General features: G+C 51.5%; 1 protein-coding gene across 2 annotated transcripts; it reads left to right on the top strand.

Annotated features, from left to right (window-relative positions):
• The first annotated feature begins 16,502 nt into the window (after window positions 1–16,502).
• Window positions 16,503–59,206, top strand: CMKLR1 (chemerin chemokine-like receptor 1). Of its 2 annotated transcripts, none has more exons than XM_080940839.1 (3): window positions 16,503–16,712; window positions 51,391–51,478; window positions 52,698–59,206. In XM_080940839.1, exon 3 carries the CDS (start codon window positions 52,700–52,702, stop codon window positions 53,816–53,818), a length of 1,119 nt encoding a protein of 372 aa, XP_080796965.1. In that variant the 5' UTR covers window positions 16,503–16,712; window positions 51,391–51,478; window positions 52,698–52,699; the 3' UTR covers window positions 53,819–59,206. The 2 variants fall into 2 exon arrangements, with proteins under 2 accessions (XP_080796965.1, XP_080796966.1); XM_080940840.1 differs by lacking the exon at window positions 16,503–16,712 and adding an exon at window positions 32,709–32,755.
• The last annotated feature ends 1,742 nt before the right edge of the window (window positions 59,207–60,948 follow it).

Raw genomic sequence — 60,948 nt, 5'->3', positions numbered from 1 at the left:
TCTGTCTCTGTCTTTATCTCTCTGTCTCTCTGTCTGTCTGTCTGTGTCTCTCTGTCTCCCTGTCTCTCTCTGTCTCTGTCTCTCTCTGTCTCCAGAATCTTGGGCTAGGTGAGTTCCTTTCTGGGCCCGTTTCTCCAGTGTCTGGGTCTCCGGTGTATAATGTGGGCTCTCTGAGGTTCTGTGGCTGCTTTGGAAGCCGAAAACAGAGTCATCGCAGACCGGGATTTTCTCCATTTCTCTTTCCTTTGTATTGTTGTTATATTGGGATGTTGCAAGAGATTTGGTTGATACCTCAATATCAAACTTAACCGCATCAAACTTACCCACTGGGGTTAAGTTGGAGGAGTTGCTCAGTAGGTAGAGTGCTAGCCCAGCATAGGTGAACTCTGGACTGGTGTAACCATGTGCACATCCGGGACCCTCAAGTTCAGAGTTCAAGGCTACCCTCAGCTCTATGCTGAGTTTAAGTTTAAGGGCTATCCTGGGTTACATGAAAACACAAAACCAAATAAAAACACAGTAAAAACCCCAGTAAGACCAGCCTCTGTGGTGGTTGGAATGTGAAGTGTCCACAGGTTCCTACCTCTGGCTGCTCAGTCTCTGCTGATGACACTGTTTGAGGGGCTTTGGAGCTTTCGGGGGCTGTGGCTTGGCTTGTGAAGGTTGGTCACTGGGGGGGGCACTGAAGGTAATTCCTTCTTTCTAGTCCTCATTGGTGTCCTTTATCTTTGTCAAATGGGCCAACTACCTAGTGCCCAGGTGTGCCCAGGTGTGCCCAGGTGTGCCCAGGTGCGCCCAGGTGTGCCCAGGTGTGCCCAGGTGTGCCCAGGTGCTCGGTCCCTCCCTTTGCTATGCCACCATGACAGGCAGAAATCCTCAGAGACCGTGAGCTGAAATGAACTCTCTCTCTCCAGTAGCTTCATCAGACATTTTGTCAAAGACCTCAGAGATGCCCCCCTCTCAGCTGTGGCGGTCATGGCCACACCCACGGGAATGGGGAGGCATGAAGGATCTGGAATAATGAGGACTCAGTGGTGACGTTTATGTCTTGCTGGGATGCAGGCACATGGTGTGCTGAGGTGGGGTGAGGGAACACTTGCTCTGAGAGGCCCCCGGGGGCTGCTGTGTCTGTCTGGCGTATCTCAAGAAAGGCTTGCCCAGATGTATTTCACCACCGGTTCCCAGGCCAACTTAGCACTTGCTCTTTGGAGACAGGCCCAGCTGGAACCCCCGACCAGTCCTTGGCAGGCCATTGGATGTGCTTGGACCCAGCACCCACCAGGCACCCTGTGAGGGAATGGTCATCTGGGCTTGCCTAACTGCCTGTTTCCTGGAATCTCACAGGGCCCGAGCAGAACCTGGGCACACACAGGAAGACCATATGAGTCATACACTCATTGCAGCTCAGCCCACAGAGGGCCTGGGTGGGGTGCATGTCTGGGACTTCCTCTCCAGTTCCTAAGTGTGGTGATTACATAGCCAACAGGACACAGGGGTCAGCCTGCGGGAGGGAGCACTGTTGGAGTCCTGCATTGTTGGCTTTCGCATTTCCTCTGCAAGCCTCTTGTGGAAATGGGGCTGGCTGGTGGTCTCTGCGGGCATGGAATAAATTGAATCGAGTCACCCAGGCTGACAAAGAGACCATGACTGCGTGTTCTTCCCCCTCATGTGGGATCTGGTATTGCGCCTCTCAGTGGGAGTTCAATCTAGAGAATCAGTAGAAGCCAGAAAACTAGAGCAAGGCCATGGTGGGGGGAGGTTTGCTGTGGGGGGGGAACAACAGAACTCAGGGGATATGACAATCGAGAGGATGACAGGTTTAAGGAGGAAGGGGCAGAGGTGGGGAGCAAGAGTTATAGACAGAAATATGAAAAAAACATGGAAATATACTATCTTCTAACTCAGATATATGTATGTATGTATGTATGTATGTATGTATGTGTGTGTATATATATCTATCCAGTTATCTATCGGTCTGTCTGCCTGTCTTAGTCGGGGTTTCTATTCCTGCACAAACATCATGACCAAGAAGCAAGTTGGGGCTCCTTTCTCTGTGAAAACTCCAGCTTGTGTCAAGTTGACACAAAACCATCCAGTACACTATCTATCTATCACCTATCTATGTATCTACCAATCTATCATCTGTCTATCATCTATCTATCTATCTATATATCCTTTTATCTGTCCACCTATCCATCTATCATTTATTATTTATCTATCTGTTTATCTATCATCGATCTATCAATTATCTATCAATCAATCAATCATCTATGTATCAATCATCTATCTATCCATCTATCATATATTCATCTATCATCTATCTATCTGTCTGTCTATCTATCATCTATCGATCATCTATCTATCTATTCTTTTATCTGTCCATCTATCATCTGTTCATGAGTGTGTGTGTGCATGTGTGTTTTTATGTGTGTGTATATGTGAGTATGCATGTGTGCATGAGTGTAAGTGTATATGTGTGTATGTGCATGAGAGTGTGTATTTTATTCGTTTGAATGTGCATGTGTGAGTATGTATGTGTGTGCATGTGTATATGTGAGTATGCATGTGTGTGCATGTGTATATGTGAGTATGCATGTGAGTGTGTATGTGTGCACATACTGGCATATATTGTGATGCTGTGTGACAGAGGACAACTTCCTAGAGTCCATTCTCTCCTGCTATCCAGGACACTAGGAATCAGACTCAGATCACTGTGATTGCTGGCAAGTTCCTTTACCCATGGAGCCATCTAGATGGCCCAGAAATCTTACTTTAAAAGTCAAAAGGATGCTCCTACTTGGTCATTCTGCATTCCTGCCTGTGAGGAGGGGCTGCACTTAGTAGCCCCACCTACTGGGCATATGGTCTGCACTTGGCTGCAATCCCTGCCACCCCTTTGCTCACCCCTACTCAGTTCACCGTTCTCGTGCCCAGCCTGGCCTCTTCAAGCACTGGGTCCCTGAGTCATTCTTATCTGGCTTTGCTGAAACGTTCAGAGGTGACCACAATGCCTGTTCCCCCTGTTCAGTCACAAGCTCCTTCCCCAAGACTCACTGCTCTGAAGGCCTCTGGCTCTCAGCCCCACCCCCACATATCACTCCTGCGAGGGCAGATTTTACAGCACTTACTGCTGACTTACCAAGCCTGGGTGGTGGTGGTTAATTAGATATGAAGACCCCCTGCAGAGGGGCTCAGAGGCCCCTGATGCATCTTGAGCTGCATTTGTCCTGTGCTTTTTGTCTTGGCCCCAGGTGGGGGACTCAGAGCCTTGAATGGGTGCTTTGCTGTTTATACAACCATGGCCTAGAAGCTTTGCTACCCACCCTTACACAGGATGTGTGAGCTGGGCACTGTCACAACACATATTAGGGTACGGCAGGACACCTTCTGTTTTGCCCCTTTACTTTATCAACCTTTTCCCAGCACTTGGGCCGTGTGTGGGGATGCTGGGAAGAGGGAGCTAGGCTCTGAGATATTTCCTTTGGGATGTGGCTGCTCAGGTACGGTTTGGGTCCAGTGACTTCGTGGATACCACCTTGGAGTTTGTTGAAGATGTGAAGTCTTGAGCCCTGTGGTGCTTTTAGCTCTATCACTTGGGCAGGGAGTCTTAGTAAGGGACTGTCTAGGTCAAGTTGGCCTCTGGACATGTCTGTGAGGGTTGTCTTGATTACCCTAATTGAAGTGGTAAGACATGCCCACTGTGGGCGGACCATTCCCTAGAAAGTGGGATCTCAGTATGAGTGAAGGAAGCACATTGGAGAGAGGCTCAGCTGTTAAGACAGCTGGTTGTTCATCCAGAGGAACTAGGTTTGATTCCCAGCACTCACATGGTGGCTCACAACAACCTGTAACTCCAGTTCCAGGTGGTCTAATACCCTCTTCTGGCCTCTGTGGGCACCAGGTGCTCATTTGGTACATAGACACACATACAGACAAAACATCCATACACATAGAAATATAAGTAAATATATATTTTAATACATACCCCACGCCCACACATATATATGTATTTATACACACACACACACACACACACACACACACATTTTTTAAGACTAAAGACCCACCACTTTAACTGCTTACAATCCTACAGTGGCGGGCTGCAATCTGGAAGTGTGGGCTGACATAAACCCTTCCTCTAGCCTGTGAGATGGCCCTTACCTTTGCCTGCTGACTGGAGTTCAGTGCCCAGAACCCACATGGTGGAGGGACAGAACTGACTCCTGTAAACTGTCTGTCCTCTGACCACCACATCTATATGTAGCATGTTTGAAACCTTCCCATACCCCAAATGCATCAATAAAATGTAAAAAAAATAACAAAACCCAAGCCCCTTTTCCCCTCGATGTCTGTCAGGGTATTTTCATAGACTTTTGTGCTGTGACTAAGACACGTGGTGGTAATTTTCATTGTACATATTTATGGTGCAATGTGCTGTCTCCACACATGAACAGGGTGCAATGGTCACATGAAGGTGATTGGTGAACACATCACTCTTTGTGGGCAGGTGAGGGCCCCCAAATCTTCCCTTTTAGCTATTTCGAAATAAACAATGTAATTTGGCTAATCACAGTCTTGATCATGCAGACAGCGGGTGACTGAGTCCTCTGGTTTTCTCGCTTGTTTAAGGCAGCTTCTCTCTGTGGAGTCCAGGCTGACTTCAAAGTCTCCGTGTAGCCTTGGCTGACCTTGAACTCATGTTCCTTCTGCCTCCACCTCCCAAGGACTCATAATCCTAAAGCAACCATCACCAGGGCCAGGTTCTTCCTCTTGTCTGGCTGTAGCTGGATAGAGCCTCTGCATCACTGGCCTCTCATTCCTGGTCCTTCCCCAACTCAGTGGCTGCCCGGGTTTTCTCCACCTCAGTGTGACAGGCCACTTTTATTCCTCACGTATGAGAGCCTGTGTTGCTTGCTTTTTTTTTTTTTTTTTTTTTTTTTTTTGAGTGACAACTGACTCTCTGTTTTGTGGAACCACTTACATGGACCTTGCTTGGCTGGCTACCCATCTGAATGTTTTCAAAACATATTTTTGCCACCATTTTAGGTGAATGGGTTTCCAGGGAAACATTAAGTTTGTGACGTCACGGAGGAGGTGACTGTGAAGGATTAGAGTCACAGGGGTGGTTCAGAACCACCCCGCCCTGGGAAATTAAAAATAACCCAGCCAAGGGATTACATGTTCTCGAAGTAGCCTGTGAGTTAGCTAAAGACGTTTACAGCAGACCTGCTCTAGGAGGAGGATTTCTGAGGGCTTATGTAGACTGTTACTTTAGCAGCAGGGGTAACACTGAACCACAGAGCAGCCACGAGATACGTGTGCAGGGACGTCTAATTGCTGAGAAAGCATAGATACACCTGAGGAACTCAGCTGTGCTTCGCTGAGCACTGAGGGTTTGCCCAAAGCCCTCATGATGATTCAATAAGCCACATCTGTGTGGAGGACCCAGGCAAGCAGCAGCCATGCCGAGCCGGGTATCTCCAAGGACCTTCAGGATTCAGCCACCCAGCCATCTGCTCGCTCATTGAAAGGTTTTTTTTTTTTTTTTTTTTTTTTAATGTTACCAGACGGACAGAGCTACGTAGTGATTCTTTGTCTTGACAAAACCAATAAGGTTTAGCTACAGCAGGTGGGAGAGAACAGGGAGCAAGGAACCGAACACACTTTCTGGACCACGTGGATGCATAGCCCAGAAGCCCCACCTAAAGGAAGCATCTTCCCCTGGTAGTATGGCCCTCAGGCTCCAAAGCGAGTACTTCCTATGCATGGCCACCAAGCCCAAGCCAGTCATGGCCTGCTCATCCACCAGCCAGCACCTCCGCAGTGTCAACAGCGAGTTAAGACCGAGTCTGTAGTTCTGACATTCGTCCAGGTCAGGGGCACTCAGAATCTGACCTAGTTAGTGACTTTCAACTGAAGTCAACAAACGGACTAGGGATGTGGCTCAGTGGCAGCTTGTGAGAGGCTTTGAATTCAATGTCTTGCTCTGTAAAGCAAACACATCAAAAAACAAAACAAAACAAAACAAACAAACAAACCCAGAAAAAAAACCACAAAAGGAGTCAGAGACAATCTCAGCCTGGCCAGAGCTTGGTGGGTTTGGTTTGAGTCCTTCCTTTGTTTTGTTTTGTTTCTTTGACTCTGTGCATAATGTGTTCTCACCCCCAAGCCAACATCTGGGATGTCTCAGACACAGGCTGTGAGTGGGTGTCTACCTCACCCGGGTGGGTGTGGGGCAAAGAGCCGTTGAGTGTACTTTGCTTCTGCTTCTCACAGCACAGGTAGGGCCTTCCTCATGGCTGGTCATTCCGAGAACAGGAAGCTACTGCGTTCCCACAGCCCCAGGCACCTGGACGAGGCTCAAGAAGGTTCTTAAGATGGTACTAAGGAGTGGGAGTGAACGGGGATCTGCTTCCCATGCTGCCTTGCGTTAACCATACTGCCTTGCTGTTCTGTTTGTAGACCGGCACGCTGCACAATCCAGGCTGGCTTTAAACTTGGTGGCCTCCTGTCTCAGCCTCCTGCAGGCCGAGATCGCAGGTGTGCGTGGCCATGCCTGGCTCGTGCTGACTTCTGGAGAAATCTTCTGCTGTCACTTGAGGGGATGAGCGTCTTGTCTACGTAGAGACTGGCTTTCGGGGGGCGTATGGCCATTGAAGGTAAGGATGAGGGTTCCGGCAGTCAGTATGAAGGGTTTCAGACAGGACGTGGAGTGGGGAGCTGTGGGGAATCTTTGTGTAGGGGAAGCTGAGGCCTGGGGAGATTGCCGAACCGACTGAGATCATCTATCTAGCTTGAAGCCGGGCAGAAGCTCCTTAGCTAGGTTCCCCAGCTCTGCCCTGTCCCCCCACCCACATCTGGCTGTGTTCGCCCTCCTCCAGCTGTGCTCCGAGCATCTGTCTGGTTTTCTTCCATCGACGTTGCGAAGGCGCTGGCTTCGTCTCCTCCCTGAGCACCTGCGGGAAGCAAGGCTGCTGGAAGGCTCTCGGGAGTCTCGTGGGGGTGGCATGAGATCAGGGTGTGTGTGTCGGCCAAGGGACTTTGCCAAGCCATCTCCCCAAAGACGGGGAGGACCCCGTTCTCCCTCCGGGGTCTCCAGCTGCAGAAAGCCTTGTTTATTTTCAATGTTGTGCAACATTAGCGAGGGTTTTGGCAGAGGGACACCTCTCAGCCGAAGAAAACCTATGATCTGAGACAGCGGCTGTCCCTTCTTCCCACAGTCCCTCCAGTTTCCTCTCTCCGAGCATTTATTCTCCTGGTGTCCACATTAAAATCTCACTTGTTTCCTCTCTCAGCCCCTGGTTGACTCCCAATCTGTTGACAGACCTTTTGCTTGGCTTCCTCACTGGTGGTTGAACGGAGGGGACGGCTACTCATTGCGCTAATTACCTTCTCCCCCCAGCATCAGTTTTATTCATGGGTTTGGAGGAGAAACAAACAAACAAAAGGATAAGGTACTAAGGACTAAGTCCGTGGTCTGTGTGTGTCCAGCAAGCCTGCTAAACACTTGAGCCTGATACGTTACTTTTTAGATTAAAATGAACTTGGCCACCCTTGGAAGTCCTGGATTATGTAAGTGAGCTGCAAGGCTTCAAAGAAAAATGTACCAGTGGTGTGGACTGTATCTCACACACCAGATCTGAGGGATGGGGTGGGGAATCTCCTACTTCGGGATTTCTCTAGAACGCTCACCAGGCAACGGGCACTGGAGCAAAGCCCACCTGCTTGTTTTGATTAAAGATTTGTTGTACTTAGAATTGTGTATGCAAGCACAGGGGTGGCATGCCTGTGGTGGCCAGCAGAGGGCGTCAAATTCCCTGGAGCTGGAGTCACAGATGGTTGTGAGCTGCCCTGTGGTTGTCCCGTACTGAGCTTAGGACCTTTGGAAGAGCAGCCCGTGCTCTTAGTTGCTGAGCCGTCTCTCCAGCCCCTGCCTGCATGCTTTGTAATAGGCAACACACTTCATACCTTGTATAATAGCTTTGCTGTCATGTGATTGATGCGTTACACAATTTGCCCAAGGAAAGTACACAGGTCAATTATTTTTTCTTATCGAGTTCTCAAAATTGTACAACCAACACCGCAATCAGTTTTACATTTCCATCGTTTTAGAAAGCAACCTTGTATATATTATCAGTCCATTCCCGAGTTCTCCTCAGTCCCAGCAGCCATAAACCCGCTTTCTTTCTGCATAAACCCACCCAATCTCTTCACATAAATAGGATTATGCATTTCATGGCTTACTGATTTATTCAGAGTGTAGCATGTACCATACTTATCACCTTTTGTGCCAAATAATACGGTAATGCTCCACCGGATGGGTATTCTGTCTGTTCATCTATTGGAAGACATTTGCGCTCTTTCTTCCTTTTGGCTATTGTGAATAATTCAGCTGCGAACGTTTGTGTATGACTCTTTGCCTGAACATGTAGTTCCATTAAAGACTACAATTGCTGGGCCATTGTTGTTTAGTTCTTGTTTATTTTTATTTATTTTTACCTGCCAGAGGGGCCACACCATTTTCCAGGTCCCTTTGACAGGGAGCTGGAGTTAAGCGCCTTCCGGTTTTTGTTGTCTCAGCATCTTGGTGAGGCTGAGGTAGTGCTTCATTCTGAAGGTGATTGGTGTTACCCCAGTCATCCATGACATGGAATGTCCTATGCTAATGAGGTGTGAGCTCTTGTTACGTCTTCCCAGAAGCCCTGTTTCCGGTGTTAGCCCACTTGAAAACTGAGCTATTTGCTCACTTGTTCTATTACCCGCTCCCCTCCCCCACCCCCATTGAGTTTTGAAAGAACTTTATACCGTCTCCATAGGAGCCCCTTAACTGCAAACGTGCCCTTCAAGTCTTGGACTGTCTTTTCTGGTTTTTTTTTTTTTTTTTTTTTTTTGGATGCATCCTTTGGAGCTATTTTATTTTATTTTTTGTGAGTTCTCCAGGGTAATCTGAGGCACGGTTCTGAGATTTGACTTTATATTTCCCAGAGGAATGGAGCTGGGACACAAAGAACAATGCAGCCATGATTTTTACTAATGTGTGTCATTAATCACATCATTTCTGGAGTCTTTGCTATGACTGGTATATCGGATAATAGATGAGTAATATTTTCTAATATGAGAATAGGATTCTATTGTGAATACATCTCCATGAATCAGTCTTTGAGGTGGGGTGGAAGTCACAGCAGGGATGACACTGGGCAAGCACTCTGCTACCGGTAGTACCCCAGCCCTCCACTAAAGAATCTTGGTGCATCAATCTGGTGGCTTGCTCGGAATAAGGTTAGTAGATGTACAACCTGAGCCAGTGCTGAAAGATTCCTGGCCTCAGAGCCTCCTCCATCAACCCACCACTGAAGGTGGCCCCCCTTGGTGCTGCTGTTTACAAAAGAATCTTCTTTAATGATCCTTCCTTCCGAGCTCAGCTCTGGTTTTAAGTTTTCTGGCTGGGCTGGGCTCAGCTGTGCTACATTGTGACAGAAGGAGACAATGCAGGCTAACCACAGCCTCCTCCAGGCAGAGGAACTGGCCCCGTGAAGTCCCAGAACTGAGAGATGCAGTTTTATTTCTTTTCTGCTGGATAGGGAGTGAGGAAGCCCCAGCAGAGTCACTTTCTGCAGGGAGCTTGCTTATCTCACGGATCACGGTCACAGGTGCTGAGGTGCACACTCTTTCCTGCAGACAGTAGGCACCTTCAACACCAGGTGGGGCTCATTCTTGTCTGCAACATGTATTTGTTTCTTGCATTATAGTGACAAGAGGTATTTTGACAAGTTTACTCCTAAATGCTGGAATAGTGGTTGCTAATCATATAGGAAATGTCATGAATGGATGGATGGGTGGATTGATGTATGGGTGGATGAGGGCTGATCATATAGGAAATGCCCTGATCACCACAGGCAGCTGTCCCCTGCTGTTATTGATTTATTTAATATGTATTCACTCCATTCACCCATCCATCTACCAATCTGTCTACTCATCCTTTTACCTAGCCAGCCATCTAACCATCCACTTATTTATCTATCCATCCACCCACCCATCCATTCATCTACCATCTACCCATTCATAACCTATCTATCCACTTATTACCTACACACACAATGCACACACACACATCTATCTACTCTTCATCCACCCACTAGCCAACTCATCTACCCATATCCATCCATCCATCCGCCCACCCACCCATCCATCCATCCATCCGCCCACCCACCCATCCATCCACCCACCCATCCATCCATCCACCCATCCATCCATCCATCCGCCCACCCACCCATCCATCCATCCACCCACCCACCCACCCATCCATCCATCCATATACATCCACTGTCTTAGTTAGGGTTTCTTTTGCTATGATAAAGATCATGACCAAATAGGGAGGAAAGAATTTGTTTCACTTATTATAGCTCATCAAAGGCAGGGCAGGAGCCTGGAGGCAGGAGCTGATGCAGAGGCCATGGAGGGTGCTGCTTACTGACTTCCTTCCCCTGGCTTGCTCAGCCTGCTTTCTTATAGAACCCAGGACCACCAGCCCAGGGATGGCTCCACCCACAATGGGCTGGGCCCTCCCATATCAATCATTAACAGGCTTGCATACAGCCCAATCTTAATGGAGGCATTTTCTCAATTGAGGCTCCCTCCTCTCAGATGACTCCAGCTTGTGTCAAGCTGACAAAATTAGCTGCATACCCATCCATCCATCCATCATCTATCCATACACCCACACATCCATCCATCCATCCATCCATCATCTATCCATACACCCATCCATCCATCCATCCATCCATCCATCATCTATCCATACACCCATCCATCCATCCATCCATCCATCCATCCATTCATCTACGCAGCCACCCATTCATCTACCCACCTGCCCATTCATCCATTCATAAATCCACTCACATGACTACCTAAACTTCCAACCAGAAACCAAATCAACCAACAAACCAAAACAACAATAAATAGACAAACAAACAACCCCCCCAAGGACCTGTGTAAAAGGCTGAACATGGGCATCAGGCACATGAGACCCCAGTGTTAAGAGGCAGAGACAGAGGTGGGGTAGGTAGTCTTAGCTAGGAACCTGGATTCTTTGAGTCTATCTGGAAACAAGTTAGCCTGGGAAAACTAGGTGTACAGTTGATTGTGTCAAGACAGCACTTCACCAGGCAGCCTAGGCTAACCCATGAACTCCTAATCTGGGGTTACAGGAATTGTGCTGCTGGTCCCCAGTGGCTGTGTTGGTCTAGATGGGGGTTGGCTCCTCACCTATCCAAATTCTTGTGGTTCTGGCTCTCCCAGTGGTCCCAAGGAAGCCAACAGAAGCTCCCTATGTCCGTCTGTAAGACCACACAGCCCAGTCATGGCTGGTGGGGGTTCTTATGAGACGCAAGTCTAAATTTGTGTTGCTCACAAGGGAGACTTTGAGGGTAGGTCTTAAGGCTGGAGTCCTGAAACTCGAATTAGTGCTGTTATAAAGGGGCCCCCAGAGAGTTCCTTTAACACTATGTTCCATGAAGTCATAGAGAGAAGCTAGACATCTATGGGAAGATGGCCCTCAGAGGACCCAGCACTTGATCTGGGGCCTCTCGACTTCCGGGGCTATGCTAAGAAATGTGTGCAGTGTATAAACCTCTCTGCCATGGCCCATCACCCTAGCAGTTACTACAGTCCACGGCTTGCTTGCTTTTATTATCACCTTGTCTTAGTCAGGGTTTTATTGCTGTGAGTAGACACCGTGACCAATGCAAGTTTTATAAAAGATGTTTAATTGGGGCTGGCTTACAGGTTCAGATGTTCAGTCCAGTATCAAAGCAGGAACATGGCAGCATCCAGGCAGGCATGGTGCAGGAGGAGCTGAGAATTCTACACCTTCATCCAAAGGAAGCCAGGAACAGACTGAAAATCCTCAGGCAGCTAGGGGGAGGGTCTCCAAGCCCAGCCCCTGAGTGACACACTTCCTTCAACAAGGCCACACCTTCTAATAGTGCCACTCCCCGGGCCAAGCACATGCAAAGCATCACACACCTCCACAAAGGAACTCTGGCCCAGAGAGGTGAAGTCATTTGCCTGAGTAACACAGCTAAACAATGTTGTGGGGCAGGATTTGAACCCATGCTCTAATTAGGATTCTGGGCTTCCTGCTGCCAACCTTGCCCCTTCAGCTCAGGTAGAAGGAAGGAGGGAAGGTGGAGTGGGGAGCAGGCTTTCTCAATGGCTGGACTACTGTTTAATTAGTTCTTCCAGCAGGCTGCGCGAAGTCTGGGTGGGGTAGGTGGGCCCTGGGGTGTGTTCTCCTGGCCAGCGTCCTGAAGGCCCTCGCCTCCCGAGCTCTGCCTTTATTTAGCAAGGCAAAAAACTTAACTGTGCCAAGCGAAGAAGTGGTCTGCTTAATTTTTAAAAAATAGGAAAAGGCAGCCCATTGCCACGAGGACACTTCATGCTTTCAAAGTTTTTAAATTTTTTTAAATGACCCACATAAAAGCTACACAGAGCCTCTTTGTAAAATACACGGAAAAGCCTCTGGCTCATGCCTGCTTTGAGTGGGGACCAAAAGGCCAGGGGCCAGGATAGTTTGTCTGTAGCCTTTGAAGGTTCTGGAGTGGCTGGCATTTGGGAACCACACTGCACGTCACAGAACTTCCAAATGCCCCTCACGTCAGCAGCATACGTATGTTCTTACACACGAATAGAAAAGGCTTTAAAAGCGTAGGTGCGCCTGTGCTCCGATGAGGGCTACAGGATTCACCGCATCTGTGTGATTTTGCACTTTTCTGTTTCTGAGGACACAGATCAAAGCTGACTCACAGGTAGACTTCGAACATCGACGAATCGGACATCGATTAAGTTGATCTTGCCATTTCCTCTTGTGTTCTGGCCTCAGTTCGCTCATGATTTCCATTTTAAAGTAGCTTTTAGGGTCCCCTCTAGCCTGTCGGCTCCTAGGGGCGGTGCCGGCTCTGCTCTGGGTTCCTGGGGACAGGGCCTGGGACCATCTGGGCTTTTGCAGAATCCTTCACATGTGGCTGTGTGCCACTGGGGAACTGACTTCAGTCTCTGTGCTTCTAACACGGGGATAGAAATGGCATCTGCCCCCACGGCATCCGCAATACCAACACCAGGACCACGTCTGTCTCAGCCTTTGCAGCTCCTCACCAGTTTCGGCTCCAGCTGGTCTCCTCTCCCTCCGGAAGGCCTTGCCCTCCCAGGAACGGTGACCCCCAAATTAAATGCTTTCTCTTGTAAGTCGCCTGGTCATGGTGTCTCTTCACAGCTTTGGAACAGTGAGACGGAAGGTGATACCAAGGAGTGAGCTGTTGTGGTGACCGGCGTGACTGTGGGGACTTCTGGGGAATGTGGAAGTTTGGGACTTTGGACTAAGCAAGTGGTTGTAAGCTTAGTTAAACAAAATTTAACGGGCGTCGGATTAGGAATGTGGAAGATTATAGCGCCAAGGGCGCTGTGGAGACCCAGCTTGGGAGGTTTCCGAGGGGAGCCATATTAGCAGCTGGGTTAGAGGTCGTTCTTGTGATAGTTTGGCAAAGAATATGTGGCTGACTTTTGTTTGCTTTTTGTTTTTGTTGTTTCTTGTTCTTGTTTGTTTGTTGCTCTTATCCCAAGAATCTGCCTGTAGAGTGTTGGAATAATTTCACTGGCAGAGTTTTGGAGACGGCCTGGTAGTGACCGTGTCCTGGGGTTATCAGTGATTATATTATGCAGAACTACAATGAAAATACGCAAGCCGGGCAAAACAAATCACAAGCCTACAGTTTGATGAGTGTATTGTTGGAGCTGTGTTCCGTGCTCCAGGAGCTGAGCCCTCTAATGGAATAAAGGGAGTGCCCTCAGGGCAAGACCCCACCCAGCTAAGCTTCCGCCTTGTAAACCAGCAATTCTTCAAGAATCTTAGGGTTCCAAAGCAAAGCAAAAACGTATTCAGCAAAGGAAAGCATCAACAATTCAAAGCTTACCAAAATGTAACTCAGGGAGAGGCCCGGGCTCCATCCCAAGAAGGCAGCAGAATTTGGCAGCATTGGACGTGTGGTTCTGACTGTCATGGAGGAGAAGAAGCTTGGGTAAAGGGTGTGTGTTAGGGGTGTCCTGCGTCGGGGGGGCCATTTCATGAAGGTGAGTCCTGGGTTACGCTGGAGACGCTGAGATGTTGGAGATGCTGTAGACAGGGAGAGGAAGCAAGAGAAGCGGGTGAAGAGTGTCTCAGTGTGTCACAGTCGGTGAGTCTTGAAGGGCGGAGCCATCGAAGCTCCACATGAGCTTCACAGCATTTGGAGTCTGGGGTTTGTTCTTGCTGTGGTCCAGTGTTTCCTCACTGCCTCTTCCAGAATGGTGATATATACATTGTGTCACTGCATACAACTGTATACATTGTATACAGTTACAATGTATACATTGTAACAGTTACACTGTATACATTGTGTGCATTGGGAGTATGTCATCTACTTTTTGAACAAGCAGAGGTGAAGGGAGAGGTGTGGATTTAGACAGGCTGGTCCTCTAGGGTACTGTGTGACCCTGGGGAAATGACTTAACCACTCTGGTTCAAGCAGTTATCTGGGGAATGGAAAGGTCAGGGCAGCTCTGCCTTCTGTGTGATAATGTTGCTGACTGATTGGGAATGACACGTAGTGCTCCGAGGGGTCCGGCAGCCTGGTGGTTTGAAATTGTCCCCACTGTGTGGCTTCTGGGGACTCCATCCCATGCTACGGTAAGGAGGGGTGGGGCCTTTAAGAGATGATTCTGTCTTAGTGTTCTGACAGGGTGACAGGCAGACCTCAGCCCTCTCCTCCCAGCTCCTGTGTGGCTTCACCCCCTGTTTCCCACCACAGGCAGCAGGAAGCCCACTAGACACCAGCTTCCGGGCCGCTTCCCACCTCCAGAACCCAGACCTACATTAACTCCTGCATGTGAACTAAGCAGTCTTGGGTGTCCAGCTGTAGCTGCAAAGACACAGACAGGCGGTGAGAGATACGGTCCAATTGTCTATGACTTTGAGGCTGGGCTGAGAAGGTTCTTCCTCCTGTCTTTGTCTGTGTTCTCCCCTCCCCCTCTCTCTCCTCCTCTTTATCCTCCCTCCATTCTTCTCCTGTCTTTATCTCTCCTCTCTTTCTCTCTGCCTATCCTCCTTCCCCTCCCTCCATTCTCCTCCCCTTTCTTCCCCTCCCCCTCTTTCTTCTCTCTTTCCCCTCCCCCTTTCTTCCCCTCCCCTCCCTCTTCTCTCCTTCCTCTCTCCCTTTCTTCCCCTCCCCCTCCCTCTTCTCTCTTTTCCTCCCCCTCCCTCTTCTTCCCCTCCCCCTCCCTCTTCTCTCCTTCCTCTCTCCCTTTCTTCCCCTCCCCCTCCCTCTTCTCTCCTTCCTCTCTCCCTTTCTTCCCCTCCTCCTCCCTCTTCTCTCTTTTCCTCCCCCTCCCTCTTCTTCCCCTCCCCCTTTCTTCCCCTCCCTCTTCTCTCGCCTCCCTCTTTTCCCATTACCTCCCCTCCTGCTCCCTTCCCTTCTTTCTTCTCTCCTCACCTGTAAGTCGTTTTAGGCAGCAGGACTTCCAGCCTTGACAGACTTCAGCTTGGTCTCGGCTGTGAGCCTGAGCTGGCTGTCCGTGGCCTCAGCATCTTGGTCCGCCATGGGTGAGCTACTCTCCTGCCCATGTTGCAGCAGGCATGGTGACGCATGACATTCTCAACGGCATCACACACATCAGTGACCGTGTGTCTTCCTTCTGGAGGCCAAGGACTGGGATCTAGCCCTGGTCGGGCTCCAGCTCTGCCATTTCCTAGCTGGGTAGTGTTGGGCAAGAAACTTAACCTTTCTGTGCCCCAATTTCCTTCCCAATAAACATGGGTAATAAAAATACCTGTCCACCACTGCTGAAAGGAGGATCTAGCACCAAGTGCCTAGCACTGTGAAGATTATGTACTGAGTGCCCAGTACACTGCCTGGTTGTTTGCTGCTTCAGCGATCCTGTTGCTGTTGGTGAATATGTAAAGGAGGCACTGTATCAGGTGTTGGGGACAGACTAGGGAAGAAAGCCGCCCAAGGTTCCCAGTCCAAGCAAGATGCACTGCAGCCAGCAGGAAGCACGGTGCCCGTCGCTGCTTGCTGTGATGTGGGAACCCAGAGCAATCCGTCCTGGAAGCCATGTGGCCACACCAGGGGCAGGATGGTACTCAGAGGTAGGGAATATCAGACAAAGGGCCGTAGGGCTTGCTATCATTCCTAGAATGTGCAGAGAGAACCAGATGCTGGTGGGTCTTCAGGTTCGTCAAGAGTGACTTCCCCAGCCAACTGGTGGTTTCAAGGCTCCATTTGCGGCTCCAGCTGTGCGCCCAGCCAAGGGGCGGGTCACCCCTAGTGGGCCGCTACCACCCAGGAGCCCAGCCGGCCGCCAGGCACAGCCTCCGCTAGCGGCCCCCACTCCACACAGCTGGCGCCCACGCCCTCCCCAGGCTGCTTCCTGCTCCTCCCTCCTCTCCAGGCTCCAGCTGTTTTCTCAGGCTGAGTTCTGTCCGCGTCTCACACAGAACACCGGACAGAGCGAGGCTCTTAGGATGTTGCTGGAGGTTGTGCTCCGCGGGGCTCAGACTTAATCTGTGGATGGAAGAAATGCTTCCAAGCAAACAGCCACTACCAGAACAACCGTCTGACCAGGCGAAAGAGAGTCCCTAAACCCTGAAGCCACAGGAGCCCAAGGGGAAGACTGGATAGAAGGTACAGAACTTGGCTTTGAGTCCTGCAGAGGGCGGGAAGGGGCGCGCTGGCAGGGACCGGAGCTCCTCTCCCGTGAGTGTCAAAGGAAAAGTTTCTAGCGTAGGATCAGACCAGAAGAGCGACGCTGGTGTTTGTGAAAACCAGCGTGGCTGTCACAGATCATCCGTGAGAACGGATCCTTCCCTGAACCCAGCTCGAAGCTGACTTGTGCCTAGGCACAGACCACCTCCTTCAGGCTGTCCGTGCTCCCCAGAGGACAGCTACTGGCAAAGGTGGACTTGGGGCACATAACTGCTGTCAGGTCACTTTTCTTTTTGCTTTTATTATTCCGAGTGACCGGCGCTGCAGCGAGCACTTTGTGGGATAGTTTTGCTTTGTGTGTTGGTCCTGGGGGTACATCCCCATAGACGACTCTCCAGATGTGCACGAAGAGGGAGCACGTGGGGTGTCTTTTTCTGTCACTCTCTGACTGTCATAAGCCTTGTCAAGATCTCGCACAGACCCACAAGTAGCCGTTTTAGGAAGCCTGGGCACTGGCTTTTAGTTATTAAAAAAGTAATAAGTTTACACTGGGCAAGGTGGTGCAAACCTTTAATCCCAGCATCTGGGAGACAGCGGCAGGAGGATCTCTGTGAGTTCGAGGTCAGTCTGGTCTACAGAGTGAGTTCCAGGACGGCCAGGGCTACACGGAGAAGCCCTGTCTCAAAAAATTTACTTGTAACTACATATACACGCACCAGTATCTATGTGGGTCTGTACATGTGAGAGCAGGTCCAGGAGACAAGGGGACCGACTTCCTCTAGAGCTGGTGTAACAGATGCTGGTGAAACCACCATGTCACTGCTGGGAACTGAACCTGGGTCTTCAGAAGGACAGCTGGTACTTTTAACCACCGCGCCATCACTGCAGCCCCTCATTACCCTTTTTAAAGAAATATGAGATGTCTTGTCATGGTGCTTTCTCTCTGCTGATGCTGTTTATGGTGTGGCATGGGGGGGGGACAGCCTTGGAGCTTCCCCAACACTAGGGCTGCCTCGTGCCTGAGACACCTCTACCTGCAGCTCTCTATTTGCTGAGGCAGGGTCTCTCGCTGGGACCCTCACTAGGCTAAGCTGACTGGCCAGGGAGCCCTATGGCTCTTCCTGCCTCTGCCTCCCCAGCACTGGGATTATAAGTATGTACCATACTGTATGGTCTTCTTATGTGGGTTCTAGGTATTGAACTCTCTCACGCTGACAAATTAAGCCATTTCTCACCCACTGAGTCATCTGGTGGCTTCTGTGTACCGTCATCGATGCTGAAATACTTGGTCTGTGGCTCACTTGCTGTCTCTGACTCTTCTGTGTAAATCTGACCCCCTCGTGTTTATGGTTTTTTTAATATCTAAAAAAATTCTTTGCATATGGAAGACCCTTTGACCACACTCTCTGTTGAAAGCATAACTCTCCATCTGTTTCTGTCCTAAGACATTTAAGACTAGGGAGCCAGGCACAGATAATTACCACCTACAGTGACCCTGGAGTGGCTTCTTGAGAGTTTGATGTGATATTTCTGTGGCTCAGAGAGGGCAGGTCACAGGTCTGGGATCACACATGAGGAAGTGGGGGAGGAGGTCTTGTGTTTGCTGTGTCTTTAAAAAAGCCTCGGTTTCTCTTTTTCTCTCCCTCCTTCCCCTTTCCAAGAGGGTCTGTGGTTCTGGCTTCTGTCAATGGCAAGGCTGACTTATCTCTGCCTGCTGCAGTGTGTGTGCCTGGTTCATGGTTCATTCAGGCTGCAGAAGGAGCTGGCTCAGGATTCTCTTCTGAGGGGCTTGGCTTAAACTTGTGGGGTGTCAGGCACACAGGAGGTCCGAGTGTCTTCTGAGAGCCAAGGGCAGTGGCTCAGGACTCCCCCAACTCTTTGAGGAGTAGATGTACCCCATACAGGCTCCTATCTACCTCAACCCAGTGGGGAGGTCTCTGTACCCCCAACATAGCTGTTCCCACAAGGTCTTATAACTGTCAATCATCTTGTCTGTCTCCTAGCAACCTGGGGCTCCCTGAGGCTACAACCCTTGTTATGTCCTCGAGGTCCTCTATTCCCCTGCCTAAGCACTGTCCAACGAGAAGCTGGACCTCAGTTTTAGCATCTGCACAATGGGCTTGCTAGACAATAATCCACTATTGTGTGTCATCATCCTTCTGAGCCAGATAGAAGGAAACATGGCGTACATCTCTGTGTGTGCACATATGTGCATGTTCATGGGAGAGCAGACCTCTCATGTATGTGTACTACACGTGTGTGCAGACCAGGGACTGACCAGGCATATGGTTCCTCAGGTGCTGTCTACCTTGCTCTTACTGTGACCTGGGGCTCAATGAGTTGACCAGGCCGGGTGGCCAGCGAGCCTCAGGAATCCTCCTGCTCTGCCTCCCCAGCTCTGGGATCACAACCGCACACTGCCACGTGCAGCTTTTACACGGTCACCAAGGCTCAGTCTCCAGCCCTGGTGCTGGCTTGGCAAAAGCTTCATCCGCTGAGCCATCCTCCCAGACCTTCACACGGGACTTTCAGATTATTAATGCTCAGGTCCTATTAGTGTGACCTCTTCCCAGAGCCACAGACACCGGTGACATTGTGACGGTCAGCTACAGCGTTCCAGGGGAGGCTCTAGGCTTCTATCAGAATAATGGTGAGAGCTTCTATTCTCCCTCCCTCCCTCCCTCCCTCTCTCTCTCTCTCTCTCTCTTTCTCTCTCTCTCTCCCTTTCTCTCCCTCCCTCTCTGTCCCTCTCTGTCTCTCTCTTTCCCTCTCTGTCTCTGCCTCCCTCTCTCTCCCTCTTTCTATCTCTCTCCCTCTGTCTCTCTCTGTTTCTCTCACTGTCTCTCCCTCCTTCTGTCTCTCTGTTTCTCTCACTGTCTCTCCCTCCTTCTGTCTCTCTGTTTCTCTCACTGTCTCTCCCTCCTTCTGTCTCTCTCTGTTTCTCTCACTGTCTCTCCCTCCTTCTGTCTCTCTCTGTTTCTCTCACTGTCTCTCCCTCCTTCTGTCTCTCTCTCCCGGTTTCTCTCTTCTATCTCTCTCTCTCTCTCTCTCTCTCTCTGTGTGTCTCTGTGGGGGGGGCAGGGCACTGGGTGTTTTCCTCTGACACTGTCTACCTAACTGCCATGAGACTGGGTCTCCAGCCAAATCAACAGCTCCCTGTTTCTGCTACAGTCTGACCATCAAGATCCCCGGTACACACCTCCCCCCATCCAGCTGCAGTTACACAGTACACACACTTATGTCCGGCCTTTAATGGGCAAACTCTCTCACCCCTGAGCTACCTCCCCAGCCCTCAGACATTTCTTAGAGTTTCAGTGTTTGTGAATCAGGCTGTCTGAGGGTGAGCCCAGGGGTTCACCCTCTGTGCCAAACGGGCTCCTCAGAAGCTCCGATGCCCCTCATACTTGGAGCACAGGAGGCTTTTTCTTTTTGCCCTCTGTCCAGGCTCCTGATGCTTTGCTATGCACTTGACTTTCTTTTTCCTTCCTAAGCAAATATCCGCAGACCTATGCGAAGCCACGTGCCTTGTGTCAGCAGTTGAGTCCAGAAGGCTTCGTGGAGAAGTGAAACTTTGCCTTATGGGACACAGCATGTCCCATCTCACCCGGTTACCCCTGGGTGGGGACTTTGCAGTTACTTGAAGCTACAGAGTCTGTCAACAAACAAACAAAGCAAAAAGCCCAAAACAACAACAAAAGAACCAGACAGAAAGATATAAACTGAAAAACCTCCAGGAAACAGAAGGGCAGCCCACCAGACTCCCTCCTGGAGACTCCATTGCTCTGCAGGGTGGGCTGCAAATGGCAGACCTACTCCAAGGTCTCAAGAGATAAATGTTCCAGACATTTGCTGGACTTGAGCTATCGAACGGGAGGCATTCTGATTCTCCCACCGTTTGCTGCAGTAGGAGGCACAAGCCACTTAAGATTGTGTGAGCTTCAGGGACAAATAGGCCTAAGAAAACTTACTGTCCCAAACATGAAAAGGCAGGCTATTCTTTGTGTCTTCTGTGTTCTCTCTCTCTCTCTCTCTCTCTCTCTCTCTCTCTCTCTCTATCTATCTCTATCTCTCTCTCACCTTTTAATTTTTTTCATGAGTTTTATCATGTTTCCCCTACGGTCTCTAAATTTCTGGGGTCAAGCAATTCTCCTGCTTCAGCTACCCAGGTGCCTGGGGTGGCAGGTGGCCCAGCACAATTCCTGGTTTACAGAAGTTATTCTAAGTGGCGGGCTCCCACGCCCTAGTGACTCAATGACCCAGCTTGCAGCCCAACCTTCCCTTCTAGTGGAGTCCCTGTGAGCTCAGTGGTAGATGGGACAGTGCTTAGCAAGCATGAGATCTAGCTTGGCGAGCGAAAGAATGCTGGGATTTGTAGTCTAATGTGTTGCAAAGGATGCTGGGATTCTGGCGTGGGTAGCTCTTGCCCAGCCTCAGCTGTGTCTGTCTGAGTCAGAAGAAGGGACCTTTAGGGACAGCTAAGTGACAAATATGGCGGCCCCTCCGCTCTCTTCTTCATTCATTCTCACAGTGATGGCAGACCACTATGCTAACCACGACTCCCAGGTTCTGCAGATCCTTCTGGAATGCAGGCGATGGCTGTTCCTGTTCCCTTCCAGAACAAAAGAGACGGTGATAACCACGTCACTCCATACTTCATAAGAGTAGACGGGTTTCGCATCCTGTGCCGAAGGCCCCATGTTAGGACAGCTGCCTCGTAATGGGGGAAGATGGAGTTCAGAAAGGGAAAAGCACCCAGGCAAGGTTACACAGCTCACAAGAATTGGAACTCACAAACGTATTCATATCTAATGGCCCCATTGCACGTTAGAGCACTCACAGATGTGCCAGTGTGTGTGAGAGTGTGGCTAGGGTGAGAATGTCCTCTGCTGGACCACCTCAGAGCTCACCATAGGGAAGCGTCAGCTCAGGATCACTGTTCGAGTGTCCAGCACAACTGTCCCAGGCACTGGTCACGCAGAGGGGGTGCCATGGCTGAAGCCATGACTGGGCTGGGCTCACGGGGTGAAGTGAGGAAACCCTGGAAGATTGAGAAGTGAGTCAGGTCCAGTTCCTGTCTGTCAGCCCCTCAGGAAGAGGGCAACCTGAAACAGACTTTTGTTCATTAGCTCAATGAGTGTTTTCTAGTACCTGCTCTGTGTCAGAGCAAAGCAACATTCTTCCCGACTAGGAACCTGCATGAGGTAGTGGGGGTGCTGATCTGCTGAGGGACATCCAGATGGGATGTTTCTCACAGGAGGATCTTTCTGTGTTACCCCTAAGAGGGAGCCCTAAACCAGCCCTGGGATGCAGGGAAAGAGCCTGCTGGTGGTAGCCACTTGGTGGTCTTCTGGACTCTGGGCCCTCCTGCTGTTTCCTGTCCCAGTCAGCAGTGAGAAACCAGACAATTTGTTTCCCTTGGAAGCTCTGCATTTTTCAGCAAGTAAGATTGGAAAGAGCAGAGATTTTGGTGTTCCTGAGAGTCAGTGGGTTTGTGTGGTGCTGCCAACGAAAGAAATGCTCTCGATAGAAGTCAGCAGTTGGCAGTGGCCAGCGACCCCAGAGTCAGCTGCTCCAATCGGGAGTCAGCTCCCAGCCTTGCCCCTTGGTCTCCTCATCCCCGCTGCCCTCTAACCTCTGCAGAGGGCAGAACATAGTACGTGCCTGTCCGTGGAAGCCCAGGGTCGGAGATGTGCATGGGCAGATCCGAGCAGCCTTTGGCTCCAGTCCGGGCCCCGAGTCTGGGCTCTGGTGGGGGTGCCTGGGTGTCTTGTGTACATGTGCTGTGTAAATGCTGGAAGTACCCATCGCTGACTCAGCAGGGCCCAGGATCACTTCTGCTTTCTCTGGATGCAGGTTCTGAGATCTCAGCCCAGGCTGGTGATGAAGTAGCTGTTGTGCAAGGAGGTGTGTGGTCAGGAAGACTGACTGACAGTGTTCCCCTGGGTGACAGGGGCAGTGAACACACAAGGAAAGACTGCTGATCAATGTGGGACAGGCCCTGGAGCTGTGGCTCTGCTCCCAAGCCCCAGTGTCTTCCTCTGTCAGAGATGCTTAGGATGTTGTGGTCTTTGGCCTGAAGTCCACGTTCAGTGTCAGGGTCGCGGTTAAGGGCAGATGTTCAAAGCTCCATCCCTGTTGTATGACCTTGTCTGAGAGTCTAGAGTCTCCCGGTGCCTCGAGTGAGAGGATGGAGTTCACGCCGGGCCAGTTTCCTGTCTGTTACTTGGAACAACAGCCCGACTGAAAGCAGCTTAGCAGAGGAGAGGGTTTATTCAGCTCACAGTTCCAGTCACAGCCCATCACTGCGGAGAAATCAAGGCAGAAACTCAGTCAGCTAGTCACGGCACAGCCACAGTCGGGAGCTCCCACAGCGGGCTGGGTTTTCTTGCATCCGTTAACCATCAGGACAGTGGTCCACAGATGCGCTCACAGGCCCTGGATGTCGTAGAACTCTCTCGAAATGAAAAAAAAAAAAAAAAACCTAAAACAAACAAACCCCCAAAGAAACCAGCCAGGTAGCAAGTAGGTCAGCTTCAGGATTACATCCTCCTCTCTCCGAAGTCGCCATAATTTTCTCATCGGTCACAAATGTTGAGTGAGTTTTCACTGAATAAGAATAGCAGTGTCGATTCTGGGGTCCAGGATGCGGCCATCTTCGAAGGGCTGTCTATCATTAACAGGCCACAAGCAGGAGACCATATGTCTTCCTTATGATTGGCTCTGAGGAGCACAGCATGGACCAATGAGCACAGATGTGGGTGTGGCCAACCAGTGGCAGGCTGTGGCAGGCATATGGATGAAGTCCTCCTGTCTAGCCTCAGCCCTGAACATTGGCACCATGGAAGAGGGTTCAGGTACCTGGTTTAGTGTGGAAGGGGCTGCTGACAGCAAGGGGTTGGCGATAAGGCCCCACAGGGCTGTCGTGAGGATTATAGTGTGTAGAGCCAAGGTAGGGGTTGGGAGGAGGGCATCTGAAGAGGCTCAGCACGCTCACACAAGGGCCCAGATAGCCTCGTTCACTAGGCTGAGTCTCTCTGTGGCAGGCACAGGTAGTTTCCATGCATGAGACGCCTCCATGCTGGCAGCCAAAATTGCTAGTAGGTTTGCCAGTGAGGTCACATGTGCCAGCTAGGGTTGGGACCAGCTGCCCGGTCAGGCTTGTTCTCTGTCCGAGTCTCAGGTTCTGTCCGCTCAGTGCAAACACATGAAGCTCTTGGGTCTGCTACCAGCCACGTTGGCTACCTTCTTGTCCTGCCTCCCCCCATCCCATCCCCCAGGAATGCACCGTAGGACATCTTATATGTAAGGCAATTACTAACTCTGAGTCACACCTCTGCCTCAGCCCTTGGTTTTCTTTCAGGGGATTGGGTGGGGGTTGGGGGGCAGGTCTCATCAAATTGCCCAGGCTGGCCTTGAACTTGAGATCCTCCTGCTTTGGCCTCCCAAGTAGCAGGGTTTATAGGTCGATGCCACAAGTTTCAGTCTGTTGGGGCTCTTGACACCAGCACGGCTTGACACCTGCTACCTTCCGATGGCTAATGTCCGTGTCAGACCAATCCAGATTCAGAAGAAGGGGAAGTAAAGTCAGCCTTTTAATTGGAAGAATGGCTTGACACACTGTCAGGGGCTACGACAGTGTCTTTAAGACTTTCAACTAACAAACTTCACCCTAAACCGGATGAAGATGACACCAAGTGAGATCCACTCTGTCGCCCAAGCCTGTCCACACTCCCATTTATCAGATGGGAAAAATGAGCCAGGAAGGCTGTGAGTGGGCTGAGAGACAACCTCGATTCTTGGGCATCTATTAAACACCTGCTTTACTACATGCTTAAGGCAGAGGATTTGGAAGGAGTCGGCTCTGCCTCAAGAGCTCTTGGCTACTCAGGAAGACAGCTGAGTGAGAAGAGAGAGTCCCGAGTGGTCCGAAGGCAGGCTTTCCCTCTGGGAAGCTTGGGGCGCACCACTCCCAGGGTGGAAGCACTGTCTGTCCAGCTGGCAAGTCAAGTGTGTGCTTTTTTTTTTTTTTTTTAACCAAGAGCAAATTGTTAAATGCATACACACTAATGTCTGCTGGAGACACTGGGTGGCCAAGGGCTGTGGGAGCAAAGACGAGATGGCTTTCATAGGAACGTAGGAAATGAATCCTCAGACAGGAACCCTGCCTTTGAGCTGGGTTCAAAGCATAAGCTGGCCTTGAGCTGCCCAAAGGAAAGTTGGCAGGGATAGGAGACGAGAAGCAGAGAAGGAAGCATGGATTCGGAGTCGAAGGCAGATGACTGTGGGGTCTGTGGTGTGGGGAGAGTCTGCAGGGCTCTGCAGGACACTGAAGGCCCCACCCAGTTTCCTGGGTGGCCGGACACGCTCCAGCGTGGTATACCCGCCCTCTTCACACTCAGAGCTTGAATGTGAAGTTTCAAAAGTGGGAGCTTTCTGACAACCAAAACTAATTGAGTTTGAGATTTGAAGTCTGGGGCTAATTATGTCCTGGGTTGTTCGGGCCATAAACCCGGTTGTCAGGAGGTCCTGGTAGTGCATTAAAGAGGGGCTTCAGGATTTGAGCCCTGATCTTCCTGGCATGTCTGCTGATTCCTTCCTGCAGAGGCAGGCTCTACCACACACGCTACATGTGGTATACATGCCGCAGTACACACAGACCCGGCTGGCACCACAGGATCCTGTCGAAGGGAAGGAAACCAAACCACAGGAGGCCCGTGTGGGGATGTGGGTCTTTTCATTCAGTCTTTCATGACAGGCCCAGACCCCCAGGATCTGGGGCATGGAGAACAGGGGCTCTTCAATCTTGTCTGAAGGGACAGGCGCCTCCAGGCCCAGATCCTGCTCAACCTCACTTTCCTTCCACAAGGTCACACCTTGGGATGTTCTGACTTAGTGAATGGGAAGCCTGGGAGGGAGCGCATGGCTCCGTTCTACAGCCAGGGAAACTGAGGCTCAGATGGGGTAGGAGCTTTCCCTCCGCCTGTCTTCTGACTTACAAGGTCATGATTAGCCAAACACAGACCTGCTCACATCTACCCTGACACCCACAGCCAGCCCATCAGACAAAGCCTGGGGGACGTGGTGTTTGTTCATCCTGCCTTCCTTGGCGGCGTGATAGTGGGCGCTGGGAGGGAAGGGGTGTCAGCTGGGCTGAGGACAGACCACCATCCTGGGGTGTGTGAGGAGATGAATGGGGTGGCTGGCCTTCACTGGGGAGTATGCTAATGCAGCCTGCTAGTGAGACAGCCTCAGTTTCCCCATCTGAGAGATGAGTTTTGGAGGAATTTGGGGGTGGAAACCATCTTTTATAATTTAATTGGGCTTGGAAGAAAAGCTCATCGGTTAGGCACACTGGCTAATCTTCTGGAGGACCTGGATTCAAATCTTAGCACCCACACGGTAGCTCACAGCTGTCTGCCACTCCAGTTCCAGAGATCGGATATTCTCTCAGACACGCAGGCAAAACACAAATAGAATTTATTTTAAAAAATTAACGAATTATTTATGTATATTTCCAAAGCCCATTTAAAGAGGTCGAATCTGGGTCAGTGGGCATGGAACTAATCGTGTCAGCCAGGATACAGGATGCTGCCCCTTGAGCACTTAGCTCTGGCTACTTTGTCGATGGCTTGCCTCAGAAGAGCTTAGTTTTAGTGTTGGCTTGGCCTTGTTTGTTTCCTTGTTCCTGGCTGGTCCTTAGCCACAGGCATGGGTTCATTTAGGATGTGCTGGGCAAACTGAACCACCTTTAAAAAGGAGAGACGTTTAGAGGCCGGGACAGTGCTCTGTGGCCTCAGGTGACAGGGAGGGACTGGTGAGGCGGAAGGTGGCTGGTCCTCTAGATGCTCCCGAGTCCCCAGTATGGCTGGCTGGCCTGCCGTGGGGGAAGGCAGCACCCTGCTTGTTCTCCCTGGGGTGCTGCGTGGAAACACTGAAGGTCCCTGCAGATCTTGGGCTCCTTAGGGCTGGGGTTCTGGGTTGCTTCTCCAGGGAAGGATCAGAGCATGGAGTGCCTGCATCTGTCTTGGTGCCCCTCCCCCACCACCTAACCCCTCTTGCTGTTTCTCTGCCTCCCTTCCTCTTCTTCTCCCTCCTGGGTAAACCCAGGCTCACGTCTGACCTGGGTCTGGGTGGCTCCGCCCCTCGGGAGCAGGCTGTGGTGAGACCCTGCTACTAGGTTGTGGAAGGAGGGGTCTGTGCTGTCTAGTATACACGCCCGTCAGCCCCACCATGCGTCCACCACATCCTGGTGCTCAGTAGACATGAGGGGCTGAAAGAGCCAGCAAGCCTTACAGCAGAGGGACATCCAGGAGCGGATCGGAGGCATCACTCAAGCCCCCCTCCCCCAGTCAGGAAGAACAGACCTTAGCCATATTATTGTGAGGGCATGTGGTGTTTTACTTTGAAAGCACATAACATTTTGAGGGCATGTGGTACAGGCCTGCATGGAAGAGTTTACGATTGCCGAGTTCCTCAGCACGAATCCCTGAGCTTCAAACATAGATGCGGCTCTTTGGCTGGGCATGACGGTACACGCAGGTCATCCCAGCCCTCAGGACGCTGAGGCAGGAGGATGAGGAGTTCACTCGAGGTCACCTGAGCTCCACTCTACCTCCAAAAACAAACAAAAGAGAACGGAAAATAACTCCAGGCCTCCACAAGCCTCTGGGCGAGCGATAGAGTGTGGAGGAAGCCGAGGTGGCCTCCCGGCACGTGGCTCACCAGAAACGTGGAGAGTTTGCCCTGTGGTCCCAGCAAGTCCCCAGCAGATAACAGGGCTCTTCCTCTTGTCTCCGCGCCCCCCCCCCCGCCAGCCTGACTCTTTCCTCTCCCTCTGACCCCCCCCCACGAAGTAGGTTAAGTGAGTAGACCAAGACACACAGTCAGTGTTACCCCGTGCCACAAAGGTGTCACCTCTCCCTATCTGTCATCTCACATGTGTGGTGGGGCAGCTGACATCAGTTTCCTGGACAGTGTGACAAATCCTCCCTCGCAGAGCCGGGGGAGCCTCATAGGGGATATAAACCCATAGAAAAAACGTTCTTAGCCGTTCCACTGAGGACCGTGGCTCGGATACCCATCTTGGAGGACCCCGGAGGTAAAGACTAAGGGGGTGGGGAGTTGGGTGGTTTGGATGTGTTTAAGGTGCGTCTCTTGTCAGGGTTGTGGTCAGGACACTTTAAATGTGGGTACTTTTTCCACTGTGAATTTTTTTTCTCTAAAATATAAAGCTGTCTGGGAAATTATGTCTGATTGGAGAGTTCGGGGACAGGCTTCCCCTCTAAATTTGTATTCCAGGCCAGCACCTCACTCCCCCTGCTTATGTATGAAAGGGGAGAACGTCTTAAGGTATTTTCTGTTGCTGATAACTCCGTCCTGAGGTCTGCTGAACAGCAGGAGAGGGGCCTTTTCGAGCTCATTCTCAGCCAAGGTTCAGAATATCACGACTCTTAACCCTGTTCAACAGTAACAGCGATGGGGCTGGGGCATGGCTCAGTGTGCATTCGTTCCTCTGGTTAGGGAATCTGAAAACCCAAGACACACACAGGAGCCTGGGCAAGGATGTGCGTGCCTGTGACTTCAGCACTGGGCGCTGGAGGCAGGTGGGCTCTGGGAGTACACTGGCTGGCCAGACTGTGCAAACAGGTGAGATTCTGATTCAGCAAGGGACCTTGGTTACAAGGAGAGGCAGTGAGAGGTAATACACAGAAGAGGGAACTTGGTGTCCTGCTCAAGCACATGTGCAGGTGTGCAGACCACACCATGCGATAACACGGTACTAGTGGATTTGCTGAACTCCACCCTAGCCCATGGACTAGGCTCCACCATGCGCACAGTGGCGCTGGGGTTTGTTATCCTTCCTCCTCTCCCATCCTAACACCGACCTTGTGAAGTGTGCACTATTTCTGTCACTTGGGGACACTGACACAGAACCCAAGCATCCAGTTCTCCTAGGGGCTGAACTAGTCTTTTAGCCTGGAGGCCGGGCTCCAGAGCCGTGACCGGCTGCTCTCTCCACAGCGCGATTACCGCTTTGGGGCTCTGTTCCTGGCTTCTCCACCTTTTATTTATGTGTTGTTGAGCAAATTGCCTGACTCTCCTGAGCTTCAGTTTCTCTCCTGAGAAGGTCACCAGGGCTATTGGGCCACTGAGGTCAAATGAGGGGTGGGGAGGAGCCTGAGGAGCATTAGGGAGGGTCGGGGAGGAGTGGGGAGGAGCAGTAGGGTCCAGGGTTTCAGAGGTTTTCATTCCTGGCTACAGACCCAAGAGGCCTTAGGAGCCTGAACCAGCAGAGAAGACATAGCCAAGACTCTTGGCAGAAGGGAAAGGAACCAGAGAGGGGGACAAAGGTTCCTTTGTCAGCCACTCAGGGCCTGTAGGGAAGAGCCGTGAGTGTTTCAAAGAATAGGCCTCCCGCCCAGGGGCAGGCTGGCACTGGGACCTGCTGGGGACTGCTCCTGGGCCAGGCTGGAAGATTCCTCCAGACCCTTCTTGAAGGGTTTGGGAAGTGGCTCCTTCCTCCCATTACCCAACATCCAGGGCTTTCGCTATTTTATTTTATACCCAAATAAAATTGGAAATGCAGCTTCAAGATGGCGACTGCCAGGGGTCCACAGCATGCCAGGTCACCTCCAGGCCACCTTCTCTCCTCTTTTGCACTCGGGCTCAGGGATGACACTGGGGATGTGCTCTCTGCAGAGCCTGCCTCTCTAGCGGCCCTCTGAACCCCCACCATCTGGCTCCACCCACAGGGTTGCCCAGAGCCTAGAGCTCCAGGCAGCCAGTGCACTGTAGTGCTCGCGCCTGGTACCCGCTCCGTGCTGCAGCCCCTGCTGCAGCGCACAGATGCTGAAGCCGAGGGCTAAAAGTGGGACTAGATATTTCTCATGGCCCAAGCAGATATTTCTGTGACAGTGCTGCAGGCATGTAGCTAGGCTGTTTGAGGACCATTTGGCATCGGAGGATGCTCTTTGATGATTAAAACAGCATAGCTCAATGCAAACGGGCAGCATTTCCTCATTATAGAAGCCCTTCAAGGGCAGAGCAGGCACAAGGCGTGAGCTCCATCTCAGCCACCACATTCCAACAAAACAAACAAAAGGTGCAAAGGGAAACTTAAAACAACAAACAGACCCTGGTAAGCCGGAGTGGAAGGCTAAGGATTCAGTTGCAACATTGTGGCACATGTAACAAAATTGCTTACAACTCTAACACTAAGAGACTAGACAGAGACCAAGTGCCTGGCCCGGTAACATCACAACAGTAAGGAATTGGTAGACATCCCCTGAGGTTATGGAACTGATTATTAAAGAGCTGGTAAACCCAACAGTGAAATACTGTGTAGCTATCTAGAAGGATGACCTATCTCTCTTCATTCCCCAGCTCTACTGGATAAGGAAGGCGCGTGTACATTTTCCTCTATGCGAAGTGGGAGGGAAATCAGGGAAATCCTTTGTAACTACCCAGAGGCTTCAGAAAGCCGTCCGAAAACCTAGTAGAAGGAGCCGGGTGCACTGGGAGATGGACGGTGGGGTGGAGAGTAGTAGGGCTTCTTTATACTTGTACGCAGCGTGAACATCTCTAGATAGAGTTGCACCACCTAGTCGGGAATGAAATACCTAAAAATAGATCCCACTTGAGCCGGGAATGGAGAACCTCTCAGGAAACATCAACAGTAAACTTTCTGTTTTGGACATTTACAGCAAACTCCTGGGCCTGTGGCCTCTGTCACCTTCCTGGACAAGTCTGGGACTCTGAGAGTCCTTGTGGGGTTTATGTAGGAATCTGGCCTCTGTCCAGTTCTGAATCCTCTAGGTAGACAGGATGGGCATCTGGAAGCTTCCTGGGGGCCAAGCAGATGTTTCAGCTCTTGTTTCAGGTCTGCTGTCTCTTTCCCACGGAAATCCGTGACTTCAGGAGAACAATGGTTCTCTTCAACGCTCACGTCCAACATTGGTAGAAGCTTCTAGAGAAGAAGTCAGTGACCCCACGCTCAGTCCAGAAAGTGGCCTGAGATGTCTTAATCCTCTGGTCGCTGCCAGGACTTTCCCAAACACCGTCCCCCACTTTGTCACCGAACAGCTTGCATTGAGTAATGCCTCTTCTGAACGGGGCTGCAGGTCAGGGCAGAGCTCTTGCTGAGGACTGCAGAAGGCCCTGGGGTCTGTCTCCAGCATTTCGTAAGTCAGTGAATGAAAAGCAAACCTCAGCTTTTCTGTGAGGTCACCCAAAGCCCTAGATGAACTGCCACTCTGCTCAGACAGGGGCTTCCAGTTGCCAGGGCTCGTACCTCCCAGAGCAGAGCATAGGCTGATCCTGCTTGGTCCCTAGGTCTTGGCTCTGTTCTCTGACCTTTGGCCTACCCCTCAATCTCTCTCCCTCCACCAGCTCTCCTGATTTTTCCTCATTACTTCTTCTGTCCCTCCATCTTTCTGTCCCTACTATGGTGTCGTCTGTCCACCCCCCTTGCCTCACGCCTCTTTTATCTCCCTGGTACCTCCTCTTGACTATGGTCTCCAGTTCCACCAGGCCCCACAGGGCAGTCTGAGGCAGAGAGAACCGGTCCTCCACTTCCCTGGAGCCAAAGGGCAGGCCAGCCTTGAGGACAGTGACAAGTATAGGCCCTGGGCCCTGGAGGGGGTACACTCATGGTCCTGAGTACCATGATGCTTTAGGGTCAGGGGCTCTGTGGTCATGTTGCCATGGGCCTGTCCACAACTCAGCTGGCTGTGTGGAGTTTGCCACCTTCCTAGAGGAAGTTCACCTCACTTGAGACAGAGGAAGAGCCAGATGTGACTACCTCTTGCTCACCTAATGCCAGGGGCTGACTGGACTCCTTCTCATTATGTAGATGAACTAAGCTTAGGCTCAGGGAGGACAAGTCACTTGCCCAAGGGTCCACAGTTTGTGGGTCAGGTGGGATAAAGCTGATTCGGAAGGGTGATTTGGTGGCACCTGCTTGACTGGTCACAGGAGTTAGAGAGGCCATTTGTTCTCCCGTGAGCCACAGCCTTCTCATTACAACTGGAGAACAGAGGCAAATGGAAGCTATCTCTGTGCAGAGCCGAGCACCATGAAGGTCCTGGGCGTCCCCGGACCGATACGTGGCTGCCTCGGTGAGCCGCCCTCCGAGACTGTTTCTGTCTCTCTCAGGTACAGATCACAACGATGCCAGGTTCCTGGGTTACCGGAACAAAATGAGACAGAATGAGAACTTGGATAGAAACCGAGGCTAGAGAGACCCCACCTGGGCTCTGTGAGAGGTACCCACAGTGTGGGCACCGGGATAACGGGTGTAACTCCCAACTGTCTGTGCCAAGCAGTGACTCTAAGCTCCAAGCCTTGTCGAGTTTGTATGGTAAACCGTATTAATAAACAAGGCATGTAGGAACCACAGAGTTGGCCCAGGCCTGTTCCCCATCAGGGCAGGGACTCAATAGCATCCCCTGGGAATAGTCTAGAAACGTCTTTCAATTTTCAGCTACATATATCCCCGCTGGACTGAACAGTTAACTTTCCCTGGTACACCCAAGGGAAATGGCTTGGCTGTGTTGCTGTTTGGAACCGTTACCAACTCTGCAGAGCCAGTCTCTCCTGAGATACCCCAGGCCGGAGGTGGCTGTGTCCCCAGGAACCCCGTCCGTACCCCAGCAGGAATCCGCCTCACTGTGGTTTGGAATGTTCAGATCCAGGACCATGTGACCTGGAAGCTGGCATCTCCTCCCCGCCAGGAGCCTGGGAGCAGTTCCGGCATCGTCTGGTCTGGTCTGTTTCCTTCTCAGTCAGCCCTGGCTCGAGTTCTCTTCCTTCCAGGTCCCTTTCTCCTTTCACTCTTACTTGTAATTTATGTTCCTTGGATACAAACTTTCCCTTTGACCTCCCAGCCTCTTCTGGACCAAAGCGATACCCAAGCAAACAGAATGGATAAACCCACCACACCCACTGGGTGCCTTACCCTCACCCTGCATCCCGAGGGCTCAGGGTGGGCCAGTTGGCCGGTGGTTAGGAAGGATGCTGAGAAAGTAAGTGCTGGTTGAGTTCAAAGGGCGGGGGAGGTGGGAGAAGAGCTCTCTATGACTCAGGAGTCTTACTAGTAGTTCTGCTGACTGGGGACTCAAACTGTTCACCCAGCCCCAGGCACCTCTCTGCAAACTATTGGGCAAAGGGTGTGTGTGTTGAACTGATCTGATACAAAGGTGGGGTGACCTGCAGGGACGTCCCTCATTCAGACACTGAATCCTGTGCCCTAAGATAGCTTTCAGTTCCTGCAAGGGACATGTGATGGACGTGTAATGCTCTGTGCGTGTGAGGTTCACGACACCAACCCTGTGGTCCCTACAAGCCTTGTACACACAGTCTGCAGATGTGGGTCTGGGGTCCTATGACAGAATCACAGTTAGTGAAGGTCAGGTTACAGCTACATAAGGTTTTGTTCTGTGTGTGTATGTGTGTGTGTGAGTGTGTCTGAGTGTGTGTGTGAGTGTATATGAGTGTGTGTGTTTGTGTGAGTGTGTGCATGTATGTATATGTGTATATATATATGAGTGTATGTGTGTATGTGTATGTGTGTGCGTGTATGTATACATGCATGCATGCATATGTGTACTCTTTTTTGAGACATGATTCTTCCCCAGAAGGCAAGGATTACAGGCTTGGACTCCCATGGCTTATGAGGTGCTGCAGATAGGATCCAGGGATGTTTGTGTGGCAGGCACCCTGACAGCTGAACTGCATCTCAGCCCTGCGTCAGACTTATTGCCGTCTAATGAGCCTGGTGACCCCCTCTTTCCCCAACATGAGGTGGCAGGCTTTCACCCCAAAGCTCTGTGACAATGACTCTTAAGAGTCTTGAAATTTTCTTTGGTCCCCAGCCAGCGTCTTGTCCTCTGATGGCGGCAGGGCAGGGCGAAGGGGCCATTTCCTTGGCCAGACCCCTCCCAGGTTAAAGTGTGGGCTTCGCCTTGGAAGAGGTAAACAGTGGCAGTGGTGTGGGGGGAGGACTGCCCCTGTCCCTCCTCCCCAGAGCCTGGGAACAGGGTGGAACCTCACACTCGGCCATCCTGGCAGCACTGACGGCCCATTCATCACTGCCCGGGGCCAAGGCCATGGAATTCTCACGGGTTAGATTGTAGCTGGGTGCCCGGGCAGGTCAGGGCCCTGGTCCTCTCAGGTTCCCTTGGGTGCTATAGGTTCCTGCAGCCCTCTGCTTGCCTTGGAGCATGTCCGGAGACAGTGTTGTGAGGAGATGGGTAAGTTGGGGCGTCACTGGAAGTTCCTGAGGTACTGGAGGCCTACTGCGATGGCAGACAGACCAAGGCCAGCCTGGGAATGGGGCAGCAGCCAGCGGATGAGAGAATCTCTGTAGGCTTCAGACAGGGACGCAAACCCCAGGAAGAGAGAATGATGAAAACCCAGTGCAGATTATCCCCAGTGTATTTAAGCCCAGTGTCATTTGGGGGAGAAAAAGGTTCTTGGTGTAATACAATCACCAGTACCCAAGGAAACATAAGTGCATTGAAACCCAACTCAGGATACTGTCGTTTTTCACAAGAAGATGGGGCGGAAATACGCTTCCTGCACTGGCTTAAGGGCCTAAGAGTCCGGCTTGACCTCCGTCGCACGGTGCGAAGAGGTCATTTGGAGTATTATGGCCTGGCCCAACAGATAACACAGATCGCCACCTCTTAATCACTTCCAACTCCCAGCTGTCTGGATGGAAGAACAGGTTTCTCGTCTTTCCCACCGGAGCTTAACATTCCCGGTTTCTCTGTGGACCTGTGGCCTGGAGGAGCTACAAACTCTGCTCCAGGCAAGTGGGCAGGTGTGTGGTGAACAGTGTAGGTCCTGATCCTACTGCTGGCCCTTCCAGAGCCATTTCTACTCAGCACCCCAGTTTTCCCTGCAGCCTCCTCTCTTCCAGTGCAGACTCTGTGCCATCCACCCAGGTTTGTCTCTTTGGAAAGTTTGCGAGCATCCATGGCTCCTTGCTGCCTGATTGATGCAGCCTCAGGCTTCTTGGGGTGTAGCGGGCGTCTCCTACGGTCTCTCATTACTTTAACCACATGTTATCAGGCCTCCGTGACCCGTCCACGGCACCCTCCATGGCGCTACTGTCTTCATCTGTCTGGCCGATGATTTATTCCCTCTCTAGACATCAGGTGAAACGTCATCTCCCCAGCACCCGTCCCCAGCCTCCAGCCCCTCGCTTTGTTCAGAGCCAGGACTCGCAGTGACCAGTGGGGACAGACATGTTTCAGATCTTACCCTCCCTTGCTCGTCTTCCTTGCACCATGGCAGAGATGCAGAGCACGCAGTGTGACTTAGTGGCCCCAAACTGAGGAACAACAGGAAGGAGCCTGGGCTCCGGCCAGCTCCACCCTGATAGCACAGGCCAGAGATGGCCTGTGGCTGGAGGTCTGGACTACGGCATTTGTCTCCGAGGGTAGGGACTGGGTCATCTTATCCCACAGCACCTGGCCGGGAGGGTGGCATGCTCACTTACAGTTTTTCTAGGAAGCCGTTGGGTGCACACCCACCCCTGCCTCCGGACCTTTGTACTTCCTATTCCCACTTCCCAGAATGCAGTGCAACCACACGGCTTCCTACCCCTGAGCATATGCCTCCACTCCGCTCCTGGGAGCGGCTTCCCTGAATGTGCTGCCCCAGGCAGTGTTAGGCCCCACGCTCCTCTTAGTGTACTCACAGTGCTTCTTAACAGCGGCTGCCTCTCCTATTTAAATGCACAGCACATCCGTGGTGCCTTCAGGAGGCAGGCTTGCTTCTGAAACACTTAACACAACTTCATCTTCATGGACATCCCGAGGGCCGGGAGCTTCCATCTCTCTTAGTCTTCAGGTATAGGACCGGAGACAGAGAGGCGTTGGGCTTGCCCCAGTGACACAGCAGAACTGGCCTCTCAGGTATTTACTCTAAGGCGTCTGTCACCCACACTCCTTCCCAGCCTTCCCATGGGTACCATGTAGTATTGTGTGCCCTGCCGTGTTGTGCCAGCATCAGGGTTTGGCCTGACCCACAACATGAGCTTGGTTAGTGTTTTCTGGAAGGGGGGAGGGAGAGGAGGGTTGGGAAGGAGAACCGTTGATCCTCAGAGCCTAGTCCAAGGTCGAGGTTACCTTGCTGGAACTGTCTCCATCATTTGGAGACTTGAGCCTATCTGGGCGAGGCTCATCCTGGCCCCAGGAGGACCTCTGTCCCCTGACCCCTACCCGGCAGGGATGCCACATGGAGCTTTTCCCTTTACCACCGCCATCGGGATCCTTCCAAGTTCACAAAGGAACACTGTGGGTGGTGGACCCCTAGTGTGTCCTTTGACCAGACTGCTCAAGTAGCTGGCAAGGACTGGGTGGGGAGTAGACCCTGGACCCTAAAGCACTGAGCCTCCAATGTGTGGCAGCTGGCCCATGGGCGACACCCCTTTGCTATCAAGGCTGGGCAGTGCTGGGACAGGGACGTTCCTCCCTGTGATGGAAGTGATGAGCCCGGGGTCCAGAGATGTGAGGGAACTTATTCACTGTCACACAGCCCACCCAAAAGGGCTGGGGCCGGAATGCTTCAGACTCCTGGGCAAGGCAGGGGAGGAGCCAACTGCAGGGTAGGAGCACCTCTTCTGCCCACTCACCCATGGCTGGTGGATCCAAGAAAGATCAGCTGGTGTGAGTCTCAGGTTTGCACCTGTGGAGTAGGAGTGAGGAGCTAGCAGTGTCTCTGGAGAGCCACAGAGGCTGGCTGCCCCACTGAGCCACCATCCCCGGCTGTCTTCCTTAACCGAGCAGTAGATCTGAAAGGGGAAACTGAGTCACAGGTTCAGGGTGCGTCGCCTAGCCAGTCTCCCCTTGTCCCCACAGCGGGCAGACTAGCAGCTGCTTCCCAGCACAGTGGCCCGTTCCGAAGTCTGTGTGCTGAACACCTACTGTGCGCTCTCACCAGTGTTTCCTGCCATGCCTGTGGGCACTCACAGAGGGATGGGGGACAGGGACGCCATTTGCAGAGTCAACTCAGAGAACAGAGATGGCCAGTCCACAGGAGAGCTACAGGAGCCTTTGGTCTGATCTGCCCAGGTCCCCATTACAGACTCCTGTCTGTTCCTGCAGCTAGGATTGCCCGTTCTAGTCGGCCAGAGCCCAGTGTGGCACTTGGCAAATTCATCTTGAATGTCACTGGCCTAAAGACATTGTAGCTTCACAGGGTTCCCCAAGGATCCCTTTCTTTGCACACCCCCATTTCTTTCAAAAACTTTATTATTTATCTCTAGAGTGATAAACTCAGAGTCCAGAGAGGCAAAGTAACTTGCCTAGGATCACACAGCAGAGAGTGAAAGCATGCTGTTTTTTTAGGACCCATACCTCTAAGCCGGGGACAGACACTTGGCCCAGACATAGTATCAAGCTGGACAAGAGCCTGTGAAATCATCTCGACTCCAAGGAGTCAGGCGTATTTGTGGGTTTTTATTTTGTTTTTTTATTTTTATTTTTTTTTTGAGCCAGCGTCTTGCTAGGCAGCCTACACTCTACCACACCCAGCTAAGTTATTTCTAAGGACATTTACCAAGTGAGGCCAAGGATGGAAAATCCTAAGCACCAGCTGCAGCTGGAAAGCGACCGACCACAGGCACAGCCACCGTCCTGCAGCCTCGGCTACATGCTCATAACGCCTCCAGTGTCCCAGCACATAGTAGGTGTACAGTAAAATGGGCCCAGCAAGGCCACTGCTATTCGAATTGAATCTTGGTGTCCTGGATCCCAAGGGTCTCGTACACACCCGAGTGGGGCTCTGGTGGGAGCTAAGGAGGCGCCCAGCCCGAAGGCTCACCCTCCTGTCTCTTGACAGTGGGTGTGGAAGCAGCCTGCTAACTGCCCCCTCCAACCCATCCCTGGTGTGGGTTGTCTCTCTTGCTGAAGGCCTGGATTTAGCAAACTAAGGGCTACAGAAGCACCTCTCCAGGGGCACCAAGGTCCCCTCAGCTTCTATGCTCTGAAGAGCGTGTCCTGTGTAGGGCATAGGCTGGATCCTAGGGCAGGAGAGGCCAGGGCCGTTGTGAGCAGTCCTGTACTTTCCAGTAACATGGCAGGAACATGAGAAGGCTTTTATTTATACCAGTGTGTGTGTGTGTGTGTGTATGTGTGTGTGTGTATGTGTGTGTGTGTGTGTGTGTGTGTGTGTGTCGGGTCTTACTAGGTCATCCTCAGCTGGTCTAGAGCTCACTTTATAGCCCAGGTTGAGATTACAGCTGTGCACCCCCATGCCTAGCAGGGAAGGCTCTTGAGGATTACTTCTGGAACACCCTGAGGGCACAGCAGGACAGCAGCGAGTCAAAGACCCAGCACTCTAAGAAAGGCTCCTGGGAACGGAGGCACGGAGAAGCAGGCAGTGGTGTAGGTGTTTGGGAACTCTCCATTTGTGTCCCCACCAGACACAGGTGTTCTGAGGTCTGCTGCCCTCAAGGTTTGTGGGCTCCTTACTTCTGCTGATCCCCACAGAGTCCTGGGCTCAGTCATAGTACCCTCTAAGCAGAGAGCACATGGGGCCAGTTTTTTGGTGACTCAGAGGGAATTAGGCGCGGGGGCGTGGGACCAGGGAGGAAACTCTCTCCCCAACTGAGAGCTAATTCTGTCTGGGGCTGGGAGCCAGGCCTGCAGCTGGAACATCTTTGTGGTTTCCAGACACCTGGGGTCCCGTGGACTGTAGCCCCTACTTGATTCTAGAATCATCCATGAGAGTTGGGAGGCCCCTGTCCTGCTCTGAGTGAGTGGCGCTAACCCCCAAAGTCCTCCCTGTCTGGAGTTATTCTCTGGAGCCTGGGAAGGAAATGCTGGGTGAGCTAGTGCTGGTCACGTGACATCTCTGAACCTGTGTGTGTAAATCTATGATACAGGGATAGGGTATCCCACTATAATGTGTGTAAGCTTCCAGGCCCTAGGCTCTGGGGTGCATCACACACAGGATGGCCCAACTCTCCCTGTTCTTTGGCTTACAGAGGGCCACTCACCCTCCCTGGACCTCAGTTTCCAGCCCAGGACACCCTCTGAGGAACTTCTCATTTCCTAAAAGCCCTCTGGAGGCTGAGAGAACCACAGAAGTGGCTGAGCCATCACCCAGCTGGACTGTCAGCTGGAGCAGGGGGAGAAGGGGACAGGAGCCAGATCAAACAAACAGGCCATTTGGAGATGGGGAGGGGTTTTAAGTTTCCTCCTGGCCCCTACCCTCACAACCACGCCCACTGCCCTGATAGGGGCCCTGGATTGTTCTGAGGCTGCTGGCCCGCATCTACTGGGGAGAGGATACAGAGAGAGAGAGAGAGAGAGAGAGAGAGAGAGAGAGAGAGAGAGAGAGAGAGAGAGAGAGAGAGAAACAGCTGCCGTGAGGCCCAGGTGCTTTTAAAGGTGACATGAGAAGAAGTAGGTGAAGGGTTGCAGCCGGGACGGGGAGGGGGTTGCAGAGAAAGAACAAAAAGAGACAGAGAGGGAGAGAGTGAGGTCCAGAATCGAAGGGCAGGGAATAGGACCCCATGTGTCCCAGGGGTACAGAAGGGACAGAAGCAGAGCTCAGCTGTCTCCTGCAGCATCCTCTGCTCACGGGGGTTGGGAGCACAGGCTGATGAGAGGCAGCCGCAGAGGTGGACCCCTGTCTCCACAGACAGCACAAACTTATACTGCCTCTTACCAGGTAAGGTGTGGGTGACCTTGAGCAGGCTTTTGGTCTCAGCCTCAGGTGTCTCTCCAGCGAGGTGGGGACCATTACATGGGCTGAGGATGGAAAAGGGGTGTCCCATCTGCCTGGGTCTACACCAGTTTCAGGAAGCTGCCCCCCCACATCTTTGAAAGATGGGGGACAAATGAGCCCATGCCAAAGGGCATGTCTGTGGGTGATCAGAGACGTCCCTCACATGGCCACTCACTAGAGGCAGAGTGGCTGGAGGGAGCCACAGGACCGTGAACAGCGTCCATCCTGTGGGGTTCTAGGAGGTTCCTCTAGGGCAAAAGACAAGAGGTCTTGGTGTGTCTTGGGGAGGCGCCGGGTGAAAGTGCCTGCCCACCACCTGTCCATTTCCTCCCAAGACCAAGTGGCCCGTTTGGTGCACAGTTCTTGGCTGGGCTTGCCCTTGTGAGCCTGGGCACTTGACTTAGTTTCTCCCAACCTCAGTTGCCTCTTTGTAACAGTGTATGAGATGCTGGCCAGAATGTAGCAAGAATGTGCACATGGTTAGTTTAATGAGGAAGAAGGTGATGACGGCCTTGGGGCTTTGTTCTCTTTGGCTGGTAAAACCAGATGTGGGATATGGGCAGGAGCAAGCTTCTGCCCCTGGGAGCGCTTGGTCATGCAAGTGTTGGCTTGCTGAGGATCTTCTGATGTGGGGACACTGGCCAGCGACCTCTCACTGAACTGCCTCTATTCCTTCCCTTGGGTCACCCCAGCCTGGCAGAGAAGGCTGTTGGGTGTGGCCCCAAGGGTTTGGCTTTCAGTTTGCTAGCATAGCACAGTTGCGGAGCCAGTGACCCAGGTGTCATGTCACCCAGGTGTGAACCCTAGGCAGGGGTTTAGGGTGTTTGTTTTCTCTCAAGAAAGAGATGAGGAAGACAGTACCCATCTGCCTTCTTACCCACGCCTATTGCCTACAGACTGGGCTCTGGTCTTAGTGGCTTTCTTCAGGGTTCTGGGCTCGGCTCCCTTGGAGTGCTCCTCCCTGAGTGCTCTTTAAGTGCTCCTACTTGAGTGCTTCCCTCTGCGTGCTCCTTCCAAAGTCCTCTTCTTCCAAGTGCTCCCCCAAGTGTTCATCTTTAAGTACTCCTCCCTGACTGTTCCTCCCCATGTTCCTCCCACGCTGGTCCAGTGTAGGTCTGTAGGTCACAGGGTCCCTGCTTGCCACTGCTTCTTTGCATGAGTTTTCCATGTACACCCCTGCTCTGTGGGGCTCCGTGCACAACAGCTCCTGACAGTGGCTCAATATCCCAAGGTGGAAACCTGGCCCCCCTTATCCCTCCCCCCTCCCATGATGGGCATTCAGGAGCTCCAGCACCCAGCCTTTGGCAAAGGCACCCATGCCCTCAGACCCTTGACTGTTTTAAGTGCTAGTCTCCCCGTAGGCTCTTTCTTACTCTTAGGACCCAGGGCTCTGTGGGAGAACTGTCAGTAGAGAGCACCTCAGATGCTGGCAGGGAGGGCAGGGGGTGAACATGTGCAACCTTCTGGGGCATGGAGAGTGGCCTGCCTCATTCCCACAGTGTGGTATGTCACACTCTGGGTGTGACTGAGCCCAGGTCACCCTTTGGATGATGCCACACCTGGCCTCCTCTGGCTCCCAGTCCTTCTGCCCCACCCCCCACCCAACTTCCCCAGACTGCTTGGCAGCCATCCCAACGTGCAGGAACCTTCTTCACCCATGCAAGCGTTTACACGTGAGGAAGGCATGCTTCCCGTGGTGCAAGTGGACTCTGCTCGTTCCAGGCTGTGGAGGGCTGCTGGGCGTTCTCCCAGGAGCTTCCATGGGTCACCTCAGCTCCTAGATTCCCGAGGCCTCTCCAGCTCTGGAGAGCTCACCGCAGCGTGCCCGGGTGTCCTTTTCCTTGCTCGTCAGCTTGTGTGTGTACGGTTTAAGAATGTCACCTGTTCCCACCCTGTGGCTGCTTTCCTGTCAGGGTTGTCTTCTCCATTTGGACCGTCCCAGGGTTCCTTGGTCATTCCAGGTGTCTGTTCCTCTTTGGTTCTTCTGCCTACACGTGGGGGTGCAGGGCCACTGCTGTAGTCACTTCCTATCACTGGGAATTTCCCATCGCTAGAAGCAGCTTTAAAAGGGTCTACTTCAGCTCATGGTTTGGGGGGGGGGATGTGGCCTTTGTTGCCAGGGAAGGCATGACACCCAGGGCTTCCTTAGAGACAGAACCTTGGCCCACGGGGCCTACCAGCTCTCAACATTCCACCCAGGAAAGGACCCAAATTAAAAGAATGAGACGCCTGGTTGCTAGCAAACAGTGGGGCTTCTGCAGTCTTGTACACAGAGGGGCAAAAGCATCTCACACCAGGCGCAGGCAGGCGGCCACATGAGCATCCCTGGAGCCTCAGGCCCTCATCTTTAAAGTGGCTGTGGATACATTTACTGCAGAGCTTGATGGGGACAGATGGGGACAGACCACACTGCTAACTGGCCAGACACGCACATAGAAAGCTTGCAACAGGTTCTGATGCCGCAAGACTAAGGGGTACATTTACCGAGTACCTACTGCGTGCTGGGCCAGAGCAGGGCTGATGGGAAAGGAGCCGACATTAGGTAGTGGACCTACTATGTCTGTGGTGTCCCTGGTTGAACAGTGATGGGTATAGTCTAGTCACGGAATGGGCCTGGGGACAAGAGATAGTGACAGGAAAGAAGTAAGGGAAGGAAAACCTGGGGCTTCTCACTGTGGTAAGAACTACCTCCATAAGTAAAGGACTTACAGTGTGGCAGTGAGCAGAATGTTCCACGGAGCCCTCCAGAGCCTCTCTCCAAAACTGGGGATGGTACATTCATGCCAGGAGCCTATAGGACTGCTGCGAGGCATGCAGTATTGACCCGAGCTTTCCATAAGCTGGACAGGCCCTGGGCCAACAGACACCATTATTTAGTTGTTGCAGTTTCGTTTACAAGGGCTTACTTAATTTAACAGATCACAGCCCGTCACTGACGGAAATCAGGGAAGGACTCAAGTAGGATCTTGAAAGAAGAAACCACAGAGGACACTGCTTGCTGCCTCACTCACGGGCTCTTGCTTAGCTAGCTGACTGTCTTTCCTGTATGGTCTAAGACCACTGCCGAGGGAATGGTGCTGCCCACAGTGGGCTGCCAAGGGAATGGTGCTGCCCACAGTGGGCTGCCAAGGGAATGGTGCTGCCCACAGTGGGCTACTCCAGTCAATCTGATGTGGACAATCCCTCAATTGAGACTCCCTTCTCAGATGACTAGTTCACAGTTAAAGCTTAATTAGCCCCTCCCTCCCCCGCCCCGCTGAACCTCAGATCAGCAGCAGACACTAAAGGGAGTGATCAGTGAGCATAGGAGAGTTCTACTGCTTGTGCATATGGGGCCGGCGGGATGATGAAGCGTGGTACCAATGCGTTATTACTAAACTCCTGTCACCTAGGCCAGCCTGAAGAGTCTCAGACGTGCCTGTTTATTCATCTGATTGTTCACCCATCTGTCCATGCACTAGACAATGCAGTTTCTACTTTAGAGCTGTGTGAGATGCACCATGGGAGAAATGGGAGAGCTTCATTGGATGCCCTTGGGCTGTGAGGCTGTAACTGTCTAAAATAGACTTTAAAAGGGGGCAGAAAGCAGTGCTTGGATTTGTTCACTCCAGGAAGGCAGGGCTGTGACATAGAATCCACCCCTCCGAGGTCACCACACTGAGAGGACACTCCCACGAATCCGTGTGATGGAGGCTGGTGGAGGCTTGATCGCATTAGGAAGACAGAATAGCTCAGAAGGAACACCAGTTGTCAGACTGACCTGAAGAACCAGACCCCATTGTCCTCAGGGACCAGGCTGTCTGCACATTTCTATAGGGCAGCCACAGTCTTCTCCTGCAGGACAATAGGCCCAGTGGGAAGTCCTGATGTTTATCTCCCAAGGGTGAAAACAATAGGAAATTGGTTTCCTTGAAACCGGAGTCCAAGGGATCAGATGCAATTCACCTCTTCCTGCTCCTCCTCCTTCAGGTGGTCTTGTGATCTCACCTTCTAATGTCTTTCTTTCCATCTCTGTCTTTGTCTCTGACCCTGTTTTCCTCCTTCCCCCTTTCCCTCTCTCCTTCCTTCTCTCTTTCTCTTCCTCCCCCTCTCTGTCTGTCTGTTTGTCTTGTCTCTGTCCTTTTTTTCCCTTCTCTCCTCTCCCTCTTTTTCTCCCTCCATCTCCCTGTCTCCCTCCCTCCTTCTCTTTCCCCTCCCTCTGCCATCTTTCTCCCTCCTTCTCTCTCTCCCTGTCTCCCTCCCTCCCTTTCTTTCTCCCTGTCTCCCTCCCTCTTTCTCTCTCTCCATGTCTCCCTCCCTTGTTTTCTTTCTCTCTCCCTCCCCTCCCCATCTGCCCTCTCTCCATCTCCTTCTCTCTCCCTCCTCCATCTCCCTCTCTTCCTCTGTCTCCCCCTTTCATTCTCTCTTTCTCTCCCCGTTTCCCTCTCCCTCTCTGACAAGCTCTGCCTTGCAGTTCTGGCTGTGAGGATCACAGGCCCAGGTCACCTACCTTCTCTTTTTCTGTCACCTCATTTAGGACCCATTCTAATCAGGGCAGTCTCACCTTAATTACTTTGCAAAGACCCCCCCTCCCATCATGTCACAGGCTCCGGTGGACACACTTCTCTGAGAGAGTGGGTGTCATTGCAGCCACTGTTGGGGAAGCCATCTGTAAGGATGCCTGAATCTGCTCTTCAGGGACGCCTGTGAACTTGAAGAGGAAATGTTGCTCTGTATCATGGTGGTTATTGCCAGTGCTGGATTTGGTCCAAAAGTATGTTCCTTACCCAACTTCTCGCCAGGCCCTCTGTCCTAACTGGAGGCCTCTGGCCTCTGGGGCCTTGACTTGATTTTTCTAGGTTTCCTCCATTAAGCTCACAGGGACTGGGATGAACTGGGGGTCTAGGGACTGCTGCTCTGTCCCCACAGTAGCAGCTATTTGGACTTAGCAGTTCCAGGTACTGGTAAACCCCAGCAGATTGAGTTGCCATCTTTCCATTTTCCTGAGTGTACCACTGAGGCCCAAGAAGGGGAGTTGGCTTTAGAGACCTCTCACATGGACACCCTTGGCTGCACCCTCTCCCTCCTGTCTGTGTCTTCCCCTAGAGATCTGCAGGACTGTTCCAGGGAAAAGACAGTCTAAGGTTTTGTGGAGCAGGCAGGCCACTGTAGGCGCCTGTGTCAGGTGGGAGGGAGTCTGGAGACTCAGGCAGCCTTGGGCAGGCAGGATAATTATCTGATGTGAACTGAGGACAGGAGAGGCCGGCTGACATGCTGGCTTCATCTGCAACCCCATGTGTGTTCCGGACCTCAGCTAGATGGTTCTGGAAACCGGGGAGAGTGAGCTCCTTGGCTGGGGTGGGCAGGACTTATAAAAGTGGGACAAGAGGAAGTGTCTTAGTCACTGTTCTCCAACAGCAAAGAGACACCATGACCATGGCAACTCTTTTTTTTTTTTTTTTTTTTTTTTTTTTTGGATATTTTACTTTTTTTTTCTTACAACTTTATTTTTAAAAAAGAGAGATACATGTACATATTTTTAAAAGCATTTTGGCATAAAACTATATGAATATATTTTTGTCAGTACTTGATTTTTTAAAGGTTTGATAGTATGCATTGAAATCTTACTAGTTACCATAAGCATAAAGTACATGTAGAACAGAATGTAACATGGAAATAGTCAAAGTTTTCTTGGTATGTATAGATTAAACATAATGATTTTTAAATACCAAAAATTGCCACAAGGCTATCTTCTTAGCTCTTGAGTTATTGATGATTTAAGGTCTAGGTGTACCCCAGTCTGAGTGGGTGCTATACACTTGTTGCTGTTTTGTGTGTGTGTGTGTGTGTGTGTGTGTGTGTGTGTGTTTTCCCTAAGAAGGACTGAGGCTTTCACTTTTTGGTCTTTCTTTTTTTGAGCTTCATATGGCCTGTGAGTTGTTTCTGAGGTATTCAGAGCTTTCTGGGGTTAGTATCCATTTATCAGTGACTGCATATTATGTCTGTTCTTTTGTGACTGGGTTACCTCACTCAGGATGATATTCTCTAGATGCATCCATTTTCTTAAGAATTTCATAAAGTCATTGTTTCTGATGGCTGAGTGGTACTCCATTGTATAAATGTACCACAATTTTTGTATCCATTCATCTACTGAAGGACATCTGGGTTCTTTCCAGCTTCTGACTATTATAAAAAGGGCTGCTATGAACATTGTGGTGCATGTGTCCTTATTGTATGTTGGAGCATCTCTGGGGTATATGCCCAGAAGTGAGATAACTGAGTCTTCAGGTAGTACTATGTCCAATTATCTGAGGAACTGCCAGACTGATTTCCAGAATGGTTGTACCCAGCTTACAACCCCACCAACAGTGGAGGAGTGTTCCTCTTTCTCCACATCCTCACCAGCATCTGCTGTCATCTGAGTTTTTGATCTTAGCCATTCTGACTGGTGTGAGGTGGAATCTCAGGGTTGTTTTGATTTGCATTTCCCTGATGACTAGGGATGTCGAGCACTTCCTTAGATGCTTCTCAGCCATTCAATATTCCTCAATTGAGAATTCTTTGTTTAGCTATGTACTCCATTTTTTATAGGATTGTTTGATTCTCTAGAGTCTAACTTCTTGAGTTCTTTGTATATATTGGATATTAGACCTTTATCAGATGTGGGATTGGTAAAGATCTTTTCCCAATCTGTTGGCTGTCATTTTGTTTTCTTGACAGTGTCCTTAGCCTTACAGAAACTTTGCAATCTTATTAAGTTTCATTTCTCAATCCTTGGTCTTAGAGCACAAGCCATTGGTGTTCTGTTCAAGAAATTTTCTCCTGTGCCTATGTGTTCTAAGGTTTTCCCTAATTTTTCTTCTAATAGTTTCAGTGTTACCAGGTTTTATGTGGAGATCTTTGATCCACTTGCTCTTGAGCTTTGTGCAAGGAGATAAGAAAGGGTCTATTTTCATTCTTCTGCATGCTGTATGCCAGTTGAGCCAACACCATTTGTTGAAGAGGCTGTCCTTTTTCCATTGAATGTTTTCAGCTCCTTTGTTGAAAATCAAGTGACCATATGTGTGAGAGTTCATTTCTGGATTTTCTATTCTGTTCCATTGATCTACCTGCCCATGGCAACTCTTACAAAAGAAAACATTTAACTAGCCGCTCACTCACAGTTTCAGAAGGTCAGTCCATTATCACGGCAGGGAGCTTGACTGACGGCCTGCAGTTAGGCACCGGAACAGTGACTGAGAGACGTATCTCACTTGCGGTTTCATATGGGCTCTTGAAGCCCCAAAGTCCAACAGCACAGCAGCACACTCCCTCCAACAAGGCCACGCCTCCTAATCCTTTCAAATAGTGCCACTCTCTAGTGACTAAGCATTCAAATATATGAGCCCATGGGGGGGCATTCTTATTGAAACCACCACCAGGAGGATGTCTTGTGAGAGGGGATGGCACCCTGGGGTACCAGGAAGGGTGTGGCAGAATCAGAATAATGTGTTCTGTGTTCTTCAACCAAGGGTGGAGGTTGGAGTGATCTGGGTACTAAGCAGTCACTGGCTGAGCCTGGCAGCTGACGAGGGTAATGGGGTTTAGCCCAGTGTCTAAGCGACTGTAGCTCAGCTGTTACCCATCACAGGGAACTGAAACTGGTACAGAGTAGGGTTAGATGTATGAGGTCCCACTGTGGCGAGCACAGAAAGATGCAGAAACACGGAGCTAAGGGAGACACTGCAGGATCTGCAAACCTGACCTCGTGCTTTCTGTGGCCACATGAAAAGGGGGAGAGGTGATTAATTGAGATCACAGATTATAGAGGCAGAGGAAGTAACAGTCCTTCAAGGGGAAGTCGTGTTGCTCTTGACCACAGTTTCCTCAAGGGCGTTTCCTCTGTGGTGTGCTTTGTAATGCTACCGCACAGGGATCATACGGCTTCTCAGGGATGGTTTTCACTGATCACAGCTTACGGGGACCCCTGGGAAGGAGTCTCAGAGAAGGGGCACATTTGTGGGATCAGGACAGGGGAGGGCTGAGCTCTGAGGATGCAAGGTTAAAGCTTAGAGGCTTGGAGAGGTGGGACCAAGGGCTGCTGACCCTTCAGAGGAGTGGGATGTGTGAGCCTTTCCTTTGAGTCTTGGGAGTCAGTCTCTGCTCACACCTCCCAGCGGTGTGAATACAGGCAAGGGGCCTCACCTCTCTGAACCTGTTTTCTCATTCATCGAGTCGTGGGGCCATCTGAATATTGCAGAGGCGTGTCCAGCACGGAGTCAGCGCTCTGATCTGGGTGAGCTACATAAATAGACACGGGATGCTCATAGAGTCTTTGCTCCATGAACATCCCGGGGATTGGGGTGTGAGGAATGTGACAGACAGGAATGTTATAGCTCTTTGGAGGCAGAAGCCAGGAGTCTCTGTTGTGACCGCACAGCGTTCTGGGCAGCAGTAGGGAGGTGCTTCTCATGACTGACAGAACCTGGGACCAGCCAGCTCTGGGCCCGTGTCCTGGCCCTGAACCCAAGCAGGAGGCAGATGGACTGGAACATGCCATTCCTCCGGCCTCCCTGGCTGGCCTTTCCCCATCTGCCTTAACGAAGGCCACCACCAGAGGGGTTAGGAAGGTCAATAACTGCACGGGGCCAGTTCAGAGCATCGCCAGCCCTCCTTTTGTTTTTTTTGTTTTTTTGTTTTGTTTTTTTTTTTTTTTTTTTTTTTTTTTTTTTGAGTTTTCTATCCCCTGGATCTGACCAGCCATAGATGAACAGAATTTTGGGAAGCTGATTGCGATGGCAGACACCCATCACCCTAGCACTCAGAGGCAGGGGGGTCACTAGTTTGAAGGCCACCTGAACTACAAAACCAGAGTCTCTCTCAGAACAAATAAACAAATTAACACCAAGTAGGAAAGACAAGCAAAATTTTTAAAAAGGAAGAGAGAGGAAGGGAGAGAGGGTGGGAGGGAGAGAGAGAGAGAGAACCTATTTGGGGCTGAGATGCTTGTGCTCTGAGCATGTGTGGCCTTTTCTTGTCATTTCTTGTCACAACATTCCACCATACAAAAACTGTGCCCACGTGTCTGTGACATTAGACATTAAACCAAATCCCCAGGGAAGTGAACTATCTGGCATGTGGTTTTACATGCAAATATCACACAGCTTTAGAAATGGATACTAGGATTTGGGTATCCAGGAGGCATGTGGGAGCCAGTCTGATTGTTAGTTCCTGCAACTTCTTACAACACAGGACCCGGTACCCCTTTCTGTCACATTGCCCTATAGACAAGGCAACTGAGGTGACTCCCTCCAGGTCCCCAGGAAATCCATGCTGCTCAGGCTGTGAGGAGACAGAGAGAGAGAGGCTTCCCCCACCTCCCTGCAGGGCTGGGGGCAGGGAGGCAAAGGCTACCTCATCAGAGAAACCGACTGCTGGTCCTGGCTCAGCCTCTGACCCCAACTACTCCTGGCCCAGCCTACAAACCAGACATGACATCATCTGGGTCATCTTCCTATGGCCGGCAGTGAGCTGCTCCGAATCCCCTATGCCATGATGGGGGCCTCTGGATTAAGCTCCCGTCCTCCTCTCTCAGCTTCACATCCTGGCTCCTGCTTGGCCTTTGCCAACTCAGAGGTCCCTTGTCCCAGAAAACTGGATGCCAGCCCTTCTTACCTCTTGGATATCTGGGGCTCAGTCTGGTTCAGCACCACCTCTCTGTCATGCATGTGAAACCACCGTAGAGAGAGACCCTAAGAAAACTGTTTTCCACCCCCCATGCCTGGGACTGTGGACAGACAGACAGACAGACAGACACACACACAGCAGCAGCCCTGAAGCTCCAGGCATGGCAGTTAAACCCTGGGCTCTGCTGGCTTCAGACAGCTTTCTCTCTCATCTGTGAGCTTGGTCAGGACCTTCTGCTCTCCAGGGTTAAAGGGGGGCACCCGAGACGCTGGGGAAGTGGCTCACTCAGTGCAGAGTTTGCTCTACCATCCGAAGGACTATGATCAGTCTCTAGAACAACAGCAACAAAGAGATAAGAGACTGAGGAAGATGCATCCTCTACAAGAATGCTTACATACATGCTTACACACACTTGCTTACAGACATGCTTATACACACATGTATATATACATGTATGTACACACCTGCTCACACACACATTTACAGACAGGCTTACACATAGACTTACACACATGCACACCCATCCGTGCACACATGAACGCACACGCAGTGGGGCTGTTGGGACTAAGGGCTCAGCCCAGTCTCTGGACACAAAGCATTGGAAGTGGCAGTTCGTACTGTCACAGGCAGTAAGCCTTCCCCAACATTAGGGCCTTTCTCTTTCCCTCCCTCTTTCCTTCCTTCCCCTCTCTCACCCTCTCCACACAGCCCCCCACCCCCAGCACTAGGAATGTGAGTCCACAGGTGCATTGCACTGTGTCCCTGCTCTGTCTGTCCCCTCTACCCTCCTCATCCCTTGGATGCCCTTGGAACAGGCTTCCAGTCTGCAAAGTGTGGGCCCGTGCAAGCTCACGTCTGCGTCCTTTGATCTCAGAGCCCCCGTGAAAAGTGGCTTTCACTTAACAAAAATGCAGGCCGGGAGAAGGCTTTCTAGGCCCCCTTTTTGGAGGCTGCCTTACTGTGTAGCTGCAGAGGAGCAGCCCTGGACGCAAGGCGGTGGGCTGGTAACAAGGGAGGCTTTAGTTGGCAGCCTCACTGAGATGAAAACTAAGGGTTCCACTCCTAAGTATTGATGGCTTGCTGTGGGCATCCTGCCGAGCTGAGCATCCTGTGTCCCGTCGTTCACTGGCTCTCTAACACACAGACACACTCTGGGGTGTGAATGCGCCAGCCTTTTCAGTGTGGAGTCTGAAGCTCAGCGAGAAGTCACACGTCCCCGAGGCGCAGAGCTTATGGGTGACAGATTTGAACCCTACACCCAACCACTTCCTCAGGCACCTCCAAGTTCATAAACTCTCAAGATGTGTGGCGGGGAAACCCAGCAGGGTTGCTATGGGGACCAGCTTGGCAGTCTGCCTTGCAAACACTTGGGGGCTGTGTGGGTCACCATCCCCACACAAGGTCACCGGGGCAGGGAAATCTGTAGCTAACTTGTGGTGACAAGCAGGTCCAAAGAAGGCTTTCTAAGACTAGGTTTTCATAGCCCAGCTTGCCTCAAACACTCATGATCCCCCTGCCTCAGCCTTCCCTGTGCCAGGATTATAAACATAAGCCATTTTGTTCTCCACGATTCAATTTTTTTTCAATCATTTATTCTCTCTCTCTCTCTCTCTTCTCTCTCTCTCTCTCTCTCTCTCTCTCTCTCTCTCTCTCTCTCTCTCTCTCTGTCTATCTATCTGTCTCTGTCTATGTGTTTACTCATTTGTTTGGCATATGTGTGCAGGCATGAACATGCCCATGTTCATGTATGGAGGTCAGAGGACAATTCTGAAGACTCACTTTCCTCCCACCATGTGTGTCCCCGGGACTGAACTCTGGTTGCCATCCTTGGCAGCAAGTGTCTCTAACCGCTGAGCTGTCTCACCGGGCCAATTTCCATACTTTGTAAGCGAGAGCAGCAATGCCTGCTGGGAAGACTAGATGGCACGGAGGGATGGGTCGCAGGGGCCTGGCAGGTGCCGGAGCAATTGTTCCATCTTCTTTCCTCCCACCCCTGGTGGGTTAGTGTTTTCTAGACCCCACCATGTTGGCGAGTGTCCACTGAGTCCCCCACAATCTGTGCAGCATCTGCGTTGCACCCCAAGTCTTTAGCCCCACAGGCTGGTGCTGAGGAGGTAATGGCAGTGGGTCTGGGTAGAGACAGTTGGTTCCAGGTTCAAAGTCCCGCTTCCCAGTAGGGAAAGCTTGGCTGAGAGGCTCTCACATCTCTGAGTTCTGTTTCCTCCTTGTTGGACTCTGAGTCTACCCACTGCCTTGTCTTCCCTCCCTGCAGGTATTTCCAGCTGCGCACAGTGACCGACTGGCCGAGGACCCACACTCGAGTTCTGTTCTGCAACAGTGAACAGTGGAGGTCTCCACAGGTAGGGGCTCGGGTCTCTGAAGAGGAATAATGACCATCATCAGGGCATGATCAGAAGATGCTAGGATGGCAGGGCATTGGACATGTGAGTGGAACCAGTCACAGCAACAGGCTCCCTTCTCTGCTGCACATAGAGCTGGTGTGATAGTGTATACCCTAGGGGACGCTGAATGCCTCACAGAGTATACATTTCCCTCATTTAGTATCAGTCACTGGTTCTATGGCTTTCTATAGAACACCATGACAAAGGCAACTCATAAAAGAAAGCGTTTAATTGGGCTCACTGTTCAGGAGGTGAGGGTCTATACCTGTGAAGCAGGTAGCTGAACAGAAGCTAAGTATTCACATCCAGACCCCAGGGACACACCTCCTTCAATGAGGCCACACCTTTAAATCCTTTCCAAACTGTTCCACCAAATGAGGACCCAATCTTCAAACATATAAGCCAATGGGGGCCATTCTTACTCAAACTACCACAAGTATCCTAGCCCATTCCACATCTCCAGTTTCTAATTGTTTGAGGCTGTGTCTCTGTCTGGCCTCATATCCCTACCTGGACCTGTTGAATCCAGCTGTTACTGTGCCTATACACCAACCCTTATAATAGCATCTGCCTTGCAAGATGTCAACAGGTGTTTGTAAAGAAACAAAGAAGGGTTTCAGCACCTAGGAGGTAGAGAAAGATGGATCTCCGAATTCAAGGCCAGCCTGGTCTATATAGTGAGTTCCAGGTCAACTGGGACTTTATAGTAGAACCCTGTCTCAGGAGAAGAAGGGGGAGAGGAAGAGGAGGAGCAGAAAAAGGAGGAGAAGAGCAGGAGGAAGATCAGGAAAAGGAGAAAGAAGAGCAGGAACAGGAAGAGGAGGAGCAGGAGGAGGAAGAAGAGGAGGAGCAGGAGGAGGAGGAGTGAAACTGAGGAGATGGATAAATGAACTAATAAACTAATAAATATGTTCAGTGATAGACCCTGTCTTCACTGACATTGCCCCCTGCCCTCCGCATGCACTTAAGTATGTGAGCATATGTACATGCACATACATGTACACAAACAAACAGGCATGTGAATAAAATAAAAAATAAAAGAAATTGCAAAACGGGACATGGTTGATGTAACGACCCTGGCCTTGCTCAGACAAGGAGGAAGTCTCGGTGGCACCAGGCAATACCTGAGCACCTGTCCATGGAGGTCCTTAACACATGACCCTGTCCTCCCTTGCAGCGATGGAGTCCGAGGCTTACAATGACTCCAGCATCTACTATGACGAGTATCCTGATGGCTTTGACTACATCGTGAACATGGAGGAGGTGAAGCCGCTGGAGACCAAGGTGGCCCAGGTCTTCCTGGTGGTGATCTACAGCTTGGTGTGCTTCCTCGGGATCCTAGGCAATGGCCTGGTAATTGTCATCGCCACCTTCAAGATGAAGAGGACGGTGAACACCGTGTGGTTCGTCAACCTGGCCGTGGCTGACTTCCTGTTCAACATCTTCTTGCCGATCCACATCACCTATGCTGCTATGGACTACCACTGGGTGTTCGGCAAGGCCGTGTGCAAGCTCAGCAGCTTTCTGCTCAGCCACAACATGTACACCAGCGTCTTCCTGCTGACCGTCATCAGCTTCGACCGCTGCATCTCCGTGCTGCTCCCTGTGTGGTCCCAGAACCACCGCAGCATCCGTCTGGCCTGCATGACCTGCGGGGTTGTCTGGGTCCTGGCTTTCTTCTTGAGTTCCCCGTCCCTCATCTTCCGGGACACAGCCAGCATGCATGGGAAGATCTCCTGCTTCAACAACTTCAGCCTGGCGGCCGCCGAGTCTTCCCCACACGCCACCCACCCGCGAATAGACCCCGTAGGGTACGGCAGACATGTGGCGGTCACCGTCACCCGCTTCCTCTGCGGCTTCCTGATCCCTGTCCTTGTCATCACAGCCTGCTACCTTACCATTGTCTTCAAGCTGCAGCGCAACCGCCTGGCCAAGACCAAGAAACCCTTCAAGATCATCATCACCATCATCGTCACCTTCTTCCTCTGCTGGTGCCCCTACCACACGCTCTACCTGCTGGAGCTCCACCACACAGCGTTGCCGGTCTCGGTCTTCAGCCTGGGGCTGCCCCTGGCCACCGCCATCGCCATCGCCAACAGCTGCATGAACCCCATTCTGTACGTCTTCATGGGCCACGACTTCAAAAAATTCAAGGTGGCCCTTTTCTCCCGCCTGGTCAATGCCCTGAGCGAGGACACGGGACCCTCCTCCTCCTACCCGAGCCGCAGGAGTTTCACCAAGATGTCGTCGTTGAATGAGAAGGCTTCAGTGAATGAGAAGGACACCAGTACCCTCTGAACCTTTCCTGGGAACGTCCCAATGGGCGTCACAGCCCAGGGATGCCCAGGGACACCCAAGGACTTGTCTCCTGAAGTGGGAGACACTCCCGGAGCCTTTGGGTACGCTCCAGTGTCCACTACGTTTCGCACAAGGCTCATCGTTCTGAGCAGAGCTCCCAGACGTGGACGCTCTGCCAGCAAGATGGCAGGCAAGCAATCCGAGCCTCTGCTGCAGGACTATGGGAGCAACTCTGACTGACTCAGAAAAGGGAGGGCCTCGGAAGCCAAGGCCTGAGCCATCACCACATAGCAAGCACACGATTTCACTGCGTATGCCCCAAACATGCTGCACAGTCTCCCGCGTGGGTGAGAAAGTCACTATGAACCCCATTGAGACTGTTATAACGACATGACAGTCAATCCATAGACCTTGACTTTGGATTTCAGAAGAATGGGGAAGACCAGGACCTGAGGGGCTTCACAGAACCTTTCAAGGGCAACATAGGGCTGTGTGTGTGTGTGTGTGTGTGTGTGTGTGTGTGTGTGTGGTAAAGAGGTGAGAGAACCCCCAGAGGATGTGGGTACAGAATATCTCGCACCATCGTGCCACAGGGAGATGGAGCTATTGTGGAAGATACTTGGGGGTTCAGGCGGTGGAGTTTTGAGACTCCATCTTCAGAGCCATCTCCCAAGGGCTGTCGCTGACCAGCTCCTCTGAGTCCTTGAACACTCTCCAGGTGTGGCATCACAGCCTCGTGGTCAACGCAGGACTAGGCTTTCCTCCCCTGGCAGAGAGTGACTCGCCCAACCCCACACACCGTTAGCAACAAAGACCTGAGCCCAGCTCTGCCTGGCTGATGTCACTCCCTCACTTAGGACGAGATAGCTCGCACTTATTCAACAAGTCACGTGCATGTTAAGCATTTCCCATGTATCTTCTCATTTATCCTTCACAGAAACCCGAGCTCGGTCCTCATCCATGTGAGGAAGCAGAGGCTCAGAGAGGTTAAGCAACTGGCAAAAGGGGACCCAGTTAGATGTTGGCGGAGACTGGATTCGAACCCCAGTTTGCCTGGCTCAAAGGCAGATGAGCTAATGGGTTTGGGGTTTTAGCCATAAACACTGTGGATCCTCGTGAACATCGTAATAAAGTTTTGCACGTTGTTTTCAGAGTAATCCAACATGCAAAGAAAAGGCTTACTCCCCAGCCTCAGCCTCCCTGGCTCTCATCACACACACCCTGAAATCTGCTGGTCAAGCAGAGGGAGGAGCCTGGCAGGTCAGCCTCTGGTCCAAGGTCCCCTGGCCCGCACTGTTCTCCATTCTCTTCCAAGCCACTTTTCCATCAGGGCGTAACACACAGATGCATGTCCTCTGGCATGGCCAGTTCCCGAATTTCAGACTGCTGGGAGTCACACTTCATCAGGGGACAGACTGTTCCTCCCTGGTTGGATCTTAAGATGAGGCACTTAGGAACCAATCCGTAATGGAAGCTGTGACTTCTCAGAGAGCCTGAACAAACAGGGACTGTAAGAGAGGTTTAAAAATAGCCTTGTGTTTCATTGTCACCAGGCCTGTCCCCCGTGTCCCCCACCCCCGTCCAACTCCTTAGGGCTACAAATGTGCAACTGAGGCATGCCACTGCCTGGGACTCATCCCGTTAGCAGAGGCGCCTTTCTGTGACTGGGGCCTCGTGGCCTCTTGGACAGTGCACTTCCTGGACACCAGGACTGGCCAGGCCAGGCAGGGGACTAGGAAATCTTGTTGCCATTGGAAAAGCTGACCAACAGTGTGACACTAGTCAGTGTCACCCTCCGAGAGCCCACTCTCTCCTGGCTGTCACAACACCCTTGTTCTGACTTCATTTCGTGCCAAAAGCTAAGTAAAACCTTCTGTCTTGTCCTTATGGCTTCTCACAGCCTAGCCCCCTTCCCCGGCCTCCCAGGACTTAGGTAGAATCCTGAAACTGGCAAAGTGCGCTGGGCCCCTGTGTCCTTCCAAAGACCAATAGGAGCAGCAACTTCTCTGGAACTGGTACCCAGCAGGCTGCCTCCTGGGATGAACTGAGGGAACATGGGACCCAGACAAAGTGTGGAGGAACAAAAAGGGAAGACCGGCTGGAGTGGGGGGGGGGCAGAGTGTGAGCATCCAGACACCAAGGAGCACTCTAATCTGTGCTTGGTCCCCGGGGCAGGAGGATACTGTGTCCCTGTGGGTCATGCAGAAACTCAAATAAGGGCCACACAGCTGGGAAGTGATGCGGGGCTTGGGGGCTTGGAACCAACTCTGCTGCCCGAGACTTTATCTTTGTCCACGTATGGAAGCAGGGTGGGAGGGAGGAGGGGGGACAGAAGGGAGGATGGAAGACAGAGAAAGGGCTGTCCCACCTTAGAACCTCCATTTCTACTCCGCCATCACCTTCCCACAGCCCAGGCTCTCTTGAAACATCATCCCCCCTGGAACCTCCCGTTGAAAGAGGAACCTTGGGGTCTGTGGTTATGAGGTTCAAGTCGATCTGAGCTCTCACCCTCGCCAGGAGGGTCAGACTTTTCCAAGGCCAGGGATGCACCCTAGGAAAAGACTGGCGCTGCCCCAGGAGAGTGGGCGGAAGGTCCCTGGGAGCTGCAGGGGCGACAAGGCCAGGACTCCTGGGGAGGGAGAGAGCCATGTGAGGGCTCTGAGGGCTGGGCTGCAGGGTGCAGGAGGTGGACAGAAAACCAGGGCTGGGGAGGCACGGGTGCAGACTGATCTGCTCAGACCTGCGTGTTGAGTCTGCTGTGGAAGAGGAAGCCAGGAGGCTGCAGCATTGAGCAGGAGCCCCAGAGGCCTCCAGACTGGGAGAGATGGAGAGAGCAAGGGCTCAGGATTTCAAAGCTCTGAGCTTTCTCAGGGGAGTGGTTAGCAGGAAGCCAACCCTGGGCCCATCTGTGCAGCACAGAGGTCCTACCGCATTAGTGTGTTGATGGAAATTAATTGTAAATATTATTCAGACGTACCTCCCCACGTGCAATTATACCTCTCAGGGGAGTTCTCTGAGCACATCAGGAAACTCTGTAAACAACACATACATTAGCACGTGCTAATGCTGCTGTTGTGGTCTGTGAGAATCACTCCACGGTGCCTCTGCTGGGGGTTAGCCTCGGATACCCAGATGTGCCTCTTCCAGAGGATGGGGGCAACCCTAGGCATGCCATCCAACTCCTGGCCTAGATGTCTGGTCACTGGGCAGGTGGGGACACAGAGCTGGCAGGAGAGGAAGTCACGCAGGTCTAGAGAATGCCCAGCTGGGCCAAGTCCTCAGCAGCTGCTGCAGGGAGATGTGGTTACCTGGCTGTGTTTAAGTTAGGGGCAAGCACGTCGTCTCGTGATCTCACTGAGTCCTCATGGAAACCTTTGGTAGTAAGACCCAGGGCCATGTCTATAGATAGATGAGGAGGTGGAGAGGTTCAGAGAGGTGAGGGGCTCTTGCAAGGTCCCACAGTTAGTGAGAGCTGAGAGCCCCCCAGAACCCACAGGAGAGCTCAGCTTGGAACACTGTTGGCATTCCGCTGTCACTGAGTAACCCAGCTATGGAGTCCTTCCCCCTCTCAGCCACCTATAGTCGAAACCTTGAAACACCCAGTTCCAAAGACTTTCCCTTGGCTTGACACGTGGAGAGGGTGGGGCTCTCCCGCTTCTGCAGGTGTGGAAACCAAGGCCCAGATCTCAACTGTAGGAGCTAAGGTTTTTCCTAAAGCCATTAGGAGCCCTCAAGGGAAGTAGAGTAGGTTTCCATTAACAGCTTCTGCCTCCTGGGGCCTTCTTTCCGGGTTGTCTGATTTACTGCAGTTTGGGAATAAAAGAACCAGATGCCTCTGCCCCAGCCCCACCCTCAGCCCTATTGTTTCTCTTCCAGACAAGGATTCTGTTAAAGCTTGGCAGGCAGAGCTCTGACCACAGACTTCCTGTCCTTATCCTTCTGCTTGGAAGCCGTGAAAGCCCCAGCTGGGCATAGGGTCTATGTTGGCCATGGATGGTCTTCACACAGGCAGGAGGATCCCTGACGCTCTCAAGTTCTGCAGTCCAGATGTGCTTGGGAGAGACAGACCCAGGGCTTCTCCGTGTCCTGGTTTCCACTGCACAGATGTCTGGCTTCTTACAGCAAGCATCTGGATAATGGAGCGAGTTCCTGTTTTGATTCCAGATGTTGGGCTGTGGAGCAGGGAGACAGGAAAGGGGGACCCGAGGCATCCGATGGCTCTCGGTCAGTAGCGGGTATTTACAACAGGAGGCTCTGGTCAGGCACCAGTGCCACATTGGGGAGGATTTATGAGGCATTGGTTTTCAGGTATAGTGAGAAGTGACCAGAGACAATGGCCACAGGCCACCCTGAGTCACCGTACTTAGAAGCCTCCTCTGTATGGATGAGGAAGAGGACACTAGGACCCATAGAGACACCCTCTGTTGCTCTGTGTTGAGTGCTTGTTAGGCTCTGGGGACTCAGCAGAAGGCACTGATCCTGTTTGTTGGTCATACCAAACCGTGTGCTGGCTGCAGCGGTGTGGGAATCCAAGGTTTGGGGATCTGAGCTATGGTTTTTCTCTCTCAGTATACATTCTGCTTCTTGTTAAATCAGCCAGATCCCAAGGCTGGGTGGGGAGAAGGGCTTGTTGGTGAGAGAGAAAACTCCATCCTGAAATGGGAGTGGAGTGGAAACCAATTCTGGAATGCAATGCACACCCACCAGCAACTCCCCACTACTCCCAAACCCTCAGACTAGGAGGGGGTCTGACCCAACAGCTCCTCCCCTCAACCTGTGTGAATGACATTTAGAGGCAGAAACTGAGTTGAACAAGGGGTGTGAGCTCCTGTGTCCCTTTCCACTCTCACCATAGGGACCACCAACTTTACAGCCGGTTGGAATTAAAGCCACCATTTCCTGTGGGCTGGAGGGATGGCTCAGTGCTTAAGAGCACTTGTTCCTAATGCAAAGGACACAGGTCCAATTCCAGACTTCCAGAGGATGTGTTATGACTGTCCTTAATTGCAGTTTCTGTGAATCCTGTAGACGGTTGGGCAAATGCAAAGCTTTCCTCAAGGCTCCAGTATACCAGGGAAGTTGTGTGGCAGAGTTAGGAATGGCCTGGGGCCAGGGCCTGGAGGGACTTGTGGCTTCTGATCCTGAGAAATCAGTCGTCCAACTATGTGTGGGTCTATAATGTTCTTGAGATACTGTGTCCCCCTTGTGCGACATCGTGGGTCTATAATGTTCTTGAGATACTGTGTTCCCCCTTGTGCAACATTGCTGGATTAGCTTCCTGCTGACTTCCTAGTGTGTGACAGTTTCTATGACTGTCCCATTTCTCCCCCTGGAAATAGCGTATAAGGCACTGCACTTTTTAATAAACTTGCTTGCATGAGCCATCAACTTGTGTGAGAATTATTGATCTCAAACTTTCCTAACTTTATCTGATCACCTCCCCGCTGCCTCCCATTTAGGACCCACCCTGTCACTAAAGAGTGACCTGCTCTTTTTGACCTACAAGGGCACCAGGTACATACATGGTACACAAACATATGTGATCAAAACACTCATACACATAACCTGCTCTTAAAGTCACAGGTTTCTTGCAAATAGTGGTCCTGTTATAAATCTCATTTTGTTTCCTGAGATTCTTCCTGGGTGTAAACAGATCTCTTCAAACAGTTTGTTCTATAACAACGTCTGATACCTGGGGGCTTTTACGGTTAGTCTGGTCAAGCCCTCCCTCTGTACTCAAGTGGTCCCACAACCCATCAGTCCTGAGATGAGCCACACTAGGTACTCACTCTTTCAGTGGCTCAAGCTTTTCCTTGTATCTTGGCTACCATAGAAGTGTCAATATTAGCTGTGAGCAAGTCCCTGACAAAGAACATCAGGAGAGAAGACATTATCTTGACTCTGTTCTAGACCAACCACCATGGCATGTAGTGACACTGCTTTCTAGTCAGAGCATCAGATACTAGCTTTCTCAGTTAGGGTTTACTGTTGTGAATAGACACCATGACCAAGACAAGTCATTTTTTTAAAGATTTATTTATTTTATGTATATGAGTACACTGTTGATGTCTTCAGACACACCAGAAGAGAGCTTCAGATCCCATTACAGGTGGTTGTGAGCCACCATGTGGTTGCTGGGAATTGAACTCAGGACCTCTGGAAGAGCAGTCGGTGCTCTTAACCACTAAGCCATCTCTCCCTACCCCCAAGACAACTCTTATAAGGGCAACATTTGATTGGGGGTGGCTTACAGGGTTAGAAGTCCATTATCACCAAGGGGGGAGCATGGCAGCATCCAGGCAGGCATGGTGCAGGAGGAGCTGAGAGTTTCACATCTTCATCTGAAGACTGTTAGCAGAATACTGACTTCTAGGCAGCCAGGATGAGGGTCTTAAAGCCCATGCCCACAGTGATACACCTACTCCAACAAGGCCATACCCACTCCAACAAGACCATACCTCCTAATAGTGCCACTCTCTGGGCCAAGCATTTTCAGTCCACCTCATTAGTGCTCTGCATAGCTCCACTCCTCCTTTGTATGAAGCCCATAGCGTACACCTCAGAGATGGGCTCTGTCTCCAAACTGATTCTAGATTCTGTCCAGTTGACAACCAAAGATTAGCACACCTTCACTCAAACTCGAAAAGCAGACACAGAGAACATTATCAATGTTTTTCCCTTTTTTCGGGGGGGGGGGTTCTCAAGACCTGGTTCTCTCTGTGTCCCTGGTTAGCCTAGAACTCACTCTGTAAGACCAGGCTGGCCTCAAACTCAGAGATTCACCTGCCCCTGCTTCCTGGGTGCTGGGACTGAAGGTGTGCGCCACCACCGCCTGGCTGATGCAATGGAAGGGGGTGACATGAGCAAGAGAGCCTCTTTGGGGAAACTGAGGTGAGTTCCAGCCTTACATCTCTTTCCTTGCTGACTATAAATGCAATGTGACAGGCTGCCCCATGCTCTTGGCACCGGGATTCCCCACCACAATAGATGGTCCCCTCAAACCATGAGCCAGAATGAGCTCCGCTCTGAAGGTACTTTTGTTGAGCATTCTGCCATAGCAATGAGAAGAATGGCACCCCTCTAATGCACCCAGACTAGTGGTGGCCCTGATCTGGAAGAATCCAGGAACA

This window comes from Micromys minutus, assembly GCF_963924665.1.
Source record: "Micromys minutus genome assembly, chromosome: 29".
In the NCBI taxonomy this organism is placed as follows: Eukaryota; Metazoa; Chordata; class Mammalia; order Rodentia; family Muridae; genus Micromys; species Micromys minutus.
This window is presented reverse-complemented; position numbering and strand designations above follow the sequence as displayed.

Bases quoted from the DNA above. Each gene is read 5' to 3' on its own strand.
- CMKLR1 (XM_080940839.1), top strand. From the start codon at position 52,700: ATGGAGTCCGAGGCTTACAATGACTCCAGCATCTACTATGACGAGTAT.